The following is a 72089-nucleotide window of genomic DNA, read 5'->3' on the forward strand; positions in this document are numbered from 1 at the left end:
CAGGTGGGATATTATTAATAATAAACAAATGTTCCTACTATAGGTAGTAGGTTGCATAGTGATAGCAACAATGTAACTCTCTGATGCTGGGGTTAAAGTAAAATTCCCTTCTGCCTGGTAAGGGATCTCCTATATGTACACACGTGCACAAAAGAATATGTTAATAGCAATAAACATGGAATTACATAGATAATTGGAATTAATTTCTTCATCCTCCAAAAAATGAGTGGTAAGCTTACCTGTTTGATAGATACACTAGTCCTATCCATAGATGTCTGTATAGCCAAATACTCCAGGCCTGGTCGCATGCACTGATTAAATACCTCGGTATCTGGGAAGGGCTTGTTGTGTTTGACTTAAACCAGGGCTCGAATTAAGTGATACCGTTTGTTAAAGAAAATGGCAAAAATGATCTCTATGGTTTGCTTTATATTTTGAAATAGTTACATAAAAACGTATCCAGATTATATCAAGTATTCTATAACAATGCTTAACCTCTTCAGTCGAACCTCTACTTTTTCGAACATTCTGTTAAAAATCGCGCAACATTTCAGTGCCCTGCTACTCATGCCAGGAATATAGTATATGCATATGATTAGTATGTGTGGATAGAAAACACTCAGACATTTATAAAACTGCCTAAATCACGGCTGTGACTTTAACAGAACGTGCGTTTCATTGAAAAGTGCAGGAAAATCTGATCACTGAAAGTGGAAAAATATATCCATCCGCCGCTTCAACCCATTGTTATGGGCGAAAGACATTAAATAGGGCTGAGGTTGCAGTACCTACAGCTTCCACACGATGTCAACAGTCTTGTCATTTGCCAATTCTTTGTTTCTTGGTCAAACGAACAAGAGACAGGCTTTTTCTTCAGGTCTCCGACCGGATATTTTGGTTGAGAAATACACGGACAGTATTTCAAGACGGACCCCTATAGAAAACACTTCGTCTCGTGATTAATTTGATCGCTTATTAACGTTTACTAATACCTAAAGTTGCATTACAAAAGTATTTCGAAGTGTTTTGTGAAAGTTTATCGTTGACTTTTTTAATTTAAAAAATGACGTTACGTTATAAGACGCTATTTTTTTTCGTTTATCACACAGTCTTCATAGATCGATATCTAGGCTATATATGGACCGATTTAATCGGAAAAAAGACCCAATAGTGATTATGGGACATCTAGGAGTGCCAACAAAGAAGATGGTCAAAGGTAATGAATGTTTTATATGTTATTTGTGCGGTTTGTGTAGCGCCGACTATGCTAATTATTTTGTTTACGTCCCCTGCGGGTCTTTTGGGGTGTTACATGCTATCAGATAATAGCTTCTCATGCTTTCGCTGAAAAGCATTTTAAAAATCTGACTTGTTGCCTGGATTCACAACGAGTGTAGCTTTAATTCAATACCCTGCATGTGTATTTTAATGAACGTTTGAGTTTTAACTAATACTATTAGCATTTAGCGTAGCGCATTTGCATTTCCTGAGCTCTAGATGGGACGCCTGGAGCAAGAGGTTAACTCGGTGATGCCTTATGGTAGAAACAAGCTCTAAAATGCTTGCCTATGGCCCAAGCTGGCCTATGGCATCCTTTGGAAAACCCAACTACCGAAACATCCAATGATGTGATTTATACAGTGCATTCAGAAATGATTCAGATCCCTTGAATTTATCCACATTTTGTTCTGTTACAGCTTTATAATGTATTCATTCCCCCCCCTCATCAAGCTACACACAATAAATACCCCATGTATTGGGGAGTCTCCCATTCTTCTCTGCAGATCCTCTCAAGCTCTGTCAGGTTGGATGGGGAGCTTTGCTGCACAGCTATTTCCAGGTTTCACCAGAGATGTTGGATCGGGTTCAATTCCAGGCTCTGACTGAGGCACTCAAGGACATTCCGAGACTTGTCCCAAAACCACTTCTTTGTTGTCTTGGCTGTGTGCTTAGGGTCATTGTCCTGTTGGAAGGTGAACCTTTGCCCCAGTCTGAGGTCCTGTATGCTTTGGATAAGGTTTTCATCAAGGATCTCTCTGTACATTGCTCCGGTAAATCTTTCCCTCGATCCGGACTGGAATCCCGGTCTCTGCCACTGAAAAACATCCCCACAGTGTGATGCTGCCACTACCATGCTTCACCAAGGGATGGTGCCATGTTTCCTCCAGACGTGACGCTTGGCATTCACGCCAAAGAGTTTAATCTTGGTTTCATCAGACCAGAGAGTCTTGTTTCTCAGCGTCTGAGAGTCCTATAGGTGGCTTTAGGCAAACTCCAAGCGGGCTATCAGGTGCCTAATTCCGAGGTGTGGCTTCCGTCAGGCCACTCTACCATAAAGGCCTGATTGGTGAAGTGCTGCAGAGATGGGAGAACCTTCCAGAAGGACAACCATCTTCACAGAGGAACTCTAAGCTCTGTCAGAGGGACCATTTGGGTTCTTGGCCACCTCCCTGACCAAGGTCCTTCTCCCACGATAGCTTAGTGTGGCTGGGTGGCCAGCTCTAGGAAGAGTCTTGGTGCTTCCAAACTTCTTCCATTTAAGAATGATGGAGGCCACTGTGTTCTTGGGGAACTTTAATGCTGCAGAAAAGGTTTTGTACCCTTCCCCAGATCTCATGGCTTGGGTTTTGCTCTGCCATGCACTGTCAACTTTGGGACCTTATATAGACAGGTGTGTGTGCCTTTCTAAATCATGTCCAATCAATTGAATTTATCACAGGTGGACTCCAATCAAGTTGTAGTGTAATGGCGTTCGTCTGTTGAAAGAAGAGAGTCGGACCGAAATGCAGCGTGTTGGTTACTCATGACTTTAATGAAATGAATCGCGGTACATGAAATAACTGAATACTAAATACAAAAACAACAGAACGGAACGTGAAACTAATTACAGCCTATCTGGTGACTACAACACAGAGACAGGAACAAACACCCACGAAATACAAAGCAAAACTATGGCTCCCTAAATACGGTTCCCAATCAGAGACAACGAGGATCACCTGACTCTGATTGAGAATCGCCTCAGGCAGCCAAGCCTATACAACACCCCTAATCAGCCGCGATCCCAAAATAATACAAACCCCAATACCAAACACAACATATAAACCCATGTCACACCCTGGCCTACACAAACATATAACAAAAACACAAAATACAATGACCAAGGCGTGACATGTAGAAACATCTCAAGGATCATTAATGGAAACAGGAGGCACCTGAGCTCAATTTCGAGTATATATGTAGACTGATGAGGTAAAAAAATAATTTCATAAATGTTTTAATAAGGCTGTAAAGTAACAAAATCTGGAAAACGTCAATGGGTCTGAATATGTTCCGAATGCACTGTAAATAAATGATCTGGGCTCCCGAAAGGATTCATCTCTATAATATATAAACAACTTTTGGAATGCTTATATTCTGAGCTAGCCATTAACAAAGGATTGTCCACATATCTAATTGAATCTGAACCACCCTTTAATGTGGAAAAATATATCCTGGCATCCTGTAATTCGAACCACAAATGTATACATGTTAAGTTTGTTCAAATGCTGTATTTACCTCCCAAGGACATGTTTTATGATGAAATGGTCCCCAACTGTGTCCCCTAAATCTAAGGTTGGCACATTCCTTCATATGATGTGGGAGTGCCATGCAGTTAAATGCTTCTGGGGAAAAGTTACAAAATTCATTTCAAAGTACAATTTAAATATGAAATGTTTTCCATCTATCTTGCTTAACGATGATAGCCCCTTGAATCTCTCAATCAATCAGAGAAGATTACTGTTGACGCATAGGCGGAGTGGGAAGCATGGTTTCTAGGTGGGGAGGGAGGATGTGTGCGGATGGATGGGGACTGGTTTGTGCTATCTAAGGTGATGATTAATTCTAAGCATTTAAGACGTAGCATGTAGAACCCTCATATGCATATTAGAGCTTATGCATACACATATGCCTATATATGAGACCCAAAAACACTGAATTAAAATAATGATTGTGCAATACAATCCTTCTACATACCCTAATCGCCTACCACATTTTACACACGGCTTAAAAATATAAAACTAACATAGATGCTCCTCCCGAGTGGCGCAGCGGTCTAAGGCACTGTATCGCTGTGCTGGAGTCGTCACTACAGACCCGAGTTCAATCCTGGGCTGTGTCGCAGCCAGATGCTACCTGGTGACCCATGAGGTGGCACACAAATGGCCCAGTGTTGCCTGGGTTAGTGGAGGGTTTGGCATGCACATTGGCGCGGCTGACTTCCGGGTCACAATTGGCCCAGTGTTGCCTGGGTTAGTGGAGGGTTTGGCATGCACATTGGCACGGCTGACTTCCGGGTTAAGCATGCAGTGTGGCTTGGTAGGGTCGTGTTCTGTAGGATTTATGGCTCTTGACTTTCGCCACTCCCGAGTCCATACGGGAGTTACTACCGATTAGGGGTTAAAAGAGAGAACATAGATTTCAGATGTCTTTAGTACATCATTGATCTAGCCTACAAACTCTAGTAATCGCCTTTGACTGTGGACTGTATTATTATTCATACTGAATAAACTGATTACCTTATGCTACGCTCCAAATGTTCTATCCATGAGGCTGGGAGAGTAAGCATAGGCTTATAGTTAGCCTACAATTATAGTCCATTTGCATTTGATTTTGAATAGCCAAGTAATAGGGAATATTTTCAAAATTAATAGCCTGATACCTATTAATTTTAATACCTTTAGCTACAGAATATCTCACCTTCTTGCGTTTCCATCTCCTCCTCTCTCTCCTTCATTCATTTCTTTAGCACGCAGAGAGAGGCTTTATCAGCAGTGAACAAAATAGTTTTGTTGTGAAAACATTTCACTATCGATGTTCCTGAAGAGATATCACTTGTTTCCCAAATTAAGCACTGGATCTGCATGAGCAGAGTTGGAGAGCCCATGGCATACAGAGTTTGGGCAGAATATCACCCTTCGGCAGTGAAAGGCTGCTCCTCAAGCAGTTGTTGATGCGTAAAGTGAAACAAGTGTTATAAGCCCAGACATTTCTATACGCAATCCTGTTTGAAAGCAGAGTTTTGTCGGATCCCAGCTTGCTACTGCTACGATAAGTATTTCTCAGCTGCTAATATTAAGCACATTGCTCAGCTGTTAAAAACCGGAGTATTCCACTGCCCAGCTTGATTGAACAAAGAACAGCTGGAAAACGCTGCCTTCATCCATTCACAAATGACATGTCCCCCCCCCTGCCCCTGTTGATAATCTGGAGGAAAAAAAACATCTTCATATCATGTTTCTTGAGACCCTATGGATTTACATCTTAAGTATAGTGTGTATTGCATGTGTTGACTTCATGCAGAAAGAGGCAGCCATGGTTATATTTAACTTTTGATAATTGTGTAGATTGATTCATTCCATTTGGACCTTTCATGCCTACCTTTAAAACATGTTTTAACCCGTTTTTAACGGTGTATGTTGCTGGTTATTATTAGAGTATAATAGCTGTATTATAAGTAGAAACAATTACGTGAAGTTTCAAACCATACATTATGAAGAGCAACATTAGTAACAACCTAGGGGAAGTGAGAACAATACTGGGAAATTAATCACACAGTAGCAGAGAAAGAGTACAACATGGTTGTTTAATTGAATATATCCACATTAACAGTCACACTGGTATTCAGTACAGTATGAATGTTCAATGCCCCAAGACTGATTGGACTGTACCAGTATAAGTGCCCTTCTGCCCACAAAATAATGACACAAAGACATGAGGGGGAACAGAGGAATAAATACATGTAGTGTGATTGGGGAACGCGAACCAGGTGTGAATGGAACTAGACAAAACCAATGGATAATTGGAGAATGGAGCGGCGATGGCTAGAAAGCCGGTGACTTCGACCGCCTAACGCCGCCCGAACAAGGAGAGGAGCCGACTTCGGTAGAAGTCGTGACCCTGATTCTACTAACCAGCACATCAATCAGGCTTCGTTGTATCAGGCGTCTTGTTGCCATAATCCAAAGCACCCATGGGGCCCTAACAGGGCTTTCTGGAAGTCTGCAAACTCATGTAAACCAACATGAGTATGATCCAAATGTACAAAAAGGAGTAGAATTCCCTTCATCACAAACCTGGAAACGGTCAGCTTCTTCTGATGTGGAGGAAGTATCCATTGTGCTACTGCATTTTGAGATTCATATACTGTTATAGTTATGGTCACATTATGGTTGTACACATCATTGTCAACTGAGCTTTTTCGAGTGTAACTATGTTGTTTTGCGTCACCTAGGAATCTTCTCCTTTTTGTGATATGCATATCATGGTGAGTCATAAATACAAGAGTGCCACCACAATGTCTCTTCGCAGCATGTTAATAACTGCTGTGGAAGGAATCGAGAGTGTAATTAAAAATGTTCCAAGGATTTTACACTTTTTTTGTAACCATTTTCACTTGCATTTCTTTTCAATGCTACTTACTAGATGGGATTGGTTTGCAACTCCTACACACACTCGTGACTCAATCTCATTTCCCGTTCCTTGAAATGTACTTGCCTAAACTGAGGTCAGCTGCTTCTCTGTGATATCAGTTAAAAGGGGCAAAATGGGATTAAAAAAGGGGATATTCTTCAAGAATCAATAGTTAACAAATCAATGTACCAATTCCGGATTTCCCCTTCAACTGGCAAACTTACTGCTGACTAACAAAGACTACAAATGTACCACACCTTTCTGCCATGTCTGAAAGAGAACAAATGATTAAACAGCATCTCAGAAGATATTGGTATAGACCTACATAACTTCCATCATTCTTAGACAAGTTTACAGTAAGCAGACGCTGTAAACAAGCAGTCGCATATCAAAGATCTGCACAGATGACCTGTTGACCTTGTATCTACAGTTGTATTGGCAATAGAACAGAGTGCATGCTCGCCGGCGACACAGACGAGACATTGATCGATTTTTCATTCAACTCAAGATGTCCATTCAACAGTGCTCCACTGAGAATCACAATAAAGACAATCCTCAGAGGTGTGCAACTTGGTGCTGGATTATTTTGTATATTTTTAACAACAGTCTTACATAGTGACTGAGTCTCAGTGTGCAATAATACTCATGAGTAGTGGACAGGCCCACAGCTTCTGTGAGTGAGAGTGAGAGGTCTCTGTCTATAACGTGCACTTCCAGTTGGATGCCGTCTGCAAATGTTAAAGAGCGTTGGGGAAATGTTCTATCTTTTTAAAGGGACATTAACACTCCGACACACCGTACCAGTCAAAAGTTTGGACACACCCACTCATTAATTTCCTTTATTTTTGTTTTTATTATTTTCAACATTGTAGAATAATAGTGAAGACATCAAAACTATGAAATAACACATATGGAATCATGTAGTAACCAAGAAAAGTGTCAAACAAATCAAAATATATTTGATATTCTTCAAAGTAGCCACCCTTTGCCTCGATGACTGCATTGCACACTCTTAACATTCTCTCAACCAGCTTCAAGAGGTAGTCACCTGGAATGCGTTTTAATTAACAGGGGTGCCTTATTAAAAGTTATTTTGTAGAATTGTTTTCTTTCTTAATGTGTTTGAGCCAATCACTTGTGCTGTGACAAGGTAGGGGTGGCATTCAGAATATAGCCCTATTGGTAAAAGTCCATATTACAGCATGAACAGCTCAAATAAGCAAAGAGAAATAACAGTCCATCATTACTTTAAGACATGAATGTCTGCCAATTTGGAAAATTGTGCAGTTGCAAAAACCATCAAGCACTGTGATGAAACTGGCTCTCACGAGGACCGCCACAGGAAAGGAAGACCCAGAGTTTCCTCTGCTTCAGAGGATAAGTTCATTAGAGTTACCAGCCTCATAAATAGCAGCCCAAATAAATGCTTCACAGAGTTCAAGTAACCGACACATCTCAACAGAAACTGTTCAGAGGAGACTGCGTGAATCAGGCCTCCATGGTCTAATTGCTGCAAAGAAACTACTACTAAAGGACACTTGCTTGGGCCAAGGAACACGAGCAATGGGCATTAGACCTGTGGAAATCTGTCCTTTGGTCTGATGAGTCCAAATTGGAGATTTTTGGTTCCAACTGCCGTGTCTTTGTGAGATGCCAAGCAGGTGAACGGATGAGCTACCCTTGTGTGCTTCCCACCGTGAAGCATGAAGGAGGAAGTGTGATTGTGTAGGGGTGCTTTGCTGGTGACAATGTCTGTGATTTATTTAGAATTCAAGGCACACAACCAGCATGGCTCCCACAGAACTCTGCAGCAATACACCATCCCATCTGGTTTGCGCTTAGTGGGAGTATAATTTGTTTTTCAACAGGAGAATGACCCAACACACATCCAGGCTGTGTAAGGGCTATTTGACCAAGAAGGAGAGTGATGGAGTGCTGCATCAGATGACCTGGCCTCAACAATCACCCACTTGAGATGGTTTGGGATGAGTTGGACCGCAGAGTGAAGGAAAAGCAGCCAACAAGTGCTCAGCATATGTGGGAACTCCTTCAAGACTGTCGGAAAATCATTTCAGGTGATGCTGGTTGAAAGAATACTAAGAGTGTGCAAAGCTGTCATCGAATCAAAGGGTGGCAATAAGAAGAATATAAAATATACAAAAAACGTTGGTTCCTACATGATTCCATGTGTGTTACTTCATAGTTTTAATGTCTTCTCTATTATTCTACAATGTAGAAAATAGTAAAAATAAAGAAAAACCATTGAATGAGTAGGCGTGTCCAAGCGTTTGACTGGTACTGTCTGATTTCAGACATCAAAAGTAGTCCAATGTCAAGATGAGTCCCACGCCATCAATAATGTAGATTCAGCTACCGTGTATGCCTCAAGCCCAAATGAATGAGAAAAAAAGTTTATATTTTGGATTGTGGTATGTAGTGTACAGTAGCTAGATCTATAAAACAAATAGTCAGGGAGGTAGACTTCTCTCAACGAAAAGAATACCACTTTTGAAAAAGTGCCCGAAAACATTGCACAAACTTTGATTTTGGAGTGTAATGTTGCTTTAAGCGTCAAACACACTACAATTGCAGAGTAGTAAAACTATCCACGCTATGAGACACAACAGGGGTTCTCCTGTTCCATAACACTGTTGTGATTATTTATGCAGATATTCAAGTAAACAGCAAACAGACAACATAATTTTCATAATACAGCATACTGCTGTATTCCAAACTAATTCTGGATTTAAGTGGCGTCTATTTAATATGTTATAGTTATTGAGGGCAACTTTGCATTGTGAGGGCTGTCTTTGGAACCTTGTAGTTTAAGACGGTTCCACACCACTCAAAAAGGCTTGATGTATAACGTGGACCTGTGGAGGTGAGTGGTAAAGTAACATTTGAGACGTACCACAATGAGTGACATGTGCATAAGAGGGACTTTGTCCTTAGAGAGAGACCATCAACCAAACCGTCTGTGTTGTGATGGCCACCGCACCAGAAACGGGCTGCTGTGCTCATCTCAGCGGCAAATTGCTTGGTGACTATTTAATGAAGTCAGCAGAAACAAGTTACTCAGCAGCTGCAGTGTGGAGGAATATCAGGGCATACTGTACCATGCACTATTTCATCTATTAGATCTCTATTCAATAAATTAGGACTCTGTTTAATCTATTCAGTCAACCAGGGCTCTTTTCAGTGAGTTAGAGCTCTATCCAGTCAGTTAGGGCTCTATTCAGTGAGTTAGGTCTCTATTCAGTCAGTTGGGGCTCTATCCAGTCAGTTAGGGCTCTATCCAGTCAGTTAGGGCTCTATCCAGTCAGTTAGGTCTCTATCCAGTCAGTTAGGGCTCTATTCGGTCAGTTAGGGCTCTATTCAGCCAGTTAGGGCTCTATTCGGTCAGTTAGGGCTCTATTCAGTCAGTTAGGGTTCTATTCAGTCAGTTAGGGCTCTATTCAGTCAGTTAGGGATCTATTCAGTCAGTTAGGTCTCTATCCAGTCAGTTAGGGCTCTATTCGGTCAGTTAGGGCTCTATTCAGTCAGTTAGGGCTCTATTCAGTCAGTTAGAGCTCTATTCGGTCAGTTCGAGAGGGGTCTATTCGGTCAGTTAGGGCTCTATTCAGTCAGTTAGGGCTCTATTCAGTCAGTTAGGGCTCTATCCAGTCAGTTGGGGCTCTATCCAGTCAGTTAGGGCTCTATTCGGTCAGTTAGGGCTCTATTCGGTCAGTTGGGGCTCTATCCAGTCAGTTAGGGCTCTATTCGGTCAGTTAGGGCTCTATTCGGTCAGTTAGAGCTCTATCCAGTCAGTTAGGGCTCTATCCAGTCAGTTAGGGCTCTATTCAGTCAGTTAGGGCTCTATTCATTCAGTTGGGGCTCTATTCAGTAAGTTAGAGCTGTGTTGCCTGTGTGTTTGTGTGTGTGAGTGTGTGAGTCTGTGAGTCTGTGAGTGTGTGCGTGATTGAAAAGGAAAAACCTCTGTTGTTCAGCACACTGTTGTGAAGGCGAGGAATAGAGAGGTGTGTGTGTGCATGCGTATTTACAGGAGGGTTGGTGAGCATAGCACACAAACATAGGTGCTATCAGTCTGCAGGCTGAAATTGGTGCGCCTCTGCAATGAATGACTTGGAAACGATCCAATGGAAATTACATTCATGTCCCAAATGAAAGGCCAGGCAAGAGGCATCGTCAGTTGCCCAGTTACGGTAGAGCAACTCAGTGCACGTCATCTAGTGATACTGCAAAGGAGAGCGTTTATCTCTTTTTAACTATGTTTCATTTAGTTGTCGAGACTAGATTTGAAATTGAAATCCATTTAGACTTACTGTACTATAAACCCTCCAGCAAATACAATTTGAATTGTAATCCATTTATACAAACCACCACCACCCTCCACCCCACGCACATACACAAACATTTGAGTACACAGGAAATTATATGCGCAACATGCAATCAGTGACATGTCGTGGCCAAACTCCAAGGCCCATTTACTCTAATCGCTATACACAACACTGTGGCTCCTGCGCTGTCCTCGTGAATAGGTCACCAGCAGCGTTGATGACTCATCAGCCACCATCTTGTTGGCAACACTGAGGCTCAGTGGGGGATCGGTGGGAGATCGCACCCAGTGTCCCAACATTCTCGCCAGCCAGCCAGCTCCCCATGGGGACCCCGCGCCTCCCAGCTACACTGTTAAACATGGCCCTCACTCAACAATTAAAATCTGCTGAAATGGGGGTCTCTGCCAGTGCTTTCTATCTCCTCTCCCTCGGAGTCCAGCCTGGGTACATGAGGATGCGGAGGTGAAACATTTTCCTCAGCGGCCAGTGGGAGGGATGACTATATCGCGGGATGCCAAGTTCCACCTCTGAACTTCTCTCTGTGCCATGACCATTACTATATGTTTAAGTTGGATCTAAGTGGCTATCCATCTCCAAGCTAGCAAACACTTACCGGACCACTGGTGGCTATGAGGCAGCACACCATTGTGGGCAAGCCAGTAACGGAGCCTGTGTCAACAGCCCATACCAATTTTTGTTGAACCTTTATTTAACTAGGCAATAGCGCACCAACAATGGCTAATGGAAAACTAAAAAAGCTGGTGGAAAAGGAGAAGTGGGCCTGTAACTTTGCCAATGGTGGGCCGCTTGCGTGCCATTTCCATCAAGGGTGTTTCCTGTTTACATCAGCAATGTTGCAAGACAGTACGCAATACTCTTATGCAATGAAACCCAAGAACATTTACATTACATTTACATTTAAGTCATTTAGCAGACGCTCTTATCCAGAGCGACTTACAAATTGGTGCATTCACCTTATGACATCCAGTGGAACAGCCACTTTACAATAGTGCATCTACATATTTTAAGGGGGGTGAGAAGGATTACTTTATCCTATCCTAGGTATTCCTTAAAGAGGTGGGGTTTCAGGTGTCTCCGGAAGGTGGTGATTGACTCCGCTGTCCTGGCGTCGTGAGGGAGTTTGTTCCACCATTGGGGAGCCAGAAGAAGAGAGCATATTAAATGTACCACTGTAGACGTCGTACACACAGTTCAGAACACTATCCCAGCCTAAGCTATTCTGCCCTGTAAGTCAACCTGTGAGGGATAGTGAGAGAGGACTGCGAAGAGGACTCATCAAACTGTGTTCTTAATGGAACCCTAGTCCCTATGAAGTGCACTACTTTTGACAAAAGTAGTGTACTTTAATAGGATATAGGGTGTGATTTGGGATGCCTCCTCAGAATGGACCAGTGGAGCACAGCCAGTGGCTCCTTGCACCATGGTGAACCACACAACAACATAACAGTGTCCACTGGAGGGTCTACAACTACAGCCAGACTATCACTCAACCAGCAATCTGGTAGCCACACACTCCTCTTCTGTCTCACCCCATGCCTTATTCTGACTCTCTTGTCTAAGTGTGTGTTAGCGTTCAAACAACAAATCTGCCATGCTTTTTCCATGTCACTGGGCTTGGCTGAGAGGCCACTGTTTGTCTGTGGCGGATAATAGACGATGCGGCGCTAGCGGCGTCTGGAACGGTGACATTCTGGGGGAAGGGAATGGGTCCTGTCGGATTAACATAAACATTGAGAGCCAGGGAGATAATGTGAAGAAGGATGAGGTGGTTGTGGTTCAACAGTGCATCTGATTAGCATAACCTAGAATACCTGCAGCGTCAATTTACTTGGTTAGCATGTATGTTTATCTGAGGCACTCCTCGTCACCTGAGTGTTTATCTTGACTGCAAGTCGACGCCTACTCATGTAAGAAGAGCATTTTAAACCCCTGACACTCATGAATTTCACCCCAAATGATTGCATGCTGTAGACAAAACAACAACAGGATATTAGCATAATAACAGAGGCGGTTCTAAAATAGACACTGTTCATTGGCACAAAATGAAGGTGACATAGATTGCATTCCAATCTACATGGAATGCAGACATCATTTTTTGTTATTCATACGACAAGCATGATGGTGTCTGCTTTAGTGCCAGGTGTGGTTTGTAGAATTTTTGTTATTGTTGTAGAATTACCATTAGATTACATTTGTGGTTGGCTCTTTAAAAAAAACATACCTGTGTCTCTCTGACTGTTTACTTTGGGAACATCTCATTTGTAGTGTGTCCTAATTGTTGGTTGCTTTAGTTTTTCCATTTCTATCTCTATTGTGAATGTCAATTATTGAAATCATGCAAAAGAAATGTGACAATTTTAATTATCAAAATGGTTTATGCTTTTCAGTTGTTTAAAAATGCTGAATGACTTTTACTGCCCAGGGCCAGTGAAGCAAAAGTAGAAACAGGCCTAAAATGTATTTTTGTTCTTGCCCTGCACTCGCTCACCTGATTAAACTACTCAATGGCTAAGTGATTTGTGGATTAGTTGAATTAGGTGTGTCAGTGCAGTGCTATGACATAAATATGGGTGTGTGCGTGAGGCTCATAAGGCTCAATAAAGGTGCATAGGGTGCATTTGGGACACACCCATGGACTGTCTGATGGTCTCCCAGGAGAGGGGCTGGGAAACCCGGTCCCATTGACAGTTTTTAGGTAGCTGTTTCCCCTGCAACTGGGCGATTGTAGAGTGGCTTCAGCTGCAGCTGTCCAGGGTCCTGAATGGCTTGAGGTCGATCTGAAGGACAGCTCTTCTCCTGCTCTGTAGTGGCTTCAGATGCAGGGCTGGAGTGACCAGGAGATGTCCAAGGTCCGGGAAGGCTGAACGGCGGTGCTGAAGGACAGCTCCCCACAGTCACATTGTAGAGTGGCTTTGGCTTCTGGGCTGAAGTGACCAGCAGCTGTCCAGTGTCCTGAAAGGCTGAAGTGTGGTGCTGAATCTGTTCTCAAGGATCCTTCTGTAAAGGCACAGTGGCGTGAGAGACATTATCAAGGTTTGTAACCTCTCATAGTGGCACATGCAGTTGGGATTATATGTCAATATCTAATGAAAATGTCTGTTGGCCTCTCGAGTGGCGTAGTGATCTAAGGCACTGCATTGCAGTGTTTGAGGCGTCACTACTGACCTGGGTTCGATCCCAGGCTGTGCTGTGACCAGAGTCATGTAGGGCGGTGCACAATTGGCCCAGCGTTGTCAGGGGAGGGTTTGGCCAGTGGGGCTCATCGTGCTCTAGAAACTCCTTGTGGCAGGCTGGGAGCCTGCCGGCTGACTTTGGTCGTCAGTGGAACGGCGGTGCAGCTGGCCTCTGGGTTAAGCGGGTGGGTGTTAAGGAGTGCAGTTTGGCAGGTCATGCTTCTGAGAGCGCATGACTCAACCTTTGCCTCTTCCAAGCCTGTTGGGGAGTTGTAGCGATGAGACAAGATTGAAAAAGGGGGTAAAATACCAAAAAAAGGAAATGTCTGTGAGATGTCAAGCCCTGAAGCAGTTGAGGTCTATCAGCATAAATATACTGAGCAAGAACTCCATGTACCTATTTTGGCATACTTATTATGTTTATAGATTCAATATTCATTATGAACACTCATTGATGTTAATCATCACTGTCTATCTTCTGCTCTGATGAATTGGGAAAGCAAAGAGTAAACGGAGAGAGATTTCGACAGTGGGGGCATGCATGCAGTCTCCTCCTGGGCCTAGATGAGCTCTTCCCTGGGCCTTGTGGTAACTGTCAGCAGTGGAGCCAAGACAATAGGTTGCTAGGCGACAACATGTTGGACAGACAGGTATGTCACCTCTGTGTGAGTGAGTGGGATAGTATCAACACCCAGGAGACAGCCTGTCATCTGGCTTTGGCAACTCTCTTTCGCGCTCTGAAAATCGGCCACAGCCATGAAAAAGAGCTGTTGATGAGATTAGATGAGTTTATTAGTCAGTGGCACAGGGACACAGATGTAACTGCAGGGTACAGTGAATTTGTTAAGCTCCGAGCGCCAACAGTGGAGGTCAAAAAAGAGGGGTGAAAGAAAACATGGACAATAATAAAAAAATGACAATTTAATTTATACATATTGCGGGGGGGGGGGGGGTAGAATGTCCATAGGGGGAGCAATATGGGATGGGGTGGGAGTGAGAAGTGAATGAAACATGAATAAAAATATGTAGAGGAGACACAAGCCCCCAGCCCTGGCGTGGAAGTCTTTCTTTCTCTCTGTCCTTCGGGTTGTAGGTTTGTTCTCCATTCTACTAACAGTGCATGTTTTTTTTCAAGGACTGTTTCCAACAACGGACACCATACGACAAAAAGGCGGAACAGATCATGCTCATCACACACTCCTCACATAATGATCCCATCATGGATGACAACCAGAATTTGATGTAAACTCCAATGGCGCAGCATGTGCTTGTGTCATGTGTGACATCTCTCTCAGTATCACAGCCCAGTATTTTTCTGGTTATCTGGTAGCTCTTGCACATCATGATTCTAATCACTTGGTAGCCCAAGACATACCTCCCACGCTGTCTGGTAGCTGAGGCATCCCCCTAGACATTTTTTTATTGGATATTGACACAAATCCACTCCCATCCTTATCCCCATCCAATATTTTATGTGAACCCAAACCCCAAAAATGTGTGATTGAATTCATTCCTATATAATCCTATTTCTGGTAATGTGGTAAAAGGATATATTTGTTGGTACTTACTTTGAAGAATTCATCACAATTGGTAGTCTAACTGCCTGTTACCAGACAATATGCAGTGTGGCGAATGTTTCAATGAATCCCAAAGTAACTAATAGGTCATTATGTAAATCACCATGTTCCATAATACCATGGTAATTGCAAGCTGTGTGTAACACCCTGTAAATACCATGTTTCACTACAGCCTTTGTTGTTGAGCCTATGTTGGTTTGCGTTGCATCAAACATTTCTCATGTGTAAACTTTAAAGCAGTGGTCACCAACCTGTCGAACGAGGTCGACTGGTCGATCTTCAAAGCATTCCTAGTCGATCGCCAAACATTTCTGTAGAAAAGCCAATGATAAGAGAAGGGTGTAACTGCAGCCTGCAGTTTGGGGAGTTCCTGCATGTGGGCATTCTTGCATCTGCAGGAACCCCTCTTTATACATCTATGGGTGAATGGTTAAGCTATGACTCCAGTACATAGGTGGAAGGCAGGGGCGCTCCAGTACAGTAGGCTAGTTGGTGGTAATGCACCATAACATTGGATGCCAACCTCTGATAAACCCCACAGAAGATGAAGAGCACTGTTGGGCAAGAGCCCGGTACTCTTCATTCCTTAACGACACAGTCCAGAAATCATACTCAGGGGCACATTAAATCTTCCCTTTCCTGTTGACAGACTCCCTTGCCTCTCTCCCTGCCCTGTCGGTCGTCCCTTCAACCTGCACCTCAGCAGAATCTCCCTGAGGAGAAGCCCTCTTCACCCAGGACACAGCCAACGGGTCAAACCTCTGGGTTATCAGAGAGAGAATGTCGGTTTGGTTCGACAATGCACTTGTTTCTCATCGCCAAACAAAATTAGATTAGTATGTGCTGTATCAGGGTCTAGAGTTAACATCCACTGTCGGGGAAAGATAGAGAAACTAGAGCGTGTGCAGTGCGCATGCTGCTCAGATTGAAAAGAGGGTATAGAGATAAAAATGTGAACATTTGTGCAGCACACATCTTCATTGTGCTGCATCCTCCTCAGTTCTGTGGACATAAAATATACTATTATAGCCTGGCAATCAATTTCAAATAAACACAAACCTTTTTAAATATTAAATGTACTGAGTGTACAAAACAGAAGCAACCCCTGCCTCTTTCCATGACATCGACAGACCAGGTGAATCCAGGTAAAAGCTATGATCCCCTTATTGATGTCAATCATTAAATCCACTTAAATTAGTGTAGACGAAGGGGAGACAGGTTATAGAAGGATGTTTAAGCCTTGAGACTATTGAGTCATGGATTGTATATGTGGGCCATTCACAAGATGAATGGGCAAGACAAAGGATTTAGGTGCCTTTGAAAGAGGTGTGGTAGTACTGTACGTACCAGGCGCACCGTTATTGAGTATGTCAAGAACTGCAACGCTGCTGGGTTTGTCACGCTCAACATTTCCCCATGTGTATACAGAATCGTCCACCACCCAAAGGACATCCAGCCAACTTGACACTGTGGGAAGTATTGGAGTCAACATGGGCCAGCATCTCTGTGGAATGCTTTTGACACCTTGTAAAGTCCATGCCCCGACGATTGGAGGCTGTTCTGAGGGCAAAAGGGGGTGCAACTCAATATTAGGAAGGTGTTCTTAATTTTCTGTGCACTCATTGTAGGTCCCCCTTAAAATTAAAATACATATTTGTGAGAGTTAAGATCTTTGGCAGTCCTTACCCCATCACTGATTTGGTAAAAAGCCGAGTGATGTACCCACTCACAAATTCATAGAGAGCTATGAATTTAATGACTGACAGGAACAATCACCCACAAACACACAGTGAAACCCAGGCTACCTAAGTATGATTCTCAATCAGAGACAACTAATGACACCTGCCACTGATTGAGAACCATACTAGGAAATAAAGGTCAGAACGTGACAACACCCCCCCCCCTCCCAAAGGTGCGGACTCCGGCTGCAAAACCTTAACCTATAGGGGAGGGTCTGGGTGGGCGTCTGTCCGCGGTGGCGGCTCTGGCACAGGACGCGGACCCCACTTCACCATCATCTTAGTCCGCCTTCTTGTCCTCTTCCGTGGCCTCCTAACCACGGTGACCCTACTAAATGACCCCACTGGACTGAGGGGCAGCTCGGGACAGAGGGGCAGCTCGGGACAGAGGGGCAGAAGCTCTGGACAGAGGGGCGGAAGCTCTGTACAGAAGGGCAGGGGCTCTGGGCTGAGGGGCTGAGGGGCTCTGGCGCCTCTGGGCTGAGGGGCTCTGGCGGCCCCTGGCTGACTGGCGGCACTGGCGCCCCCTGGCTGACTGGCGGCACTGGCGGCCCCTGGCCCCCATTAACGTTATAACTGTAGTGAAGCGGTTTGAGAGTTTGAAGTTCCTTGGTGTCCACATTACCAACGAACTATCATGGTCCAAACACACAAAGTCAGTCATGAAGAGGGCATGACAACACTTTCCCCCTCATGAGACTGACAAGATTTGGCATGGGTCCCCAGATCCTCAAAATGTTCTACAGCTGCACCATCAAGTGCATCCTGACCGGTTGCATCACTGTGTCACACCGTGATCTGTTTCACATGTCTTTGTGCTTTTCTCCACCCCCTCCAGGTGTCGCCCATCTTCCCCATTATCTCCAGTGTATTTATACCTGTGTTCTCTGTTTGTCTGTTGCTAGTTCGTTTTGTTTGTCAAGCCTACCAGCATTTTCCCCTTGCTCCTCTCTTTTTTTCTAGTTCCTGTTTTCTAGTTTTCCTGGTTTTGACCATTCTGCCTGCCCTGACCCTGATTGTCACTTTAGTTGACGGATGGATTGGACCAAGGTGCAGCGTGGTAGGCGTACATTTTATTTGTTTTTAAATGACACTGAAATAAAGGGCCTCCCGGTTGGCGCAGTGGTCAAGGGCGCTGTACTGCAGCGCCAGCTGTGCCACCAGAGACTCTGGGTTCGCGCCCAGGCTCTGTCGTAACCGGCCACGACCGGTGGGTCTTACCCAGGCCATCTCCTGGGTAACTGAAAGACGAACGAGGTCGGTGGTGGTAATGCACCTAATTGATGAAGTTGCCAATCGCAATATAAAGTCAAGAGAAGAAAACGCCTGGAAGGTTGAGAGATGACTAGAAATGATTCGGTTGACCGGTTTATTTGTGTGTTAATTGGCGGAGTAAAGGACCTTGTGCATTTCAGGTAAAATAACAACTCAATGTTTATATCCCAGGACAAATTAGATTGCAACAGCAAGCTAGCTAAATAGGACAAATTAGCAAGCAAGTGCAAGCTGGCTAAATTGCCATACACATTTAAAGATCTTTGATCTGTCCCCAAATTAATATAATTGGTTCAGTGTTTGTTTTGATATTTTCTACATGTCGTGATCGCATTTGGTGTGGGGGGACTAAATTAAATCAAATCAAATCTAATGTTATTGGTCACACACATGGTTAGTGGATGTTAATGCAAGTGTATCGAAATGCTTGTGCTTCTAGTTCCGACAGTGCAGTAATATCTAAAAAGTAATCTAACAATTTCCCAACAACTACCTTATGCACAAAAATCTAAAGAGGTGAAAAAGAATATGTACATATAAATATATGGATGAGCGATGGCCGAGCGGCATAGGCAAGGTGCAATAGATGGTACAAAATACAGTATATACATGTGATATGAGTAATGTAAGATATGTAAACATTATTAAAGTGGCACAATCATATCCTTTGTTTTGTGGACATTGAGTGAGAGGTTGTTTTCCTGACACCCCACTGCAAGACCCCTCACCTCCTCCCTGTAGGCTGTCTCGTCATTGTTGGTAATCAAGCCCACAACTGTTGTGTTGTCTGCAAACTTGATGATTGAGTTGAAGGCATGCATGGCCACACAGTCATGGGTGAACAGGGAGTACAGGAATGGGCTGATAATGTGGGGCCCCAGTGTTGAAGGTCAGTGAAGTGGAGATGTTGTTTCCTACAATCTGGAGGGTGGCCCGTCAGAAAGTCCAGGACCCAATTTTACAGGGCAAGGGTTGAGACCCAGGGCCTCCAGCTTGATGATGAGCTTGGAGGGTACTATGGTGTTGAATGCTGAGCTGTAGTCAATGAACAGCATTCTTACATAGGTATTCATTTTGTCCAGATGGGATAGGGCAGTGTGATTACGATTGCGTCATCTGTGGAACTGTTGGGGCGGGATGCAAACTGAAGTGGGTCTAGGGTGGCTGGTAAGGTGGAGGTGATATGATCCTTGACTAGCCTCTCAAAGCACTTCATGATGACATAAGTGAGTGCTATGGGGCAGTAGTCATTTAGTTCAGTTATCTTAGCCTTCTTGCGTACAGGAACAATGTTAGCCATATTGAAGCATGTGGGGACAACAGACTGGGATAGGGAGAGATTGAATATGTCCGTAAACACACCAGTCAGCTGATCTGCGCATGCTCTGAGGAAGTGGCAAGGAATGCCGTCTTGGCCAGCAGCCCTGCGAGGGTTAACACGTTTATATGTTTTACTCACTTCAGCCACTGAGAAGGAGGGGGGAGGCAGTCCTTTTTAGCGAGCCGTGGCGGTGGCACCATCCTCAAAGCATGCAAAAAGGTGTTTAGTTTATCTGGAAGCGTCCTTGACGTGGCTGGTTTTCTTTTTGTATTCCGTGATTTCCTGTAGACCCTGCCACATACATCTAATTTCTGAGCCATTGAATTGCGACTCCACCTTGTCCCTGTACAGGCATTTTGCTTGATTGTTTGCCTTGAGGAGGGAATAACTACACTGTTTATATTCAGCCCTATTTCCATCTTTCCATGGTTAAATGTGATGGTTCAGTTTTGCTCAAATTCCACCATCCATCCACGGTTTCTGGTTAGGGTAGGCTTTAATAGTCACAGTGGGTACAACATCTCCAATGTACTTCTTTATAAACTCACTTATCGGGTCAGCGTATAGGTCGATGTTGTTATCTGAGGCTGACCGGAACATATTCCCATCCGTTTGATCAAAACAATATTGAAGCATGGCTTCCAATTGGTCAGACCAGCGTCTAATGGTTCTCATCACTGGTACATCCTGTTTCTGCCAATAAGACAGTAGGAGCAAGATTGTGTCGTGGTCGGATATGCCAAAGGGAGGGAGGGGAGGGCCTTATATGCATCGCGGAAGTTAGAGTGGCAGTGGTCAAGAGTATTACCCTTGCGCATGGTGCAATCAATATGCTGATAGAATTTAGGTAGCCTTGTTCTGAAATTTGCTTTGTTAAAATCCCCAGCTACAATAAATTCAGCCTCAGGATATATGGTTTCCAGTTCACATAGAGTCCAGTGACATTCCTTGAGGACCGTCTTGGTGTCTGCTTGAGTGGGAATGAGCACAGTTGTGACTGTAATTGACAAGAAATCTCTTGGTAAGTTAAATGGCCAACATTTGATTGTAATGAATTCTAAGTCGGGTAAGCATAAGGACTTGAGTTCTTGTATGTTGTTATGGTTACACCATGAGTCGTTAATGATAAAGCATATACATCCCCGCCCTTCCTCTTCCCAGAGAGGTGTTTATCTCTGTCGACACGATGCATGGAGAAGCCCGGTGGCTGAACCGATTCCGACAACATATTCCGAGAGAACCATGTTTCAGTGAAACAGAGAATGTTACAATCTCTGATGTCTCTCTGGAAGGCAACCCTTGCTCGAATTTAATCTACATCGTTGTCAAGAGACTGGACATTGACGAGGTGTACACCAGGGAGCGGTGTGCGATGTACACGTCCAAGGAGCCTGACCAGGAGGCAACTCCATCTGCCAATTCTGCGGCGCCGTTGTTTTGGATCAGTTACTGGGATTAAATCCATTGTCCTGGGTGGTGGTCCGAATAGAGGATCCGCTTCGGGAAAGTCGTATTCCTGGTAGTAATGTTTATAAATTGACGTTGCTCTTATACCCAATAGTTCTTCCCGGCTGTATATAATAAGACCTAAGATTTCCTGGGGTAGCAATGTAAGAAATAATGTATAAAAAACTAAATACTGTGTAGTTTCCTAAGAACTCGAAGCGAGGTGACCCTCTCTGTCGGCACCATCTTGCAATCAGATTTTGCTGTCAGAGGACACTTTCTGTGACATACTGCAATTCAAGTGAACATGATTAAACAATAGATAAGTAAGTTAAGGGATCTGATGGGTTTTGTTAGGCAGCATCTGAGTATCACATCAATTTATTTTTTTAAAACAGAAGGAGAAGGAAGAAAATGATAAAATCTCAGTTGGTTCCAAGCAACTTATCAGGTTGTTTTTGTACTCAATACATGCAACGGTTGAATCAAATGTAATAGGTTTTGTGATTCGTGAAAGTTTGGCATGTATTGCAGAAACATTTTCATGCATGTCACTGATCCCCTTTGTGAAAGCTGTACTAGCTATTATTGACCTGGTAGGTGTTAACAATATTGTGTATGTATCTTCTTGTAAATAATGAGTTACAATTGATGATTGCCATATGTGTGTGCTGCAACAAATGCTTCGGCTAAGAATACATGTTTGTATGTCATAAGAGCAACTTTCTGCATTGTGCACCGGAAGGAAACTATAGCAACAACACACATGAAAATATGTCAAGGCAAGAACAAGGGTAAACAGAGAAGAGAATAAAATTATACTTACATTTCTGTAGGATTTTACTAAAGTACAAAGGATCTAATACAAAGAAAGGAGTTACTAACAGAATCACTTGCAAAACATGAACTGTTTATATGTATTTTCCCCCACTGCAACATTAGCCTTAAAAAAACCTCAATGTCAAACAGAGGAGAAATCCCCCGAAAGGCATCATAGCAAAGTAGCATCAATAAAGTAAAAACTCAACTCACTCTTAAGGTAACTCTAGGGAAATGAAAAGAAGATTTCCAAATACGTCTCAGGAATAATAAAATAACAAAACAAACAGGAGGATCTACTTTAAAACACACAAAGTAATAAAAAAGGGGCTTTCAACCAAAGTCTTTGAGTATAACCCCCCCCCCCCCCCAAAAAAACAAGTAAAACTATGTGGTTGATACTTACTAAGCGTTTGCACCACTGCAAAGTGTTGTAGGTTAAAATGAAAAGAATACCTGCAAACTTTGCACAGGCTCGACAGGCATCGCTACCAAATTCCTTGACAGTTTACACTAACAAAGTTCAAGTAACCTTGATCAGACAAGAATTTATGTTATGGACTGGTACACATTTTCTGTTCACCTAAACAGCTCTCACAATGTGTTGAATTTCAGAGAATTCCAGAGAATTTCAAATAGACAGCAGTGGAACGAGTCTGGAATTAGTTTGGAATAGCTGCAAAAAGTATTGTCAGGAATGCAGTCATTTAGCATATTTCCATACTGTTTGACAGCTCAAAAATGTCATCCATGAGGTTTGACCTGGTTAGCTATCTGAATTCAAGGGTGATGTGATATGACAATTGAAGTGTATCTGATAGGTTGCATTTAAATATTGAATGTGGACCTTCGACAAAAGTAAGTTTTTCCCCTGAGCTCTTTCAGTAAAGTTTCTAGCTCCAGACATGGACAGAGGGCTGTTTGCTGTGAGTGCTGACAGCTCAATTCTCCTGTCACCCTCCCACTGTTTCTAACATGCCAGTTTTATCAGCTCCACCTTAGCTTGGAGCTACGAGGTATGATTTGCCGAAGGCAAGCCCGAGAGGTTGACTCTTTGAGGAGATCCAAAGTGATATCATCACCCGGCAGGGCAGCCGAGGACTGTGTGAGAACATTAGACTCAAATAATTATCCATGAAAACTGATACTCCATTGCCTGGACCTCCAAACTGCCAGTCAAAAACATGCAAAGTGCTACTGATAGGTTTGAGAATCAAGTCCCAAAAAGTTTACTGTACTTCTGGGAGGAAGATTGAATTCCAAAACAACTACTTTTGAGATCTGACATTCTCATGGCTGTCCCAAAGTTTTAGTTACTTTGAAGTCTTTCCAGCCTTTCCAGGACATATAAACCATGGTCATACACTGATCCCCCTGGACAAAAATACACAATGACAAAGTCCCATTTAAATCCCCTTTAGTCTGAAATTGATCAAGTGTGGTGACAGTAATTCCCAATCTGGGAAACCCTCACCTTTGTCTAATTCCTTTTTGTTGAGATAACCCCCCATCTGACTCCGCTGGGCTATCAAAGTGAGCTTAAGATGCTCAATTACATTCAATTACTGGTGCTGGTTGGACAAGTGCACTCATTCTCCTGGTCGGGATCCCAGCGTCTTTAGTGTCCTGTGATGGCAGCCTCAATCCTGCAATAATAACTTCGATGAGCAAGGGAGCACCAATAAGCGGAAGGGGGGTTGGGGGGTCATATTTCATGATGTGCTCAGTTCATATCAATGAGTCATGTGGCCTGATCACGCCTATAGCAGAATATAGGATTACAACATTACAAAGTGACACACTTTGTAAGAGAGATATAGTCATAGCAGTGAAGAAAGTTCTCCTCTATTTAGCATGTACAGTTGAAGTCAGAAGTTTACATACACCTTAGCCAAATACATTTAAGCTCAGTTTTTCACAATTCCTAACATTTAATCAGAGGAAACATTCCCTTTCTTAGGTTAGTTAGGATCACCACTTCATTTTAAGAATGCGAAATGTCAGAATAATAGTAGAGAGAATGATTTATTTCAGCTTTTATTTCTTTCACTACATTCCCAGTGGGTCAGAAGTTTACATACACTCAATTAGTATTTGGTAGCATTGCCTTTAAATTGTTTAACTTGGGTGAAACGTTTTGGGTAGCCTTCCACAAGCTTCCCACAATAAATTGGGTGAATTATGGCCCATTCCTCCTGACAGAGCTGGTGTCACTGAGTCAGGTTTGTAGGCCTCCTTGCTCACACACAGTTTTTCAGTTCTGCCCACAGATGTTCTATAGGATTGAGGTCAGGGCTTTGATGGCCACTCCAATACCTTGACTTTGTTGTCCTTAAGCCATTTGCCACAACTTTGGAAATATGCTTGGGGTCATTGTCCATTTGGAAGACCCATTTGCGACCAAGCTTTAACTTCCTGACTGATGTCTTGAGATGTTGCTTCAATATATCCACATCATTTTTAATCCTCATGGCGCCATCTATTTTGTGAAGTGCACCAGTACCTACTGCAGCAAAGCACTCCCACAACATGATGCTGCCACCCCGTGCTTCACAGTTTGGATGGTGTTCTTTGGCTTGCAATACCTCCCCCTTTTTCCTCCAAACATAACAATGGTTATTATGGCCAAACAGTTCTATTTTTGTTTCATCAGACCAGGGGACATTTCTCCAAAAGGTACAATCTTTGTCCCCATGTGCTGTTGCAAACCGTAGTCTGGCTTTTTTATGGCTGTTTTGGAGCAGTGGCTTCTTCCTTGCTGAGTGGCCTTTCAGGTTAGGTCGATATAGGACTCGTTTTACTGTGGATATAGATACTTTTGTACCCGTTTCCTCCAGCATCTTCACAAGGTCCTTTGCAGTTGTTCTGGGATTGATTTGCACTTTTCACACCAAAGTACGTTCACCTCTAAGAGACAGAAAGTGCCTCCTTCCTGAGCGGTATGACGGCTGTGTGGTCCCATGGTGTTTATACTTTAGGCCTTGAAATACATCCACAGGTAAACCTCCAATTGACTCAAATGATGTCAGTTAGCCTATCAGAAGCTTCCGGAGCCATGATATCCTTTTCTGGAATTTTTCAAGCTGTTTGAAGGCACAGTCTACTTAGTGTATTTAAACTTCTGACCCACTGGAATTGTGATACAGTGAAATAATCTGTCTGTAAACAATTGTTGGACAAATTACTTGTGTCATGCACATAGTAGCTGTCCTAACCGACTTGCCAAAACTATAGTTTGTTTTAACAAGAAATTTGTGGAGTGGTTGAAAAATGAGTTTTAATGATTCCAACATAAGTGTATGTAAACTTCCGACTTCAACTGTACATTTTATACAGCCCTGTCACCTTGCCTCCACTCTTAAACAAATATGCAATGAAATAACCGAGTGAGGAAAAGGACCTAGGTAACATTATGTAACCTACCTTTCAAAGGTAGCAGACTTGGCCTTGCCCCTGTCACTAACATACCTTAACATCAGATTGAATCACTACTTCAGGAGAGCTATCTTTTGGGAGAGGCACTATGGCAGTTAATGGGTTATAAATCTAGCCATTAATGTCTGATAGCAGTTCAGTATTATCTTACCCAGACTGGCGGCTCACTCCGTATCCATGGATACCTACTGGTGTCATGCAGTGTTGGTTCCACCAGCTCTGTGAGTATGCAACCTCTGCGCTAACAACTTCATATTCAGCAATGGAATATATAGTCTTCACCTCCTCTCACAGCATACATAATTAGTCATGTATTTCATTCTTGACACAGAAGCTGTATCACAGATTTAGTGAAGGAAAGGCAGATATCTTGGTTACAGTAGTGATACGTTACATGGGGATGCTGCAATATCCAAGAGATTTGCATAAAATTCTGTTATTTTTTATCACAACAATATATCATATCGGTTAGCAAACAATTTTATTTTATTTTAAAAAATTGCTTGATCGAATAAAGTATATGTGGTCACTTTTCCATTGTTTTGTTGTTTTGGTATATTTTTGTTGGCAGCTGTTTCAGCCTCGCTCAGTGTTTTCTGTGGTGGAGAGAAAGACAGAGAAAGTACAGAGCGTAGGCGTCGCTGATCTTCTCTGGTTGCAAGTGATTGGCTCAGGGTGCTGTCACTAATAGGGACACTACGTCACCACAGCACCTGCTGGGAGAGCTAGCCAGCAAAAGCTCCTCTTTAGTCCTCAATTGATTTACAGTAGAAGTGCCCGCCCAAGAAGGCTCATTGTCATTGGCCACAGATAAATCAACGTCTTATGCGCACCTAACTTTGAATGGTAGTGATGTGTTTTTAACACGCACTGTTAACACACCTTCAAGCTAGGTAGCTTAGCTAGCTGAAACATGTTGACCAAGCTTAGCTATCGCCCAGCAAATCATTTAAAAACGTATCGTTATGAAGCAAATGTAGAGATAAATCGTCTCGGTGCTCATTAGCCACCTAAACATTAAAATATGACCATCCATTAAAATATAGCAAGCTGGAAAAACAAGAATCAAGGCATGTGGTTGGTGGTGGATCATGGAGCAGTGGCTAACATTTGTATTGAGGTAGGCTAGCTATAATATGGGCAACAAGTTGGAGCTGACAGAGAGGGTCGCCTCGCTTCGCGTTCTTAGGAAACTGCAGTATTTTTTATATTTTTTATATTATTTCTTATATTGCTACCCCAGGAAATTTTAAGTCTTATTACATACAGGCAGCATTCTGGATCATTGCTACTCTAACTTCTGTGATCTCCCCCACCCTCCTTTCAGCAAATCTGACCATGACTCCATTTTGTTGCTCCCTGCCTATAGACAGAAACTAAAACAGGAAACTCCCATGCTCAGGTCTGTTCAACGCTGGTCGACCAATCGGATTCCACACTTAAGATTGCTTCAATCACGTGGACTGGGATATGTTCCGGATAGCCTCAGACGACAACATTGATGTATACGCTGACTCGGTGAGCGAATTTATTAGCAAGTGCATCGTGATGTTGTACCCATGGTGACTATTAAAACCTTCCCTAACCAGAAACTGTGGATTTATGGCAGCATTCGGGCAAAACTGAACGTGCGAACCACTGCTTTTAATCATGGCAAGGCAACCAGAAACATGACCGAATACAAACAGTGTAGCTATTCCCTCTGCAAGGCAATCAGACAAGCTAAGCGTTGACAGTATAGAGACAAAGTGGAGTTGCAATTCAATGGCTCAAACACGAGACGTATGTGGCAGGGTCTACAGTCAATCATGGATTACAAAAAGGACACTGGCCCCATCGCGGAAACTGATGTCTTGCTCCCAGACAAATTAAACAACTTCTTTGCACGCTTTGAGGACAAAACAGTGCCACTGACACAGTCCACTACCAAAACCTGCTGGCTCTCCTTCAACTTGGCCAATGTGAGTAAAACATTTAAACTTGTTAACCCTCACAAGGCTGCCGGCGCCAGACGGCATCCCAAGCCACGTCCTCAGAGCATGTGCATACCAGCTGGCTGGTGTGTTTACGGACATATTCAATCAATCCCTATCCCAGTCTGCTGTGCCCACATGCTTCAAGAGGGCCACCATTATTCCTGTTCCCAAGAAATATAAGGTAACTGAGCTAAATGACTATCGCCCCGTAGCACTCACTTCTGTCATTATGAAGTGCTTTGAGAGACTAGTCAAGGATCATATCACCTCCACCCTACCTGATACCTTAGACCCACTCCAATTTGCTTACCGCCCCAATAGGTCCACAGACGACTCAATCGCAATCACACTGCCCTAACCCATCTGGACAAGAGGAATACCTATGTAAGAACGCTGTTCCTTGACTACAGCTCAGCATTTAACACCATAGTACCCTCCAAACTCGTCATTAAGCTCGAGACCCTGGGTCTCGACACCACCCTGTGCAACTGGGTCCTGGACTTTCTGACGGGCCGTCCCCAGGTGGTGAGGGTAGGAAACAACATCTCCACCCCGCTGATCCTCAACACTGGGGCCCAACAAGGGTGCATTCTCAGCCCTCTCCTGTACTCCCAGTTCCCCCATGACTGTGTGACCATGCAAGTTTGCAGACAACACTACAGTGGTAGTTTTGATTACCAACAACGACGAGACAGCCTACAGGGAGGAGTGTCAGGAAAATAACCTCATACTCAACGTCAACAAAACAAAGGACATGATCGTGGACTTTAGGAAACAGCAGAGGGAGAATCCCCCTATCCACATCGAAGGGACAGCAATGGAGAAGGTGGAAAGTTTTAAGTTCCTCGGCGTACACTTCACAGACAAACTGAAATGGTCCACCCACACAGACAGTGTGGTGAAGAAGGCGCAATAGTGCCTCTTCAACCCCAGGAGGCTGAAGAAATTTGGCTTGTCACCGAAAACCCTCACAAACTTTTACAGATGCACAATCAGGAGCATCCTGTCGGGCTGTATCACAGCCTGGTATGGCAACTGCTCTGCCCACGACCATAAGGCTCTCCAGAGGGTGATGCGGTCATCACAACGCATCACCGGGTGCAAACTACCTGCCCTCCAGAACACCTACATCACCCGATGTCACAGGAAGGCCAAAAAGATCATCAAGGACAACAACCACCCGAGCTGCCTGTTCACCCCGCTACCTTCCAGAAGGCGAGGTCAGTACAGGTGCATCAAAGCTGGGACCGAGAGACTGAAAAACATCTTCTATCAGAAGACCATCAGACTGTTAAACAAACATCACTAACATTGAGTGGTTGCTGCCAACATACAGACTCAAATCTCTAGTCACTTTAATAATTGGATGTAATAAATGTATCACTAGTCACTTTAAACAATGCTACTTTATACTGTATAATGTTTACATACCCTACATTATCTCATATGTATATACTGTACTCTATACCATCTATTGCATCTTGCCTATGCCGCACGGCCATCGCTCATCCATATATTTATATGTACATATTCATCCCTTTACACTTGTGTGTGTATAAGGTAGTTGTTGTGAAATTCCTAGATGACTTGTTAGATATTACTGCACGGTCGGAACTAGAAGCACAAGCATTTCGCTACACTCGCGTTAACATCTGCTAACCATGTGTATGTGGCCAACAAAATTTGATTTGATTTGAATATCCTATAGGCTACATGTCAAATTGTTGATGTTTGATGGCAGACTGACCGTAATCCCCATGGAGTCACATGTAGAAGAAGGGTTAGTTAGAAATACGTTTGATGGAACTGTAACGGTGCAATACATGAAGTGAGGGAATAGCGTTTGTCCGTTGTCCGTCTCTGTTTGTCGAGTCAACCAGCGTTTTTGTTCTCAGTTCCTGCTTTTCCCAGTCTCTCTTTTTCTCGCCCTCCTGGTTTTGACCCTTTCCTGCCCCGACCCTGCCTGCCGACCTGTACTTTCACCTCACCTCTGGTTTACTGACCCCTGCCTGCCTTGACCTGTCTATTGCCTGCCCCTGTTGGAATATTAAACCATTGTCAATTTGATGTGTCTGCATCTGGGTCTTACCTTGATACCTGATAACTGATAACTATCTAGTTTACACCATAAAAGTATGCTCGACTAATGTGGTCTTTCATGCTAAATGAGCTAAAGATATGGTAAGTGGCCACAAGCTGATCATAACCCAAATGTGTTAACGTTTGTGTGTGGCTCAAAACTCATTTGACTTCAGTAGCGCATTTAACACCATCCAACCCCTGGTGGATAAGCTACTGTTGGATAAGCTGTTGAACTTGGGTGTCTACTGATCAAGTGAATTAGTAGTTTCCTTGTGAACCGTACTCAACAAGTGACATTTAACTCCGCCATCTCTACATCTACAACGATGAACACAACAGCCCCTTCTACTGATACTGTACACGAACCATCGTCAAGCCTCTGACGCAGCCCACACATTGTTTTAGATATGCAGATGACACAGCTGGTGTGGGTTTCCTCCATCCAGACCAAGCCTCTCTTCAAGGTTTGGACAGAGAAACATCAAAATGTATCCAGTGGTGTGCAGATAACTTTCTTGAAATGAACGTTAAGAAAGTAAAGAGATGGAAATTGATTTCAGAAGGAACAAAACTCCATTACCCCTTACGAAGATCAATTGGGAATCAGTTGATAGAGTGACCACATATAAGTGCCCTGGAATCGAAATAGAAAATAAACTGAAATTCAATGACTGTGCCTTTGCAAAGACAAAGCAACAGAGAATGTTTATTTTTTTTAGGCAAACTGAATCATTTTAATGTCAACCGCCATATCTTACAAATGTTCTATAAATCTGTCCCGCAGAGTGTGCTGACCTTTGGTCTGATATGCGTGTTCAGAAACATGCGATGGCGGTAAGGATAATTGGTATAGATCAAGAATCAGCCACCAACCTGTACACAAAACCCATCCTCCTAAAACTTGAAAGCATTTTACAGGACAGTACTCATTCCCTTCAGTCCAAATTCAGTCATAGAAGCGGCCGCACAATGGGAAAGAGGCTTCTTCAAAAGAACGTTTAAAGATAGATATGGGGACTCTTTTATTCCAACAGCCATTAGGCTGTATAATAGATAGTCTTTTGGTCCCTCGAGTATACAGCATATTGCACTTTCACTTTAAATTGTAGCTATAGCACTTTGAATGAATTATTTTGTGTAGTTTCTGTGTTACTGTACATGAAATTCATGACCAAATGAATTTCCCCCTGGTGGGATAATAAAGTTGATATGAATCTTAATCATTTCTGGTATTGCTTATTAGTGCATTCAATGGGTATCCAGTGTAGTGTACTTATTTTGATGCATATGAGATTTGTTGATTGCGTTTTCCCCACCAATATTTTCATGTTAAAATCACTGTTTTGCAGTACAACCCAGAGTCGGGGCGTATAAGTACTTGAAATGCCCTTGGAGATGTTTTTCAAGCCATCTTAGTAGACCAAATACTGCCTAGCTATTATGCTGTCAATACCTCTAAGTGGTGGTGATGTTACATTGCTATAATGAGAATATTAAGAACTGGACAAGAGTTGCATACCAAATATCACGCTCTTCTCTATATTGTGCACTAACTTTGACCATGCCTTATGGGCCTTGTTCAGAAGTAGTGCACTATAATGGGAATAGGGTACCATTTGGAATTCAGAGCACTTAGTGTCTGGTAATGTGGGAACCATATTTGGGAAAAGATTGGATGGACATTCAAATATCTCTCAATCACAACGTCTATGGGATCAGAAAGTTAGAAACAAATGGTCTTCTCAAATTTGAAAGGATGTGTCTCTATATTGGAGTGCAAGTATTCATAGGGTCTTATAATTTTACGAGGTCTACATTTGGTCTTTCCTACCCACTGGGCACAAACTTCAGTTCATGCATTTTTTAAATTAAATAATGTGGAATCAATGTTGATTCAACCACTTTGTTCCCAGTGGGTATGCTGCAGGTAGCCTAGCGGTTAAAAGCGTTGGGCTGGTAAATGGTAGGTTACTGGTTGGAATTACAGAGCAGACTAGTTGAAAAATCTGTCAATGTGTTTTTGAGCAAAGCACTTGACCCAAATTTCTCTGGATAAGAGTGATAAAATGTAAATGCACATGCATAATACAGTGTTTCCTGTATCGGGGCTGGGGTCAATTCGGAATTGAGTTACGAATTGCTCTTAAATTACATTTGAATTGGCCACACCCCACAAGAAGCAGAATTTAAATGAAAAGGAAGTCAAATGCAATTAAATTAAGTGCATATGGCTTATTTATTCTACACATCATCATAGTAATGTTCATTTTGACATCATGTATGGTTACCAATACCATGTAGCATAAGGCTGAAACCTTTTCTTTTTAAATTTATTTTGACAATTTCTTTAAAAATTACAGTGGTCTGAAAATATTATAAAATCATGTTGTGTGTTGTTTATAATAATTCATAATTCTCTTAATGTTTTGAAATATCAGAAAAAAAATACATTTCCCAGAATGCAGTAGATCAAACAGTGCAGTAAGGAAGAGAACAATCTAACAATTCATGACAAAGAAAAATTATTATTATCTTTGCGCCCCCCCTTGGGTTGTGCCGTGGTGGAGATCTTTGTGGGCTATACTCGGCCTTGTCTCAGGATGGTAAGTTGGTGGTTGAATATATCCCACTAGTGGTCTGGGGGCTGTGCTTTGGCAAAGTGGGTGGGGTTATATCCTTCCTGTTTGGCCCTGTCCGGCGGTATCATCGGATGGGCCACAGTGTCTCCTGACCCATCCTGTCTCAGCCTTCAGTATTTATGCTGCAGTAGTTTATGTGTCGGGGGGCTAGGGTCAGTTTGTTATATCTGGAGTACTTCTCCTGTCTTATCCGGTGTCCTGTGTGAATTTAAATATGCTCTCTCTAATTCTCTCTTTCTCTCTTTCTTTCGCTCTCTCGGAGGACCTGAGCCCTAGGACCATGCCTCAGGACTACCTGGCATGATGACTCCTTGCTGTCCCCAGTCCACCTGGCCGTGCTGTTGCTCCAGTTTCAACTGTTCTGCCTGTGGCTATAGAATCCTGACCTATTAGTTTTTCTTTATGAACTCCTCCTGTTCTCCACTCATTACCTGTATTAACTGCACCTCACAAGGTAAGATCTTGCATGGAGCCCCAGACCGAGGGTGATTGACCGTCATCTTGAACTTCTTCCATTTTCTAATAAATGCGCCAACAGTTGTGGTTTTGTGGGGCGTCGGCGTAGTCTATGGCTGCCTGAGGCGGTTCTCAATCAGAGTCAGGTGATTCTCGTTGTCTCTGATTGGGAACCATATTTAGGAAGCCATATTCTGTGAGTGTTTTCATGGGTGATTGTTCCTGTCTCTGTGTAGTGTTCACCAGATAGGCTGTGATAGGTTTTCTCGTTCCGTTTGTTGTTTTGTATATTTATTAGTTATTTCATGTATCACTATTCTTTATTAAAGAACATGAGTAACTACCTGGTCCGACTCTCCTTCAACAGACGAACGCCGTTACAGAATCACCCACCACACCCGGACCGAGCGGCGTGGTAACAGGCAGCGACAGCAGGAGCAGCGAAAGGAGGACGTTATGGACAGCAGAAGTATGGAGTATACGACGTGGGAGGAAATAGACAGGTGGGCGGTCGACCCAGAGAGAGTGCCGGAGCCCACCTGGGATTCGCTGGACCAGTGTGAAGAGGGTTATAGGAGAATGTAGTTGGAGAGACAAACACGACGGCGCAGAAGAAAGCCCGTGAGTCAGCCCCAAAAATGTATTGGGGGGGGGCTCAGGGAGAGAGTGTCAGAGTCAGGAGATAGACCTGAGCCAACTCTCCTTGTCAATCGTGAGGAGCCAAGGAGGAGACCAGAACCAGAGCCGGTGTTAGAGGTGAGCGAAGCAGAGACTTTGAAGGAGTTAATGGGGAAAGTGGAGGAGAGAGAATGAGGGAGTTGCTAGCTTGGTGCTTTAGGTACAAGATTCGTCCGACGGATCGTGTCGGGGATTTGATGGCACCTGGGTCAGCGCTCCATACTCGTCCTGAGGTGCGTGTTAGTCGGCCTTGTGCCAGCCTCACGCACTAGGCCTCCTGTGTACCTACCTAGCCTTGCACGTCCTGTGCCAGCCCTGCTCTCAGGCTCTCCAGTACACCTTCACGGTCCAGTCCATCCTGTGCCACCTTCACACACCAGTCCTCCGGTGGCAGCTCCCCGCACCAGGCTTCCTGTGCGTGTCCTTGATCCAGTACCACCATTTCCAGCACCACGCACCATGCCTTCAGTGCGCCTCGCCTGTTCAGCGCAGCCAGCGTTTTCCTCCTCTCCTGCGCTGTCGGAGTCTCCCGCCTGTTCAGCGCTTCCAGAGCCTTCCTCCTCTACAGCGCTGCCGGAGCCTCCTGCCTGTTCGGAGCAGCCTGAGCTGCCAGACTGCATGGAGCAGCCAGAGCTGCCAGTCTGCATAGAACAGCCAGAGATGTCAGCATGCATGGAGCAACCTGAGCTGTCAGTCTGCATGGAGCAGCCAGAGCTGTCAGTCTGCATGGAGCAGCCAGAGCTATCAGTCTGCATGGAGCAGCCTGAGCTGTCAATCTGCATGGAGCAGCCAGAGCTGCCAGTCTACATGGAGCAGCCAGAGCAGCTAGATTTTTTGAACGATGCATCATTGTAAACAGAGATTTATGGATATATATAGCATATTATTGAAAAAAACATAAATGTACTGTGTAACATGTTATATTACTGTCATCTGTTGAAGATTTGAAAAGGTTAGTGCATTATTTATCTTTTAATCCTGCGTTTGTTAATTGCATATTTTTTTCAACTTGGCTATGCAAATTAGCTGTGTCTTCGGTGGTGGTTTGACATAAATATGTGCTATGTTTTCGCCGTAAAACATTTTAGAAATCTGACTTGCTGGGTAGATAAACAAGGTGTTTATCTTTCATTTGAGCCATTGGACTTGTTAATGTGTGGAGGTTAAATATCTTTAGGAATATTTTTGCGTTCCATGCGCCACCTTCCAGCTGAACTTGGGGGGGGGGGGGGGTGTTCCAAAATCAGTTCAGAAATGCACGGCTTCACCTTGGCAAGTGCCACTCTCATGTCATTTTCGCAACAAAGTCTGTTCCTTTTCTTCTTTTTTATGTCCAGCAACCTCAAAAAGGATTGCACGCAAAGATATGTTGTAACAAACGGCATGGAAATCTCCAGAGCTTTCTTAGCAATAACAGGGTACGTTACCATTTGTTGACACCAAAACATTGAAAGCGTTGTTGTTCTGAAGAGTTGCTGTTGAACCTGGCTCTGCTGAATTTCAATGATTTCGTCGAGATATTCATCATTGACATCTGTTGTCTCAACACTAAACGTGAACGGCTGTCTCACCCATGCTGGATATGACTCTCTTGTAGGGAAGTATCCTTCGAGAGACTTTGCAAGCTCATCTAAGTACATTTACATTTAAGTCATTTAGCAGACGCTCTTATCCAGAGCGACTTACAAATTGGTGCATTCACCTTATGACATCCAGTGGAACAGCCACTTTACAATAGTGCATCTAAATATTTTAAGGGGGGTGAGAAGGATTACTTTATCCTATCCTAGGTATTCCTTAAAGAGGTGGGGTTTCAGGTGTCTCCGGAAGGTGGTGATTGACTCCGCTGTCCTGGCGTCGTGAGGGAGTTTGTTCCACCATAGGGGAGCCAGAGCAGCGAACAGTTTTGACTGGGCTGAGCGGGAACTGTACTTCCTCAGTGGTAGGGAGGCGAGCAGGCCAGAGGTGGATGAACGCAGTGCCCTTATTTGGGTGTAGGACCTGATCAGAGCCTGGAGGTACTGAGGTGCCGTTCCCCTCACAGCTCCGTAGGCAAGCACCATGGTCTTGTAGCGGATGCGAGCTTCAACTGGAAGCCAGTGGAGAGAGCGGAGGAGCGGGGTGACGTGAGAGAACTTGGGAAGGTTGAACACCAGACGGGCTGCGGCGTTCTGGATGAGTTGAAGGGGTTTAATGGCACAGGCAGGGAGCCCAGCCAACAGCGAGTTGCAGTAATCCAGACGGGAGATGACAAGTGCCTGGATTAGGACCTGCGCCGCTTCCTGTGTGAGGCAGGGTCGTACTCTGCGGATGTTGTAGAGCATGAACCTACAGGAACGGGCCACCGCCTCGATGTTAGTTGAGAACGACAGGGTGTTGTCCAGGATCACGCCAAGGTTCTTAGCGCTCTGGGAGGAGGACACAATGGAGTTGTCAACCGTGATGGCGAGATCATGGAACGGGCAGTCCTTCCCCGGGAGGAAGAGCAGCTCCGTCTTGCCGAAGTTCAGCTTGAGGTGGTGATCCGTCATCCACACTGATATGTCTGCCAGACATGCAGAGATGCGATTCGCCACCTGGTCATCAGAAGGGGGAAAGGAGAAGATTAATTGTGTGTCGTCTGCATAGCAATGATAGGAGAGACCATGTGAGGTTATGATAGAGCCAAGTGACTTGGTGTACAGCGAGAATAGGAGAGGGCCTAGAACAGAGCCCTGGGGGACACCAGTGGTGAGAGCGTGTGGTGAGGAGACAGATTCTCGCCACCCCACCTGGTAGGAGCGACCTGTCAGGTAGGACGCAATCCAAGCGTGGGCCGCGCCGGAGATGCCCAACTCGGAGAGGGTGGAGAGGAGGATCTGATGGTTCACAGTATCGAAGGCAGCCGATAGGTCTAGAAGGATGAGAGCAGAGGAGAGAGAGTTCGCTTTAGCGGTGCGGAGCGCCTCCGTGATACAGAGAAGAGCAGTCTCAGTTGAATGACTAGTCTTGAAACCTGACTGATTTGGATCAAGAAGGTCATTCTGAGAGAGATAGCGGGAGAGCTGACCAAGGAAACGTTCAAGAGTTTTGGAGAGAAAAGAAAGAAGGGATACTGGTCTGTAGTTATTGACATCGGAGGGATCGAGTGTAGGTTTTTTCAGAAGGGGTGCAACTCTCGCTCTCTTGAAGACTGAAGGGACGTAGCCAGCGGTCAGGGATATGTTGATGAGCAAGGTGAGGTAAGGGAGAAGGTCTCCGGAAATGGTCTGGAGAAGAGAGGAGGGGATAGGGTCGAGCGGGCAGGTTGTTGGGCGGCCAGCCGTCACAAGACGCGAGATTTCATCTGGAGAGAGAGGGGGAGAAAGAGGTCAGAGCACAGGGTAGGGCAGTGTGAGCAGAACCAGCGGTGTCGTTTGACTTAGCAAACGAGGATCGGATGTCGTCGACCTTCTTTTCAAAATGGTTGACGAAGTCATCTGCAGAGAGGGAGGAGGGGGGGGGGGGGGGGGGAGTCTGTGGCAATTGCTTGCTTCAGTTCAGCAGGTACAGAAATGTCTCCGATTCCAGATACATCTTCTATCTTACTTACACAGTCGTCCAGCAGGGGAAAGTTTGCGAAGTTATCGTTCTCTGTTCGTTGTTTCCATAACGGTAGTTTTTTTTGAAAAGCCTTCAGGTTTTCCTCCGCTTCGATGATGTTGACTCCACCGCTCTGCATCTTTTGACTGAGATGATTGAGAGCTGCGAAGATATCAGCCATGTACGCTAAAATGAGAATGAACTCAGAATTTTTGAAGCAATCTGCATGACAATGTTGGTGCTTTTGCAAAAACAGGGCTAATTCCACACGCTCGGCAAAAACACGATTCAGCACCTGTCCCCGGGATAACCACCGAACGTTAAAATGGTACAGAAGTACCTCGAATTCAGAGCCCATTTCTTTACACAGCTCACTGAAGATGCGGTGCCTCAGAGCACTAGTTCGCACATAGTTCACGCATTCCACTACAATTTTTAATACTTCTGCCAGTTTTGGAGGCAAGGTTTTTGTTGCCAACGCATGCCTGTGCAGAATACAATGCGTAACAATGATGTGTGGTGCATCAGCTTTCACTAGCGCACAAAAACCAGACTTTCTTCCCAGCATGCATGGAGCAACCTGAGCTGTCAGTCTGCATGGAGCAGCCAGAGCTGCCAGTCTGCATGGAGCAGCCAGAGCTGTCAGTCTGCATGGAGCAGCCAGAGCTATCAGTCTGCATGGAGCAGCCTGAGCTGTCAATCTGCATGGAGCAGCCAGAGCTGCCAGTCTACATGGAGCAGCCAGAGCTGTCAGTCTGCATGGAGAAGCCAGAGCAGCTAGATCCGCCAGTCAGCCATGATCTTCCAGATCTGCCAGTCAACCAGATTCTTCCAGATCTGCCAGTCAACCAGATTCTTCCAGATCTGCCAGTCAACCAGACTCTTCCAGATCTGCCAGTCAACCAGACTCTTCCAGATCCGCCAGCCAGCCAGGATCTGCCGGAGCCAACTACCTGCCTGAGCTTCATCTCAGTACTGGGCTTCCTCTCAGTACTGGGTTTCCTCTCAGTCCCGGGCTTCCCCTCAGTCCCGAGCTGCCCCTCAGTCCCGAGCTTCCCCTCAGTCCCGAGCTGCCCCTCAGTCACGAGCTGCCCCTCAGTCCAGTGGGGTTCTGGGTGAGGACTATTAGGCCATGGTCGGTGGCGAGGGTGGATTATCCTAGGACACGAGGGGGAGGAACTATGACATTTATGGAGTGGGGTCCACGTCCCGAGCCAGAGCCGCCACCATGGACAGACGCCCACCCGGACCCTCCCTATGGTTTTGAGGTGCATCCGGGGGTTCGCACCTTGGGGGGGGGGGGTTCTGTCGCACCTTGGTCTTGGTATTTTGTGTTTTATTTAATTATTTGTTCAGGACAGGGTGTGACATGGGTTATTGTCGTGTGTTTTTTGTCTTGGGGTTTTGTGGGGCGTCGACGTAGTCTATGGCTGCCTGAGGCGGTTCTCAATCAGAGTCAGGTGATTCTCGTTGTCTCTGATTGGGAACCATATTTAGGCAGCCATATTCTGTGAGTGTTTTCGTGGGTGATTGTTCCTGTCTCTGTGTAGTGTTCACCAGATAGGCTGTGATAGGTTTTCTCGTTCCGTTTGTTGTTTTGTATATTTATTTGTTATTTCATGTATCACTATTCTTCATTAAAGAACATGAGTAACCACCACCCTGCATTTTGGTCCGACTCTCCTTCAACAGACGAACGCCATTACATGTCTTTTATACAGGTAACGAGTTCAAACAGGTGCAGTTAATACATGTAATGAGTGGAGAACAGGAGGGATTCTTAAAGAAAAACAGGTCTGTGAGACCTGGAATTCTTACTGGTTGGTAGGTGATTAAAAATACTTATGTCATGCAATAAAATGCAAATAAATTACTTAAATCATACAATGTGATTTTCTGGAATTTTGTTTTAGATTCCGTCTCTCACAGTTGAAGTGTACCTATGATAAAATTACAGACCTCTACATGCTTTGTAAGTAGGAAAACCTGCAAAATTGGTAGTGTATCAAATACTTGTTCTCCCCACTGTATCATACTATATACATTTTACTGACACAGTATACAATAATTATCTTTTGTTTGTTTTTAGTCCCGTCCTTAAGCTCCACTCAACCATTTATCTCTTAACACCATCCATTTTTCACAAAAGTTCTGAACGTTTTTATTGTAAATTAAATATAAACATATTTGCTTAGATTATTATTATATTATTGATACTTTGACTATGACTTTTCAAATCAACCAGCATTGATATTTGCAGAGTTAGCTCCAGTTGTACCAAAACAAATGATCTAATGCTTCTGTATCTTTGCAGTAAAATATCCATTGCTGGGATGGTTGTATCCCCCATATATATAACATTATATTGGTTGCAAGAATTTTCTATAATAATTTAAATTGAAAAACATATTTTTTTAATCCAGTGTTGATTTGTGTATCAGTTCATAAACCATGTGCCATGGAGTTGGTACATCGGAAATCTCTTCCCAATTATTTTGCAACCTGTGTACATTTTTTGGTTCTTAAATTAAAAATGTATACTTTTTTATTCATCACAATTTTCTTTAGCAAATGTAGTTCTTCAATGCAGGGCAGCCAGACACGTGTCTTACTTTCTCCCCCTTCCACTTGCCTCTCTTCTTTTTTTGTCGTAACGCCGCAATTATTTGGTTGCAACTGAGTAGAGCAGACATTTCCATATATTTTTCACCAGAATATTTGTTATAATATTTTTTTTTCTGTTGGATTAAACTGAAATTGCAACCAATTTTACTATTTTGGAGATAACCAGAAGTGAGAGGTTGTAATCTGAATAAATGGGAAAAGGCCATTCTTGAACATTGGGTGAGACATTCTTACTTATCTGCTGGAGAACCAGTTCAGATTTAAGTACAACTTTTGTATGACTGAAGCCTTTAGTGCAGTGGTTCTTAACTTGGGGATAGGGCTGTCTACTGCCCCCGCTGGAGTAATTGCGTGCCCATAGTAAACATGATTGTTTTTTGTCAAAAGTTGCTAATATATGCAAATAAAAAATATTATTGAATAGAAAACACTCTAAAGCTTCTAAAACCGTTTAAATTATGTCTGTATGTAAAGCAGAACTCTCAGGGCAGTCATTCTCCCAAACTCTCTCGTCATCAGAAAAGTTGGCCCAACTTTGACGTCATCGCCCCCACCCTTCCCAAGCACTTACAGGTCTGGGAACAGTCTCGCTGTCTTCAGCGCGATCTCAGCTTTCAATGGGGCTTCTCATTGTGAGAATCGCGCGCTCACGAGAGTTTTGGCGGGCCGAAACCTTTCGGTCACGCGAAAAAACAGGTCACTTTTATGCACGCTCTGCTCAGGTCCTGTCTTTGTTCCAAGATCGATTATACAATGCATGCGTTTCTGTTCGTCCTCACGATTGCTGTACACCTTTATAACATGTTAAAGCTTGATTATGAAGTTAGTTTGACAAGTTTAATCGACATATAATATGTAAGTTCGACGTTTTGGTGCGCATCCACTTGACTTTTGGCTACATTTCAACCGAAATGTGTCGTGTTTGAGAACCGAAAGACACAGACTGCAAAACTAAACGCTGTTTTTGGTAAGTATAATTCCTTCCAGGTCTTCTGATGGAAGAACAGCAAAGGTAAGGGAATATTTATGTGGTAAATTTGGGTTTATGTGGACTCCAAGATAGAGGAGCCATAATGCTACTTTTTGAGCGCCGACTCATAGTATAGCCTAGTGAACGAAACCTGTAACGTTAAAAATAAATGTAACACAGTGATTGCATTCAGAAGAAGTGTATCTAACTATATATATGTAGAACATGCATATTTAGTCAAAGTTTATGATGTGTATTCCTTGTTAGCTGACGTTATCTGCCGGAGCTATCGTCATTTCTTCAATTAATTTGAGTAGCATTTTTTGAACGATGCATCATTGTAAACAGAGATTTATGGATATATATAGCATATTATTGAAAAAAAACATAAATGTACTGTGTAACATGTTATATTACTGTCATCTGTTGAAGATTTGAAAAGGTTAGTGCATTATTTTTCTTTTAATCCTGCGTTTGTTGATTGCATATTTTTTTCAACTTGGCTATGCAAATTAGCTGTGTCTTCGGTGGTGGTTTGACATAAATATGTGCTATGTTTTCGCCGTAAAACATTTTAGAAATCTGACGTGCTGGGTAGATAAACAAGGTGTTTATCTTTCATTTGAGCCATTGGACTTGTTAATGTGTGGAGGTTAAATATCTTTAGGAATATGTTTGCGTTCCATGCGCCATCTTCCAGCTGAACGTGGGGAGGGGGGTGTTCCAAAATTGGAACCCTAGTCCCCTTCTGGTTAACCTTGTTGGAGGTACTGAACACCACCAGTTTCATATGCGCATTCACCGAACCCTTCTTAATTGGAAAAATAAAATGTGATTTTTTTCAAATTCAAAACATAGGTATATATTTTACTTTTGCACAAAATGAACCGTGCATCAACATCACTGTGTTCAAAGAACAAAATCATCAAAACATGATTTTCACACAAAAACAAAAACATAATAATGAATATTTACTGCAAATCAGTGTGACGTCTGCTGCTTCCTTTCAGAGACCAGTTCAGAAATGCACGGCTTCACCTTGGCAAGTGCCACTCTCATGTCATTTTCGCAACAAAGTCTGTTCCTTTTCTTCGTTTTTATGTCCAGCAACCTCAAAAAGGATTGCACGCAAAGATATGTTGTAACAAACGGTATGAAAATCTCCAGAGCTTTCTTAGCAATAACAGGGTACGTTACCATTTGTTGACACCAAAACATTGAAAGCGTTGTTGTTCTGAAGAGTTGCTGTTGAACCTGGCTCTGCTGAATTTCAATGATTTCGTCAAAGGTATTCATCATTGACATCTGTTGTCTCAACACTAAACGTGAACGGCTGTCTCACCTATGCTGGATATGACTCTCTTGTAGGGAAGTATCCTTCGAGAGACTTTGCAAGCTCATCTAAGTCTGTGGCAATTGCTTGCTTCAGTTCAGCAGGTACAGAAAATGTCTCCGATTCCAGATACATCTTCTATCTTACTTACACAGTCGTCCAGCAGGGGAAAGTTTACGAAGTTATCGTTCTCTGGTCGTTGTTTCCATAATGGTAGCTTTTTTTGAAAAGCCTTCAGGTTTTCCTCCGCTTCGATGATGTTGACTCCACCGCTCTGCATCTTTTGACTGAGATGATTGAGAGCTGCGAAGATATCAGCCATGTACGCTAAAATGAGAATGAACTCAGAATTTTTGAAGCAATCTGCATGACAATGTTGGTGCTTTTGCAAAAACAGGGCTAATTCCACACGCTCGGCAAAAACACGATTCAGCACCTGTCCCCGGGATAACCACCGAACGTTAAAATGGTATAGAAGTACCTCGAATTCAGAGCCCATTTCTTTACACCGCTCACTGAAGATGCGGTGCCTCAGAGCACTAGTTCGCACATAGTTCACGCATTCCACTACAATTTTTAATACTTCTGCCAGTTTTGGAGGCAAGGTTTTTGTTGCCAACGCATGCCTGTGCAGAATACAATGCGTAACAATGATGTGTGGTGCATCAGCTTTCACTAGCGCACAAAAACCAGACTTTCTTCCCAGCATGACTGGAGCTCCGTCCGAACAACCCGCAGAAACCATATCCCACGAAAGATTGTTGTCTTTGAAGAAGTCATCCACAAGTCATCCACATTTCTTCACATCGGCTGCCTTAGTTGTTGTTGTAAGATGCTTACAAAATAAAAAATCTCCCTTTATCACCTCGTCTTTCACATAGAGCACGAATACAGCAAGCTGGCTTAGATTGGAAACGTCTGTGGTCTCTTTTAGGCTGGGTTTCTGTACAGCACTTTGAGATATCAGTTGATGTACGAAGGGCTATATAAATACATTTGATTTGATTTGGTCTCGTCGAGTTGAAGGCTGAATTTTGCCGGGCTTGAAATCAGATCTGCAGCTACTTGAGCCAAGATGTCTTTGCTCATGTCCTCTATTCTGTCGCTGATGGTGTTATTTGAAAGAGGAATTTGGGATAACTTAACTTCAGCCTCTTTTCCCAGCATGATATTCGCCATCTTCAACACAGCTGGTTTTATGAGTGTTTCACCAATGGTGTGTGGTTTTCCCTGCTTTGCAATCAGGTCTGTATGTAAACCTACGGAAAAACGAGTATAAATTAGGATGAGTCTACTTCAAGTAAAGTGGCTTCTCTGTCCATATACAGAATAGAAGTCAGTCTGTGGTTGCATCCCAAATGACACCCTACTCCCCGTGTAGTGCATTACCTTTGACCAGAGCCTAATAGGCCCAGGTCAAAAGTAGTACTCTACATAGGGAATATTAGGCTGCCATTTGGGACGCAGGCAGTTTCAGATCACCAGAAAGGAGGAGGAGGACAGGTGTCACCTTTTGAATGAAGAAGGCAACCAATTAAACTGTTTTCTTGAGCTTAACTCCTAGACGGAACCTTACCTCCATAAACCAGAGGGATATTCCATACAACACTAAAGTTGAAATTTAAACCACATATTCATTATATCCAGCACTATATCAGTGCCAATGATAAGGTCCTAAAAAAGTGCCACGAGGACGTCATCAAAAGGTATTTCTCAGCCATTTTTTAGGCCTGTCCAAAAAGGGCTGGACAATGTCCGGTTTCGTCTCATACTTTCAAGATCTTGTTCTCAATAAAATGGCGACATGATGACCATCAGCTAATATTGTATATTTTTAGGATGATGACCAGGACAGCAGAAAAACATATTACATGAAAGGATGGTGTGATGGGAAAAATGAACCAGCTTTTTTCCAGCTCAAACTCCAGACAATCTCACAGGTGTATGATTGAATGATTATCTGGCTCACCATTAGAACGGACTCTTTGAATTCACAGTGATTTTCTCAGAGTGTACAATGATGCAGGGAAGTGGGATCTTTAGCCATTGACAACTGCATCTACCGGGAGCCTGCTATTATGGCAGGACTGTTTGGACAAAGTCGAAGACAGAGACCTGCAAGTCTTGCCGATCTGTCGCCTGACTGGTGGCTCTCGAGTGAAGATAAACTTTTTTTGTGTGTGAGGGTTTGAAGATGTTTGGCTTTGGGGAATTCTGGGGACTGCTCCCTTGTAATGGTGTGTCAACATCCTTCAAATGATTTTGTTTAGCATGAGAATGATCACTGTCAGGCTGCGTATATTAAAAGGTTAGAGCTGTCTCCTATTCACAGAACCATGCACCAGCTGACTGGCAGAAGGAAGCTGTCAGGCTGCGTATATCAAAAGGTTAGAGATGTCTCCTATTCACAGAACCATGCACCAGCTGACTGGCAGAAGGAAGCTGTCAGGCTGCGTATATTAAAAGGTTAGAGCTGTCTCCTATTCACAGAACCATGCACCAGCTGACTGGCAGAAGGAAGCTGTCAGGCTGTGTATATCAAAAGGTTAGAGCGGTCTCCTATTCACAGAACCATGCACCAGCTGACTGGCAGAAGGAAGCTGTCAGGCTGCGTATATTAAAAGGTTAGAGCTGTCTCCTATTCACAGAACCATGCACCAGCTGACTGGCAGAAGGAAGCTGTCAGGCTGTGTATATCAAAAGGTTAGAGCTGTCTCCTATTCACAGAACCATGCACCAGCTGACTGGCAGAAGGAAGCTGAGCGTATTCGAAGCGCCTCTTTGTCACACCAACGTGTGTTTGCACAGGAGGACGGTCGCTGACATAAAGACGTGTGGTTATCTACCTATATGCACATTTCTCTGTATTATTTCCTAATATTATTCCTTGTCCCTCTGGCTTATCAGTAAATGACTGGTAACTACTTAGAATAAGTCAGAGCGCATGACTTATGCATGGCGGCGAAGGGTTATAATGCCAATAAATCCAAATGTTGTCAGGCACCGAGGCGTGCCATATATGATATATGAACGCTGGGCATGGCAAGCGTCATTTGTTTATCATGAAGTTCTATGGGTTGGAGTTCCTGCCTATATATGTGGAAAAAAATAATTTCCTCCAATATATTGGGTAACATTTAATATTCACTGTTTATTATGCGGTGCATTGCATCAACAATGCATTGTGATCTTGTTTAGGCCCAAGGGAAATGTTGTACTAGGACTACTTTCTAAATATACACTATTGAGTGTACCTTAAATGATTTATTATGCAGAATCGAAAGATCATTGTGAACTAAATTACCTGCCCAACAATATCCTTATTTACTGCCTCGAGTTTGTATCGACTTTCCTGCCTCGTCACCAAATATAACAAAATGTTTTTCAAAACTCTTTCACTAGTTTTACCAAATCTTGATGTGTGTATCATGTAATGCAGTCGAAATTTGACGCCTGACAAATGCAACTTGTGATTGTCATGAGAGTGTCATCTAAACTGGAGCATGCCGTTATCGGGAGTAATTCAAAATAATGTACAGAAGCTAAATTAAGTGCTTATCTTGAGCCAACTGTATACTCTCAAGCCTGTTGTCATCAAGCCCCCAAACCCAGACACGGAAGAATCTGAAGCCTTCGGTTGCACCTCCATATATATTTCAGAACGTGCAATAGGCCTGTTTACTCGTCCTCACAGCAATTTCATGTGATATTTTCTCCCCAATTTCGTGATTATGATCTTGTCTCATCGCCACAACTCCTCAATGGGCTCAGTAGAGGCCGAAGTGTCAGAGAAAACACCAGTCAACTCCCGACCGAACGTAGTCAGCCTGGAGGCGCCCGGTCCACAACAAGGAGTCCTTAGAGTGATGCCGCAACACAACCATGAAGTGCCTTAGAATGCTGCGCCACTCGGGAGACAATTTCATATTCTAATGCAGCTGTCTGACAGGATCCTGATGATTTCCTCCAGTGCCTCGGCAGATGTGCCAGGAAACGAGCAGCTCTGGGAAAGTGAAAGGGTCGGGAGCACCGGAACATGACCTCCTCGCCACCTAGATTCAGCGTGTGTGAGGTAATACTCTCTCTCTCTCTCTCTCTCTCTCTCTCTCTCTCTCTCTCTCTCTCTCTCTCTCTCTCTCTCTCTCTCTCTCTCTCTCTCTCTCTCTCTCTCTCTCTCTCTCTCTCTCTCTCTCTCTCTCTCTCTCTCTCTCTCTCTCTCTCTCTCTCTCTCTCTCTCTCTCTCTCTCTCTCTCTCTCTCACACTCACACACACACACACACACACACACACACGGAAAACACTTGACTTGTGCAACGATGGCTGTCTGTCAATAGGTCCAAGTTTGGGTCTGTGTTTCTCACATCCGGGAAGGCAGAGGGGTTCTAAGCAAGACGTTTTTTGTGTTTTCTCCTGTAGAGGTAAGGTTTATTTAAGTCCCCCTCCCGTAAAAATATGATGATGATATTTTTGGTTTTAAGAGCTATAATATGAAGAAAGGCCTATGATTGCCTCAGCTCACCTCTGGGGCTGGGTTGGGAACCATAATGAGTGAATGGTCCACTCCATATAAGCACTTCTGCCCACTATGCTTATTCCTGTGGCTTGAGCCAAAGCTACTGTAGGTAAAATAAAAATGCATAAGACAACTCCCAGGAATTGCCATGTTAGATTATTTCTCATGAATTGTCTTCTCTCTTCTCTGCATGATCTACAAATTGGGTAGCTGTTACAGATTTTTATGAAGCAAATCATCGAAGACATTGGTCTTCAATAAGCACGTCAAGATGACAGTGTAAGACTGGGGGAGAATGAAACTCATATCCAGCGACAAAGAAAAACATGCCTCTAGATGAAGAGACTTGACAACGATGCCAAAAAAAGACAAGTGATGAAAAAAGAAATCTATGTAAACAAACCATTAGAGGGGAAAAAAACGATGAAGTCCCGAGTGGCCCTGGAGTTTCAGTCCCCTTCAAAGTCAACGCTTTCAATATGAAATCACAGTAAAAGTCCTATAGTGCTGCTGATTATAATGTTACAGTGATTGATTTTCCGAAACTCTTCCTGAGATAAAAAAAAACCCCACTGGAAATGCTATTTCCGGACAGTTGGATGCAGCATCGATTAAAGGCTGGCTTATTTTTCACTTTTAAAGGCAGCAATTTTCTCCAGACTTCTGAAGGAGAAAAGCTCAAATCGTTCTGTGGCTTTGTGCAAATATAAAAAGACTGTAAAGCCCCAGCCACAGCGAAAGGGATTCTGAATACTGGGCTTGAAAAATAGCACATGCTGTTCTTTGGGATCACATTGTGTTTTTGAACCAAAGCTACTGCAAAATACAAGAGCACAATCACTATACACTACCTAGTTGATGATTGAATACAAGGATGTCAATACTGTGTGTTGAATACATGTGTTGGATACATGCACTCATACAAAGTATTGACAACCAGGTAAAGACAGCGAAATGGTTAAATAATCAAGGCATCTAAAAGTATGTTTCCCTCCAGTGATGCTCTTTCATCATGTTGTGAGTGTGTGGACGGATCATGAGGGAGATGGGCATCGTCTCCCCTTGAGAACTCTCCTCTCAGCCTCCACTCTCTTTCTGTTTACCTCCGTTTCTGTTTCCTTCCCCTTTGAAGCGGTGCAGGCCGCTGGAATCCCAGGTGAAAGCAGCAAGATGAAAGTTTTCCGCCAAAAGCAAAGCTCGGTCCAACGTTTGAGGGCAAAGTAAGGAGCAGAATGACGCAGACAGATTTCAACCAGAGGGGTATTTCACAAAGGGAGCTGAGCAAAAACTCTAGATTTTTCAAAGGTAGACAATGTCAATTTAGGTCTATTTCTGGAATCAGATGCCATCTGGGGCTTTGGACTCAAATTACGACCCTATTTAAAGCAGAGCAAGAAAATTCAGCTACCTGCTGATTCCTTCTGCACATTGATAGGTAGGAGTATTAAATACAAAAATATCCATTAGGACAGTACCAAAAGCATAACATAAATCTCCATGAGATGTCTCAAGAACAAAGCTGGTTTGCATGTGGAGCAAACAAGGGGGCCAGAGTGAGTTTCTTTTTTCAATTATTATTAAAAAAAGTGGAATTTGTTGTAACAAATCTATCAAATAAATGTCTGAGTAAACCTGGTTGAATTGGTCAAGAATATGCAGTCAGGCACTAAGGGGTTGAGGTTGTTTACATGGGGTGGCAGGGTAGCCTAGTGGTTAGTGTGTTGGACTAGTAACCGGAAGGTTGCAAGTTCAAACCCCCCCCCGAGCTGACAAGGTACAAATCTGACGTTCTGCCCCTGAACAGGCAGTTAACCCACTGTTCCTAGGCCGTCATTGAAAATAAGAATTTGTTCTTAACTGACTTGCCTAGTTAAATAAAGGTAAAAAAATTGTTGCAGATTAAATGTCTAGCCATTACCTGGCTTAATTTTGAACCAACCACCGTCAAATTATTCTGAGTTGTTTCTGTGTTCACAAAACAGTTAAGTCCACAGCCCAATGCCTTAGCTTTATGAAATGCAACTTTTAATACAAATCCAAAGACTGGCCCATTTCTCAGCTTGACGGTGTTACTTTGCTGTTCGAGTTCCTTTCCAAGAAGAAAAACTGTAGGCTACTCACTTTCATTTCACAATCTCTCCACACTCACAAAATGAAATGCAGTCATGTTCTCTGTCTAGACACACTAAACCCTCCTAAGGCCCTCCCTCCCACTCTCTCTTCAAAATACACATACACACACGCGTGCGCGAGCAGGACGCCCCACCTACCACCTCACATACACACACTAAAACAATCAACACACACACCATGCTCACACATCACGATGTCATAGGTGTTTTCATTATAGACCCCTTGTTTTTCTTGTCTATCGATTTTCCCCTTCGTCTGTGAAATGTTAAGGATTTGAGTGATTCAACGGTGCATCAGTGTCTGGACCTAACTGTGGAGGCAAAACCAAGTCATGCATATTGATCAGAGCGGTGACGCCTGGAGGAGACAGAAGAGCAGAGCACATTGCCACTACACTGGTCGCCATGACAAAAGCAAGGAGGAATTGTGAAGTGGCCGCAATAATATATAAGCTGTGTCCACAGCACAGTCATTTCCGGAAATGTGTGTATTATGATAGATCCATAAAACCAATGATAACACTTTACATTAAGGTAATTATAAACCCACTTTTTTTTTACAGTTTTCTTTACAAAACATTGTACAAGTGGCAGCAACATTGTGAGTACAACATATATTTGAATAAATGTCATGTATAAAGGGAAATAATATGCCAAGTGTTAGTAAACAAATTTAGAGTCAATGTTAAATGGATAGAATTAGCCTGTGTTTTAGGAAATACATGAGATTGCCTTGTATATTATTATTTGTATCGCCTTTTTGTGATTTCTTTGTAATTCTCTCTGCAAATGTCTGTTGAATAATTGTCTGATAAGGACTCATGATTCACCATCAACTCTTTCTAAAGCAGTTTTTTGCTGCCACATGGGTCTTTTTCATTTATAATTTATTTTTTGGGCAAATCTAAAAATGTCTTTGTTTTACATTTTTGATTTTACAGCTTTTTTGTTTTGTTACATATACATTTTACTTATATGGTATTTCTTTTTATATATACACACATTACATTTTGGATAGATAGCCACGTATTTGTCTTGCATATATCTAGCAGCATCTTGCTAAGGGGGATCCCTTGCTGTAGCATCAGGGCTGGAGTCACTGTAGTCAGTGTAGTAGATGGATGAGGGAGAAAGAAGGGTGACTCCGCAGTACCACAACAGGGAAGGAGACAAAGGGCATCCCTGTCTCGCCCCACCAGTAAATAAACATCTAACCATTCTTCCAAGGCCATGTTTCCCTCAATTGAAAGGCATAAACTGTGAAGAAAAATACACTGCATATAGAGGAGGCCTGAGAGAAGCAAGGTAGACCCCCAGGCAGGTGCAAATGAGCTGTCCGTTGGATCAATACTTTATGCTCCCTCAGTATTCTTAGAACAAATTCCTTCGCAGCTTTGCCTCCCATAAATTGCTCGGCTCTCCACCCGCTGCCACTTGGCAGACAGTCAGCTCCCGGGGATCAAAGGAGAGTGAGGAGAGTCAAGGGGGAGTGGCGACGCTAAAGTACGCTTGACCTCAGAGGCACAGTTGGATCTCGCCGGTGTTGCACCGGCTAATTTCATCGACTGTAATAGCAATTGGAGAGGCTGCTGCAGCACCTTTACACACACTCTCTGTATCACTGATGGTGGTTCTCATCATTGAGCTGTGTCGTCTACACTGGTGTCTGACGCTGACACTGCCTAGATTGGTAAACACTTGACTTCACTTAAGGAGTTTGTTGTACATGAGGAGGTCCTAAAATGGACATCGTAATGGTCGTGCCTTTACCCCTTCACAGCGGCCATGAGAAGAACAAGATGTCATAACATCTCACTAAAGTACAATTCATATGTTGCCAGTGCCATGCACCTTTCATGCACATTGTAATTACAACTTATACTGGCTTCATCCTCCACTTGGACCACCTTCAGTACAAAACGAACTGTGTTCTAAGCTGATCATTAGACGACGTATCACATGCTAGCTGCTCGGTCCATTATCGCAACATACTTAAGGGTTGCAGAACGTCATTGGGTTCCCACATCAGTCGCTGATGTAGCCTAATGAGCTGACAATGCTGGATGGCAGCTGAGTGCTAAGAGGCTACAGCAGGGAATATGGAGACCCAGGTGCACCTGTCTATCTACTCACAGGGGGAACTGTGGGAGACACAGTGTTGCATAGTAAAATAGTTACACATCATTGATAGTGAACAAGTAGGCGGTGTTGATTGATGTAGCGTTCAGAGTAGAAAAGGAGTTTGCTCATATCGTTATAGAGAAAGCTTTGAATATAGATTTGTGCTCAGGGCTTAAAGCAGCAACCAGCAGTAGAAACAATAACAAAGCATATTCCCCACCCATTATGGTAAAAAGCTGAAGGATGTAGCTGGAGAAATGTAACAACTCTCAAATTCATAGAAAGTGTTATGGATGCAAGGACTGATATCCAAATTATATTTTGAATCATATGAGGCCTATTTACATTTACTTTGTTTACGAACATCATATTTTGAGTTCTGATGTAGTATGATAATATAATAATATCCCACTGGGCACAGACATGATTTCAACGTTGTTTTTAACGTAATTGAATTGAAATGATGTGGAAACAACATTGATTCAACCAGTGTGTGAGCAGTGGGATATGCCATTTAGTGAACGCTTTTATCCAAAATATCTTACAGTCATGCTTGCATACATCTAACACACAGGTGGCCCTAGGAAAAAAATCCACTGTCCTGGTGTTGCAAGCATCAGAGAGAGAGAGAGAGGAGGAGAAGAAGAGGGAGCATGCCTGAGGCCCTATTCCCACTTCCAGATATGGAGGAGAGTCTGAGGAGCGGGGTGGCGAAAGAGAATTCTACTTTTCAGATCACATTACATCCTTGCCTTACCTTTCTTTGTGGCTGGCAACGCGACATGGTCCGCAGCTCAAAAGGACAGTAAATATCGCAGTAGCCGCCAGCCAGTAAACAGAAAATATTAACGAAAATTACTGAAACTGTTCTTCTAAAATATATTACATAATGCAACAATTAATGTGTAGACAATGGGAATATAAAAGTACATGAGGCCGACCTTTCAAAATTACGATAAACCAGGCTTATCAATCATGCCAGTCATTACATGTGGTAAAAAATTGCAACTGAAATTGTGGGTATAAGTGAATTCACAGCCTCAAACTGTTTTATATGGAAGCTCACAACCACCACCACCATGTTTTTATTAATTAAAATCGCAACGTCATGTTTTTATAGACTAAGCTATGTATTTAAGTGATTCGGCTTGTCACCAAAAGCACTCACAAACTTCTACAGATGCACAATCGAGAGCATCCTGGCGGGCTGTATCACCGCCTGGTACGGCAACTGCTCCGCCCTCAACCGTAAGGCTCTCCAGAGGGTAGTGAGGACTGCACAACGCATCACCGGGGGCAAACTACCTGCCCTCCAGGACACCTACACCACCCGTTGTTACAGGAAGGCCATAAAGATCATCAAGGACATCAACCACCCGAACCACTGCCTGTTCACCCCGCTATCATCCAGAAGGCGAGGTCAGTACAGGTGCATCAAAGCTGGGACCGAGAGACTGAAAAACAGCTTCTATCTCAAGGCCATCAGACTGTTAAACAGCCACCACTAACATTGAGTGGCTGCTGCCAACACACTGTCATTGACACTGACCCAACTCCAGCCATTTTAATAATGGGAATTGATGGGAAATGATGTAAATATATCACTAGCCACTTTAAACAATGCTACCTTATATAATGTTACTTACCCTACATTATTCATCTCATATGCATATGTATATACTGTACTCTACATCATCGACTGCATCCTTATGTAACACATGTATCACTAGCCACTTTAACTATGCCACTTTGTTTACTTTGTCTACACACTCATCTCATATGTATATACTGTACTCGATACCATCTACTGTATGCTGCTCTGTACCATCACTCATTCATATATCCTTATGTACATGTTCCTTATCCCCTTACACTGTGTATAAGATAGTAGTTTTGGAATTGTTAGTTAGATTACTTGTTGGTTATCACTGCATTGTCGGAACTAGAAGCACAAGCATTTCGCTACACTCGCATTTAACATCTGCTAACCATGTGTATGTGACAAATAAAATTTGATTTGATTTGATTTGATTTTAAACCTAAAATAGGCCCATTTACTTGTGTTCTGAGAAAATGTGATCAAATTTGGTTTACATTCACACTTCCAGTCAATAATAAAAATTATTGACTGGAATTAATCAATCGCCACAATAGTGATGACACTCTATAGTTATCTTTTTAAGGGGTTCCTCAACTGGCCACTCGCGGGTGGTTTTATTTGGGCCCCCACGTTTCAGTTAGACATACAAGACTGTAACAACACCAGGACATCAGCTCCAAGTGATTTTAATGTAAGAAATCTGCTCTCAAATATTGCCACACATAATAGAGAGACGTGATCATATAGAAATATAAGGAAAGTTTGAAATTATTATGTTTTAGTCAAACATATCTGTTTGGGATTCTTGGTTTTCTTAAAAACTATATGACCTGATTAGAAAAAAATTATGTTCCCATCATAGCCCATTTCATCCGTATAAAATATTGTACATTATTTTTATTTTCCAGCTGATTTATTTATGTCATACACTACAACTAGTGTCCGGAGGTGGTTAGGTTAGCATCAAATCAAATCAAATCATATTTGTCACCTGCGCTGAATACAACAGGTGTAGTGTAGACCTTACCATGAAATGTTTATTTATAAGCCCTTCACCAACAATGCAGTTCTAGAAATAGAGTTAAAATATTTACTAAATAAACTACATAAAAAAATAATTAAAAGTAAAGTGACTATGCATAGATAATAGACTGTGTGTAGCAGCAGTGTAAGGGGGGGGGTCAATGTAAATAGTCCGGGTGGCCATTTGATTAATTGTTCAGCAGTCTTATGGCTTGGAGGTAGAAGCTGTTAAGGAGCCTTTTGGTCCTAGATTTGGCACTCCGGTACCGCTTGCGGTGCGGTAGCAGAGAGAACAGTCTATGACTAGGGTGGCTGAAGTCTTTTTTGGGCCTTCTTCTGACAACGACTAGTATATAGGTCCTGGATGTCAGGAAGCTTGGCCCCAGGGATGTACTGGGCCGTACACACTACCCTCTGTAGCGCCTTATGGTCGGATGCCTAGCAGATGCCATACCAGGTGGTGATGCAACTGGTCAGGATTCTCTTGATGGTGCTGCCATAGAACAGGCTCTGGGGATCCATGCCAAATCTTTTCAGTCTCCTGAGGGGGAAAGGTGTTGTCATGCCCTCTTTACGACTGTCTTGGTGTGTTTGGACCATGGTCGATTATTGGTGAAACACTCGACTCACTCCACTACAGCCCCGTCGATGTTAATGGGGGCCTGTTCGGCCCACTTTCTCCTGTAGTCCACGATCAGCTCCTTTGTCTTGTTCACATTGAGGGAGAGGTTGTTGTCCTGGCACCACACTGCCAGGTCTCTGACCTTCTACCTATAGGCTGTCTCATCGTTGTCAGTGATCACACTGTTGTGTCAACACTTAATGATGGTGTTGGAAATTTTTTAGCCCACGCAGTCATGGGTGAACAGGGAGTACAGGAGGGGACCAAGCACGCATCCCTGAGGGGTCCCAGTGTTGAGGATTAGCGTGGCATATGTGTTGTTGCCTACCCTTACCACTTGGGGTCGGCCCATCAGGAAGTCTAAGATCCAGTTGCAGAGGGAGGTGTTTAGTCCCAGGGCCCTTAGCTTAGTGATGAGCTTTGTCGGCACTATGGTGTTGAACGCTGAGCTGTAATCAATTAGCAGCATTCTCACATGTTTTTATTTATTTATTATTGAACCTTTATTTAACTAGGCAAGTCAGTTAAGAACAAATTCTTATTTACAATGAGGTCCTGCCCTGCCATAGCCGGACGACGCTGGGCCAATTGTGCAATATGGGACTCCCAATCATGGCTGGATGTGATACAGCCTGGATTCGAACTGGGGACTGTAGTGATGTCGCTTGAACTGAGATTCAGTGCCTTAGACCGCTGCGGCTCTCAGGAACACATAGGTGTTCCTTTTGCCCAGGTGGGAAAGGGCAGTGTGGAGTGCGATTGAGATTGCGTCGTCTGTGGATCTGTTCTGGGCGGTATTCCAATTGGAGTCGGCCTTTCTGGGAGGATGGTGTTGATGTGAGCCATGACCAGCCTTTCAAAGCACTTCATGAGTGCTACAAAGGCTACCTTCGCTTCGCTTACTATGGTGGTCTGCTTGAAACATGTAGGTATTACAGATTCGGTAAGGGAGATGTTGAAAATGTCAATGAAGACACTTGTCAGTTGGTCCACGCATGCTTTGAGAATACATCCTGGTAATCCATCTGGCCCGTGGCCTTGTGAATGTTGACCTGTTTAAAGGTCTTGCCCACATCAGCTACTGAGAGCGTGATAACACAGTTGTCAGGAACAGCTGGGGCTCTCATGCATGCTTCAGTGTTGCTTGCCTCGAAGCGAGCATAAAAGGCACTTAGCTCGTCTGGTAGGCTCGCATTACTGGGCAGCTTGCGGCTGGGTTTCCCTTTGTAGTCCGTAATAGTTTTCAGCCCTGCCACATCCAATGAGCATCTTAATCCTGTATTGACGCTTTGCCTGTTTGATGGTTCGTCTGAGCTTGTAGCGGAATGTCTTATAGGGCTTCCGGATTAGTGTCCCGCTCCTTGAAATCATCAGCTCTAGCCTTTCGCTCAATGTGGATTTTGCCTCTAATCCATGGCTTCTGGTTGGGATATGTACTGTACGTACAGTCACTGTGAGGACGATGTCGTCGATGCACTTATTGTTGCAGCCGGTGCCTGAGTTGGTAAACTCCTCAATGCCATTGGATGAGTCCCAGAACATATTCCAGTCTGCTAGCAAAACAGTCCTGTAGCATAGTATCAATGCCATCTAACCACTTCTGTATTGAGTGAGTCACTGTTTCAGTTTTTGCTTGTAAGCTGGAATCAGGCGGATAGAATTATGGTCAGATTTGCCAAATGGAGGGCAAGGGAGAGCTTTGTATGCGTCTCTGTGTGTGGAATAAAGGTGGTCTAAAGTTTTTTTCCCACTGGTTGCACATGTGACATGCTGGTAGAAATGAGGTAAAACGGATTTAAGCTTGCCTGCATTAAAGTCCCCAGGCACGAGGAGCCCCGCTTCTGGATGAGCATTTTCTTGTTTGCTTATGGACTTATACAGCTCATTGAGTGTGGTCTTAGTACCAGCATCGGTTCGTGGTGGTAAATAGACTGCTACGAATAATATAGATGAAAACGCTCTTGGTAGATAGTGTGGTCTACAGCTTTTCATGAGGTACTCTGCCTCAGGCGAGCAATACCTAGAGACTTCTTTAATATTAGACATTGCGCACCACCTTTTATTGACAAATAGACACACACCCTCGCCCCCATCTTATCAGACGTAGCTTTTCTGTCCTGCTGATGTACAGGAAACCCAGCCAGCTCTATATTATCCGTGTCATCGTTCAGCCACGACTCTGTGAAACATAATGCATTATAGTTTTTAATGTCCTGTTGGTAGGATGGTCTGAATCGTAGATCATTAATTTTCCAGTGATTGCACATTGGCCAATAGAACAGATGGTCAAATAATTTTGCACACCCAATTTTTCAGTTTTTAATTTGCTAAGAAAGTTTGAAATATCCAATAAATGTTGTTCCACTTCATGATTGTGTCCCACTTGTTGTTGATTCTTGACAAAAAAATACAGTTTTATATCTTTATGTTTGAAGCCTGAAATGTGGCAAAAGGTCGCAAAGTTCAAGGGGGCCGAATACTTTCGCAAGGCACTGTATATACATTTCAGCTGTTTCAAAAACTTTATTTACACTGCCCTGCTTCATGTGGGGCAACTGTCGGGCAAGTGTCGTGCAGTATCTCCAGAGGTAGCGGTCGAGACGTAGCAAGTTCGCAAGTTTACATTTGAGTAATATGTCTCGCTGACAGTATTTTTACCAAAAGTGTAGTAAGTGTGAAGAGGATACAAGATCACACAGGACACCAGATAAGACAGGAGAATTACTCCAAATAAAACGGACCTACCCTAGCCCCCCAGCACATAGACTAGACCTACCTTAGCCCCCCAGCACATAGACTAGACCTACCCTAGTATCCAGCACATAGACTAGACCTACCCTAGCCCCCCAGCACATAGACTAGACCTACCCTAGCCCCCCAGCACATAGACTAGACCTACCCTAGCCCCCCAGCACATAGACTAGACCTACCCTAGCAACCCCAGCACATAGACTATTGCAGCTTAGAAACTGGGAACTGAGATGGGGGGGGCTATCAACCCCCGAGCAAGGCCAACCAGGCAGGATATAACCCCACCCACTTTGCCAATGCTTAGCCCCCACAACACCAAAGGGATATCAACAGACCACTAACTTATTGCCCTGAGACAAGGTAGAGTATAGCCCACGAAGACCTCCCCCACTGCATGGGAAAGCATGAGCAAGCCAGTGACTCAGCCCCTGTAATAGGGTCAGAGGCAGAGAATCCCAGTGGGGAGAGGGGAGTCGGCCAGGCAGAGAGAGCAAGGATGATTCATCACTCCAATGCCTTGCCATCCACCTTCTCACCCCTGGGCCAGACTACACTCAATTATAGGAACTATTGAATATAATGAGGCTTCGATAAAGACTTTAATTTTAAGATCTTGTTTGGTTCTCTTCGATGCATCGGCAGACCATTCCAGTAAAATTAAGAAAGCCCTGCCTCCAGCTGAAGGCCTGCATCTTGTGAATGTAGCATACGTGTAGGTATGTACGGCAAAACCAAATTGGAGAGATAAGTAGGAGCAAGTCCGTGTAATGCTTTGTAGGTAAAACAGTAGAACCTTGAAATCAACCCTAGCCTTAAGAGGAAGCAAGGCAAGCACTGGAGTAATATGATCAAATGTTTTGGTTCTGGTCAAGATTCTAGCAGCCGTATTTAGCACTATTTTACACTGACATTTATTTAGTGCCTTATCCAGGCCTTATGTCTAATATTGAAGTGATAAAAGCATGAATTAGCTGCTCTGCATAATTGTTGGTAAACATTTTCAGATTTAGGAATGTTACAAATTTGGAAAAAAGCTGCTGTTTAAATATCAGATACATTCATCAAAAGAGAGATCAGGGTCCAGAGTAACGAGATGGTCCTACTCAGTTTTATTTGAGACGACTATACAACCATCTAGATTCAATATCAGGTATATTTGTTTCTTGAGAACTAGAACAAGCATCTTGAGAACTAGAACAAGCATCTCTGTAAAACATTTAAAAAACGTCTTAAACACAGGCTTCCAGGATAGGGAAGAGGCTTCACCATTTTTCATTGAAATGTACAACTGTCATGTTTTGTCTTATATTGTCTTGTCATTTTGCTTTTCCTTCTGTTCGTTTTCCCCCTGCTGGTCTTTTTAGGTTCGTTCCTTTTTTTCTCTCTCCCTTCCTCTCTCTCTTCTCTCTATCGTTCCGTTCCTGCTCCCAGCTGTTCCTATTCCCCTAATCAACCATTTAGTCTTTCCACACCTGTTCCCTATCTTTTCCCCTGATTAGAGTCCCTATTTCTCCCCTTGTTTTCCGTTTCTGTCCTGTCGGATCCTTGTATATTGTTCACCGTGCTGTGTCTTTGTATCGCCCTGTCGTGTCGTGTTTCCCTCAGATGCTGCGTGGTGAGCAGGTGTCTGAGTCTGCTACGGTCAAGTGCCTTCCCGAGGCAACCTCCAGTTTATGATCGAGTCTCCAGTCTGTTCTCGTCATTACGAGTGGAATTGTTTTTTATGCTTTATTTACCGCTCCGATTTGTCTAGGAGCATTGCATATTTCCTTTACTGGATTAAAGACTCTGTTTTCGCCAAGTCGCTTTTGGGTCCTCATTCACCTGCATAACAGAAGGATCCGACCAAAGAATGGACCCAGCGACTACAGACGCTCGTAACACTGCCCTCGAGATCCAAGGAGCCATGCTCGGCAGACACGAGCAGGAATTGTCTGCTGCTCGTCATGCCGTGGAGAACCTGGCCGCTCAGGTTTCCGACCTCTCTGGACAGTTCCAGAGTCTTCGTCTCGTGCCACCTGTTACTTCCTGGTCTGCCGAGCCTCCGGAACCTAGGGTTAATAACCCACCTTGTTACTCCGGGCAGCCCACGGAGTGCCGCTCCTTTCTCACCCAGTGTGATATTGTGTTCTCTCTCCAACCCAACACATACTCTAGAGAGAGCTCGGGTTGCTTACGTCATATCACTCCTTACTGGCCGGGCTCGAGAGTGGGGCACAGCTATCTGGGAGGCAAGGGCGGATTGTTCTAACAATTACCAGAACTTTAAAGAGGAGATGATTCGGGTTTTTGACCGTTCAGTTTTTGGTAGGGAGGCTTCTAGGGCCCTGGCTTCCCTATGCCAAGGTGATCGATCCATAACGGATTACTCTATAGAGTTTCGCACTCTTGCTGCCTCTAGTGACTGGAACGAGCCGGCGCTGCTCGCTCGTTTTCTGGAGGGACTCCACGCAGTGGTCAAAGATGAGATTCTCTCCCGGGAGGTTCCTTCCAGTGTGGACTCTTTGATTGCTCTCGCCATCCGCATAGAACGACGGGTAGATCTTCGTCACCAAGCTCGTGGAAGAGAGCTCGCGTCAACGGTGTTTCCCTGCTCCGCATCGCAACCATCTCCCTCCTCTGGCTCAGAGACTGAGCCCATGCAGCTGGGAGGTATTCGCATCTCGACTAAGGAGAGGGAACGGAGGATCACCAACCGCCTGTGCCTCTATTGCGGACTTGCTGGACATTTTGTCAATTCATGTCCAGTAAAAGCCAGAGCTCATCAGTAAGCGGAGGGCTACTGGTGAGCGCTACTACTCAGGTCTCTCCATCTAGATCCTGTACTACTATGTCGGTCCATCTACGCTGGACCGGTTCGGGTGCTACATGCAGTGCCTTGATAGACTCTGGGGCTGAGGGTTGTTTCATGGACGAAGCATGGGCTCGGAAACATGACATTCCTTTCAGACAGTTAGACAAGCCTACGCCCATGTTCGCATTAGATGGTAGTCATCTTCCCAGTATCAGATTTGAGACACTACCTTTAACCCTCACAGTATCTGGTAACCACAGTGAGACTATTTCTTTTTTGATTTTTCGTTCACCTTTTACACCTGTTGTTTTGGGTCATCCCTGGCTAGTATGTCATAATCCTTCTATTAATTGGTCTAGTAATTCTATCCTATCCTGGAACGTTTCTTGTCATGTGAAGTGTTTAATGTCTGCAATCCCTCCCGTTTCTTCTGTCCCCACTTCTCAGGAGGAACCTGGCGATTTGACAGGAGTGCCGGAGGAATATCATGATCTGCGCACGGTCTTCAGTCGGTCCCGAGCCAACTCCCTTCCTCCTCACCGGTCGTATGATTGTAGTATTGATCTCCTTCCGGGGACCACTCCTCCTCGGGGTAGACTATACTCTCTGTCGGCTCCCGAACGTAAGGCTCTCGAGGATTATTTGTCTGTGTCTCTTGACGCCGGTACCATAGTGCCTTCTTCCTCTCCGGCCGGGGCGGGTTTTTTTTTGTTAAGAAAAAGGACGGTACTCTGCGCCCCTGCGTGGATTATCGAGGGCTGAATGACATAACGGTTAAGAATCGTTATCCGCTTCCCCTTATGTCATCAGCCTTCGAGATTCTGCAGGGAGCCAGGTGCTTTACTAAGTTGGACCTTCGTAACGCTTACCATCTCGTGCGCATCAGAGAGGGGGACGAGTGGAAAACGGCGTTTAACACTCCGTTAGGGCATTTTGAGTACCGGGTTCTGCCGTTTGGTCTCGCCAATGCGCCAGCTGTTTTTCAGGCATTAGTTAATGATGTTCTGAGAGACATGCTGAACATCTTTGTTTTTGTCTACCTTGACGATATCCTGATTTTTTCACCGTCACTCGAGATTCATGTTCAGCACGTTCGACGTGTTCTCCAGCGCCTTTTAGAGAATTGTCTCTACGTGAAGGCTGAGAAGTGCTCTTTTCATGTCTCCTCCGTTACTTTTCTCGGTTCCGTTATTTCCGCTGAAGGCATTCAGATGGATTCCGCTAAGGTCCAAGCTGTCAGTGAGTGGCCCGTTCCAAGGTCACGTGTCGAGTTGCAGCGCTTTCTAGGTTTCGCTAATTTCTATCGGCGTTTCATTCGTAATTTCGGTCAAGTTGCTGCCCCTCTCACAGCTCTTACTTCTGTCAAGACATGTTTTAAGTGGTCCGGTTCCGCCCAGGGAGCTTTTGATCTTCTAAAAGAACGTTTTACGTCCGCTCCTATCCTCGTTACTCCTGACGTCACTAGACAATTCATTGTCGAGGTTGACGCTTCAGAGGTAGGCGTGGGAGCCATTCTATCCCAGCGCTTCCAGTCTGATGATAAGGTTCATCCTTGCGCTTATTTTTCTCATCGCCTGTCGCCATCTGAACGCAACTATGATGTGGGTAACCGCGAACTGCTCGCCATCCGCTTAGCCCTAGGCGAATGGCGACAGTGGTTGGAGGGGGCGACCGTTCCTTTTGTCGTTTGGACAGACCATAAGAACCTTGAGTACATCCGTTCTGCCAAACGACTTAATGCTCGTCAAGCTCGTTGGGCGTTGTTTTTCGCTCGTTTCGAGTTTGTGATTTCTTACCGTCCGGGTAGCAAGAACACCAAGCCTGATGCCTTATCCCGTCTTTTTAGTTCTTCTGTGGCTTCTACTGATCCCGAGGGGATTCTTCCTTATGGGCGTGTTGTCGGGTTGACAGTCTGGGGAATTGAAAGACAGGTTAAGCAAGCACTCACGCACACTGCGTCGCCGCGCGCTTGTCCTAGTAACCTTCTTTTCGTTCCTGTTTCTACTCGTCTGGCTGTTCTTCAGTGGGCTCACTCTGCCAAGTTAGCTGGTCATCCCGGCGTTCGAGGCACTCTTGCTTCTATTCGCCAGCGCTTTTGGTGGCCGACTCAGGAGCGTGACACGCGCCGTTTCGTGGCTGCTTGTTCGGACTGCGCGCAGACTAAGTCAGGTAACTCTCCTCCTGCCGGTCGTCTCAGACCGCATCCCATTCCTTCTCGACCATGGTCTCACATCGCCCTTGACTTCATTACCGGTCTGCCTTTGTCTGCGGGAAGACTGTGATTCTTACGGTTGTCGATAGGTTCTCTAAGGCGGCACATTTCATTCCCTCGCTAAACTTCCTTCCGCTAAGGAGACGGCACAAATCATCATCGAGAATGTGTTCAGAATTCATGGCCTCCCGTTAGACGCCGTTTCAGACAGAGGCCCGCAATTCACGTCACAATTTTGGAGGGAGTTCTGTCGTTTGATTGGTGCGTCCGTCAGTCTCTCTTCCGGGTTTCATCCCCAGTCTAACGGTCAAGCAGAGAGGGCCAATCAGACGATTGGTCGCATACTACGCAGCCTTTCTTTCAGAAACCCTGCGTCTTGGGCAGAACAGCTCCCCTGGGCAGAATACGCTCACAACTCGCTTCCTTCGTCTGCTACCGGGTTATCTCCGTTTCAGAGTAGTCTGGGTTACCAGCCTCCTCTGTTCTCATCCCAGCTTGCCGAGTCCAGCGTTCCCTCCGCTCAAGCGTTTGTCCAACGTTGTGAGCGCACCTGGAGGAGGGTGAGGTCTGCACTTTGCCGTTACAGGGCACAGACTGTGAGAGCCGCCAATAAACGTAGGATTAAGAGTCCAAGGTATTGTTGCGGCCAGAGAGTGTGGCTTTCCACTCGCAACCTTCCTCTTACGACAGCTTCTCGTAAGTTGACTCCGCGGTTCATTGGTCCGTTCCGTGTCTCCCAGGTCGTCAATCCTGTCGCTGTGCGACTGCTTCTTCCGCGACATCTTCGTCGCGTCCATCCTGTCTTCCATGTCTCCTGTGTCAAGCCCTTTCTTCGCACCCCCATTCGTCTTCCCTCCCCCTCCCGTCCTTGTCGAGAGCGCACCTATTTACAAGGTACGTAGGATCATGGACATGCGTTCTCGGGGACGGGGTCACCAATACTTAGTGGATTGGGAGGGTTACGGTCCTGAGGAGAGGAGTTGGGTTCCGTCTCGGGACGTGCTGGACCGTTCACTGATTGATGATTTCCTCCGTTGCCGCCAGGATTCCTCCTCGAGTGCGCCAGGAGGCGCTCGGTGAGTGGGGGGTACTGTCATGTTTTGTCTTATATTGTCTTGTCATTTTGCTTTTCCTTCTGTTCGTTTTCCCCCTGCTGGTCTTTTTAGGTTCGTTCCTTTTTTTCTCTCTCCCTTCCTCTCTCTCTTCTCTCTATCGTTCCGTTCCTGCTCCCAGCTGTTCCTATTCCCCTAATCAACCATTTAGTCTTTCCACACCTGTTCCCTATCTTTTCCCCTGATTAGAGTCCCTATTTCTCCCCTTGTTTTCCGTTTCTGTCCTGTCGGATCCTTGTATATTGTTCACCGTGCTGTGTCTTTGTATCGCCCTGTCGTGTCGTGTTTCCCTCAGATGCTGCGTGGTGAGCAGGTGTCTGAGTCTGCTACGGTCAAGTGCCTTCCCGAGGCAACCTCCAGTTTATGATCGAGTCTCCAGTCTGTTCTCGTCATTACGAGTGGAATTGTTTTTTATGCTTTATTTACCGCTCCGATTTGTCTAGGAGCATTGCATATTTCCTTTACTGGATTAAAGACTCTGTTTTCGCCAAGTCGCTTTTGGGTCCTCATTCACCTGCATAACAACAGCTGTGTGTCGTGTGCATAGCAGTGAAAGTTGATATTGTGTTTCCGAATGACATCACTATGAGGTAGAATATATAATGAAAACAATAGTGGTCCTAGAACGGAACCTTGAGGAACACTGAAACTTACCTTTGATTTGTATTAGTATTTATTATGGATCCCCACTCTTCCTGGAGTCCAGCAAAATTAAGGCAGTTATACATTTTTTTAAACATTACAATACATTCACAACAGAGTTCACAACATATTAAGATTAAGTTTGTGCACTCAGGCCCCATACTCTATTAACACATATCTACAACACAAAATCCATGTGTACGTGTGTGTATAGTGCGTATGTTATTGTGTGTTTGTATGCATGTTTCTGTGCCTATGTTTCTGTTGCTTCACAATCCCCACTCTCCCCAGGTGTATTTTTATCTGCTTTGTTTATCTAATTTTACTGCTTGCATGAGTTACTTGATGTGGAATAGAATTCCATGTCGTCATGGCTCTATGTAGTACTGTGCGCCTCCCATAATCTGTTCTGGACTTGGGGACTGAGAAGAGAGCGTGGTGCATTCAACATGTCAATACCTCTCACAAATACAAGTAGTGATGAAGTCAATCTCTCCTCCACTTTGAGCCAGGAGAGATTGACAAGCATATTATTAACGTTAGCTCTCTGTGTACATCCAAGGGCCAGCCGTGCTGCCCTGTTCTAAGCCAATTGCATTTTTCCTAAGTCCCTCCTTGTGGCACCTGACCACACTACTGAACAGTAGTCCAGGTGAGGCAAAACTAGGGCCTGTAGGACCTGCCTTGTTGATAGTGCTATTAAGAATGCAGAGCAGGGGGCTTCCGGTATGGCACAGATCTAATCAGTCACATTTTTTTCAGCTCCTCTACAAATTTGAAATAAATCCGGAAATAAGTTCACCCTTAAGCTTAATGTACCAGGAAAGGCAGTAATAGTTTACTAGCTTCCGAAACCCACAATGCCGACAAAGATAAGTCACACCAAAAAGCCAGACTTAATGAGTGAAATTTTAGAGTCTGAGGACGAAGGCATCATGCTAGCTTCATGTGCTAGTGGTGGAAGCGGGACTGAGGCGACAAACACGTGCAGTGCCGTTAGCTCCGAAGATATCCTCAAGGCCATCAAAGATATGAGTGCAGAATTCTCTATCAAATTTTAAAATGTACTGTCTGCAGTGGACAACGTTAAAAAGGAAGTCAAAGAATGTGCTTGGCAGATCTCTCAGGCTGAGGTACGCATCTCTGGAACCGAAGACAGCATAGTACTGCAGGCAACGACCACAGCTCTTAAGGAAAAGGTTGAATCGCTTACCTCTAAACTAGTTGATTTGGAGGGCCGCAGCAGGAGATCAAACTTGAGACTAGTACATTTCCCTGAAGGTGCTGAGGGAAGTGATGCTTGCTCATTCCTAGAGTGGTGGCTTCCCGAGGCTCTAGAGATTGAGCCACTCCGCTCTCCTTTGATTATTGAGAGAGCTCATCGGATTTCTGGCCCATAATCCAACCCCAACGCACCCCGAGGGCTCTGATAATGAAGTTCTTAAACTATAAAGATAAGATGCACGTGGTGAATGCAGCCAGGGCGAAAGGGAGAGTACTCTACAATAATCGGCAAGTTATGTTCTTCCAAGATCTCTTCATGGAAGTCCACAAGCAGCCGAAACACTTGACACAACAGTGTCAAGCAGCGGCTACGGACTAAGGCTATCCGGTATGGAATCATTTTTCCAGTGCAGGGTCTCCCACGGCGATCATTCCTACATTTTTTAAACACCAGCCGAGGCGGAGCAGTTTCTTGAGAAGCTAGGCAGAGGTGTGGAATCGGAGCAAGGTTGAAGAATAGGCAATTGCAACGTAAAGTTAAACTTTTACCTATTTTTCTTACATTTTTCATACTGTTGCTTTCGGTTTTGTCTAAACGGGTTTTTAAAGTTTTGCCAGATCACCGTGCTATAATTTATCTAGTAACACTGTCTGTTGAACTATAATAATGTGTCTTTGGCAACATTAAAGTGAAGACTGTCAAATTCTCTGTAATTATTATTATGTGATTAAACTAATCATGTAAATGTAATTAACTAGGAAGTCGGAGCACCAAGGCAAATCTTCAGATTACAAAGTTATAATTTTCCTAATATAACTATTCAGATATTTTAATATCTGATCAATTAGTCTTCTAATTAATGATTTATTCTTTACCTCACGTTAGTCTCATTCCAAATGTCATAAATTGTTGGTTATCTGCACGAACCCAGCCTTTACTATGAATCATCCATACATCAATTGTCTTATGTGCGTGTGGACTGAAAAGGCGGGAAAGAACAAAAGGAGACACCACACAATTGATAATTATATTAATTGAAATGCTAATCCATAGCACATGAACACTCACTCATTCGGGAATAATTGCAATCAATATATATTTACGCACAGTGTGTCGTAATCTCTGTTGGAAACATCAGTCCTTCTGTTGGAGAGTCAGTTCATCATTGTCCGTCTCTCTGCATCTCTGAAGATCAGTCCTCCGTGATTAGAATGGATACTTCAGAGTACCATTCAGAAATGTTCTCATAGAATAGATGTTTCGGCGGATTCTAGCTACAGACTAGTAATTACGATCTAAGATTTGCTCTGTCGGGATCTCAGAGTTTAACCATTTCCACCCGTGTAGCCAATGCTCCACGTAGTATAGTTAGCAATTCAACAACCATTGCAACCTTAGCGGTTTACATTTTTCACAACTAGTTTAATCTTTACCCATTCATTTTATACAATAATTAGATGCAAACCCAATAATTTAGAAATGTATATATTCAGAGATATAGTTGTGTGTTTTCTGTCCTCTCTGAGGTCACCAAATGAAACACACTCGTCATACCCATCCATTAACTTCTTAAGGTATAGGGGGCAGCATTTTCACTTTTGGATAAATAGCGTGCCCAATTTCAACTTCCTGCCACTCATGCCACGAATAAGATATGCATATTATTAGTAGATTTGGATAGAAAACACTCTGAAGTTTCTAAAACTGTTTGAATCATGTCTGTGAGTATAACAGAATTTATGTAGCAGGCAAAACCCCGAGGACTAACCGTTCAGAATTTTTTATTTATTTTACTGTTCAGTGAGTTCTCATTGGGAAACAATATTTCTTAGGTCCTTGTTGTCAGTTCCTACCGCTTCCACTGGATGTCACTAGTCTTTGGAATTTGGTTGAGGTTATTCCTTTGTGAAATGAAGAAGTATGGCCATCTAGGAAATGGGTAACGGGTCTTCAAATGAGTCTTCAATTTGATCGATTATTAACGTTTAAAAATATGTAAAGTTGTATTACAAAAGTAGGTTGAAATGTTTTGGCAAAGTTTACAGGCAACTTTTGAGATATTATGTAGTGACGTTGTGCAATTTGGAAGCTGTATTTTTCTGGATCAAACGCGCCAAATAAATGGACATTTTGGATATATATGGACGGAATTAATCGAACAAAGGGACCAGGTGTGATGTTTATGGGACATATTGGAGTGCCATCAAAAGAAGCTCGTCAAAGGTAAGGCATATTTAATATTTTATTTCTGCGTTTTGTGTAGCGCCTGCAGGGTTGAAATATTCTACTTCATTTTTTACTGTTGTGCTATCATCAGATAATAGCTTCTTATGCTTTCGCCGAAGAGCCTTTTAAAAATCTGACATGATGGCTGGATTCACAACGAGTGTAGCTTTAATTTAGTATCTTACATGTGTGATTTAATGAAAGTTTGATCTTTATATAATTTTATTTGAATTTGCCGCTCTGCTTTTTCCCTGGCTTTTGGCCAAGTGGGATGCAAGCGTCCCCTATACCATAAGAAGTTGTGAAGTGTCCATGGACCATTCCCACCTACTCACAAGTGGACATATTGTATCATATCCTCATTTTGGGGATTTAAGAGTTTGCCATGGAAAATCCTTTGTTCTCTCTATATGTCTCTTTCAGCAGGGCCAGGGGAAGAGAGTCTCCTCCAGGAATTTACAACCTGAGATAACAGAATCTGGGTGTAGGAGATAGAGAGGGGGGGTGCCACAATCTATACCCAAAAAGGGCCACGTCATGACAATAACATGGCCAGTTTACAAGTAGGCCTTATTATAACTTTATGTCCCATGAAACTTTGCTTTTATGCATCGGAACATCCTGGTGCATGTTTGTTCTATCTAGGCCCATATGTTCTTGTGATTGTCTCCACCCGCTCCAGGTGTCTCTTATTTTCCCCAGTGTATTTTATCCCTGTGTCTCTGTGCCAGTTCGTCTTATATGTTTTCAAGTCAACCAGCATGTTTTTCCCATGCTCCTGTTTTAAATTCTCTTTTTTTTGCCTGCTTGACCCTTCTGCCTGCCTGCCACTCTTTACCTCTTGGTTTTGACCGGTCCCTGACAATTCTCTTGCCTACTCCTTTTGGATTATAAATAAACTACAAAGACTCTAACCATCTGGCTCCTGTGTCTGCATCTAGGTCTCGCCTTGTGCCCTTATATGGTGAACACAATATAATGTAATGACAAGTGGCAGGTCAGAAGGTGTACAGAGGGGAAAAACCGCAGAGGCGGCTCCTCACGTCTGTGTGATCTGTTGTACATCTTATACGGAGTGTCACAGAGAGGGGAAGGGGGATGTCTGTTAGAGACTTTGGAGTAAGAGGGTTAATCACACATTCATGGTTGATTGTCAGGCATGTGTTTTTGTACAATGACTTGCTTTAAAGCTTACTTTGTGTTTTTGTTTATGGTGGTGACAGAGGTCTATTGGTATATTAGGCTGATCCAATGTGCTCTTATGGGGCAATGTTCAAGTGTCCCTGGTAAATTCGATGACTCATAGTGTTAAATTTACATCCTGGCCCTGTAGGGGATTAAATAAAATCACCAAAATAAAATGGGTAATAAGTAGATTAAAACTTCAGGTGAAGATCATATTTGTGCAAGAATCACATCTATTATCTGGCGACATTCCTAACATACACAAGAGGTGGCCTGGGCAGGTCATTGTAGCCTCATTTAGTACCCATGCAAGGGGAGTTATTATTCTTATCCACAAGTCCATTCCATATCAGATATTGCAAACAATTTGTGATCCTGCCGACAGATGTATTATTATATGGGGTACCTTGGTGTCCGAGCAGTTGAATATAATTAATGTGTATGGTCCCAACGAAAATGACTCTAAATTCTTGAATGATTTGTTTTTAAACCCATCCCCACTTCCAGGTAATTATTGTAATGAACACGATGGGAGACAGAGAGCTGGTTTTAAGTGCAGGGCACAGCAGGTGTTTATTTGTAAAGGAACACAGGGGGAGGCAGGTAGCTGGGTCCAGGGGCAGGCAGAAGGTCATACACAGAGGGTCCAAAAAGGCAACAGTACAGGCAGGGAAAAGTCTTGTAACGTCACCAGGGAGATCAGGCAAGAGGAAATCCGATAGGCTAAGGTACAGGCAGGGCCTAGCCAAAAGGCGTCATTAGTGAGGCAGGCAAAAACTATCATACATGGAAGGGTTAAATTACAGGAAAAACAGAGCTCCATATAGAAGTGTGTCACAAAACAAACAACACCTCACAATGATGGGGTGCAAAGAACTGAACCAAATAGTGTGTTATAATGACATACAGGTGAGTGAACAGGTGATCAGAATTCAGGTGATTGGGATCTGGAGAGTGCTGCGTTCAGAGGATTTAGGTCTTTGAGATTGTGAGCTGGAAAGTGGGCTGGAAAGTGAGCTGCGTTCAGGGGAGAGTGTGAGTTGGAAGCAGATGTTACACTTACATTGTTGCAGGAGACATTAATTGCACGTTAGATCCTGTTAAAGATCGCACCTCGGGTTCAAACTACTCCCACACCCAATCTAGGAAAACCATACAGCATTTTATGAAGGATTTAAACTTAGATATTACTGTAGCGTTCACCAGACCTATTTCCGAATCAACTATTTTTTCATCTCAGCAGCATTACGCTCTAAAATTGAAAATTGCTTTCATGATAGCATTGTCATCTCTGACCATGCTCCAGCATCTCTTATATATTCCGATACACATTTAGTAGGTGACTCACCTAAATGGCTCTTCCAACATAAATGGCTACAAGAGACACATTTTGCAGAATACATTGGACAGCAAATTGACCTATACTTTTCAATGAATACATCACAGACTTCAGCTTGTACTAGATGGGAAGCCTTTAAAGCTTTCATAAGTGGTCACATTATACATTTCACCAGCTCCAAGTCAAAAACTACTCATCAAAAAATGACATTTCTTGAAACCAAAATTAAAACTCTGGAGAGAGAAATTTCCTCACAAATTCCACAGGTGCACCCAAGGAGTTGCTCTTGCTCAGGGCTCAATATAACAGAATTTCTGCAGGTAGAGTTGCAGCAAGCTTATTGAGACTAAACCAATCATATTATGACCAGGGTGAAGAAACTGGGAAGCTGTTGGCCTGGCGGATTAAACAGCAGCAAGCAGAGAGAGCAATAAATGCAGGATTCAGGGGGAGCTGTGACGGTAGACCCTCGGGAGATAAACAATACCTTTAAATACTTTTATGAAAAATGATATGCATCAGAGTATCCTCTTGAAACTGATACCCAGGCTAGCTTTTTAGATCGATTGGAATTTCCCAATATTTCAGATGAATCTAATGATTTTCTTAATGCTGAGCTGACTGTGGAGGAAATTTCCAATGCAATTGATAGCATGAGCGCGGGGAGGGCATCTGGCCCAGATGGGCTGCCCATTGACATTTACAAGAGATTTAAGAACAAACTGTGCACTCCCCTCCTGGGGATGTTTTTGGAATCTTACGAAAATGGACTCCTGCCCCCTTCTTTGAGTGGAGCTCTGATCACTCTGCTCCTAAAACCTGGAAAGCTGCATACCAAATCTGGGTTTTCTCCCGGATGTGGTGGGTAGAGACCAAAATGGCTTTATTCAAGGTCGTCAAGGATTTCATAATGTTAGGAGAGTGCTAAATGTTCTACATGCTAGAATTGGGTCGTCAGACACTGCGATCCTGTCGTTGGACCAGAGAAGCCATTCAACAGGGTTGAGTGGCCCTACTTTTTTGAAGTGTTAACTTGTTTTGGTTGTGGAGAGCGCTTTTGTAAATGGATAAAGATACTATATACAAATTCCACTGCAGAGATCCTTACTACTAATACAGTATCTAAACCTTTTGACATCTGCAGGGGTTCTAGGCAGGGCTGCCCTCTTTCCCCTCTCCTGTTTATCCTAGCCATTGAGCCTCCAGCCATAGCTAGGTCCCACCCCAATATTTCAGGTATCAGAATAGATCAGATGGAACATCGAATTGTCCTTTATGCAGATGCTGTAATATTGTTTCTTACAGACTTGTGCAATTCAATACCCGCACTTCTGGACCTTATCAAAGAGTTTGGCGTGTTCTCAGAATACAAAATAAATAGTAGTAAATCCTCAAATATGATGCTAAAGGAGGAGGAAAGACACCTACACCTCTGACTACTTTTTTTTAATGCAACATAATGCTTTACATATCTCGGCATTCATGTTGTGCCAGAGATTGACCGCATATTCTCAAATATCTATGACCCTGTTTTAGATTCAATAACTCAATCAATAGATAGATGGTCATCTTTACCTATATCTTTAATAGGCCGGATTAACATTCTGAAAAATAATGTCCTCCCGAAACGGTTGTATCTATTTCAGAACATTCCCTTACCGCCGCCACCATCCCTCTTTACAAGGCTTAAAATATGTTCACTATATATTTATCTGGAATAACAGACATCCCAGAGTTCACTTGTCCTTATGGTACCTACCGTATGACAGAGGAGAGCTCCATTTGCATAATATCCAGTGGTACTACTGGGCAGCTCAGCTTCGCACTGCTATGTACTATTTTACCTCTGAGTCTCTCCCTTCGTGGATGGAAATTGAAATGTCTTCAGTTGTACCCAAATTACCCCTTAACCTCTACATTTACTCAGCTGATGTCAAGACACTAAAAAACTAACAAATAATCCCTTTGATTTTAATACGAGCAACGTTTGGTATGAGGTGTGGAAGAACCTTGGTGAAACGCATTCTTTGTCATGTTTTAGTTAAATCTGGGAAAACCACAGTTTCACTCTCTAGGGAGAGCTGATCCGGGTTTCCAACTATGGGCGAGCAAGGGTTTAAGTAAAGTTTGAGACCTGTATAAAAAAGGTATTTTTATGTTATTTGAAGAACTCGTAGAAAAGTATGACATTCCTAGTAAACATTTAAAAATAATAATATTTACAGCTATGGTCCGCTATTATCCTCAGTAATTTTCCATCCAAGTTGTCGGACCCCGGTGGCTTGTCATTGTTGATAGACAACAATCATTTTTTCACCTCTTCCACACTTACTGTATGGAATTCAAAATTACAACGCATGTCTTTCATAATTTGGTCAGATATACTTTCATGTGTAGTGTCAGCGTTTGTTGCTGGCATGTCATGCCTAAGTTTGCTAATCTTGCCAATGAAACAATTATTAAAAGAGTTGGAAATATCAGAGGGTTTTGTGATGAATGAGCCATCTGATTCAATGAATGAATCAGCCCTTTTGTCCAAAATTTCCATTAAGGTGCACCACAGATTTTTACTATCATTCTTTATTTTTACTATTATACATTCATTTATCTTTGTTTCACAGAGTAGTTTCTTATTTGTATTCCTATTTAGTCACGACTTCTCAATTTATAATACGTTT

Source organism: Oncorhynchus gorbuscha, linkage group LG23 (assembly GCF_021184085.1).
Source record: "Oncorhynchus gorbuscha isolate QuinsamMale2020 ecotype Even-year linkage group LG23, OgorEven_v1.0, whole genome shotgun sequence".
Lineage (NCBI taxonomy): Eukaryota > Metazoa > Chordata > Actinopteri > Salmoniformes > Salmonidae > Oncorhynchus > Oncorhynchus gorbuscha.